Genomic DNA, 68,272 nt, shown 5'->3' with positions numbered 1-68,272 from the left:
ACTTTTAATTAAGTGCTTTAGCCTGATTACAATGAAAATTAAAAAAAATCTTGTTCCTGACCTGTGTAGTACGTTAGCACTATTGGAAGTAAAAATAACTTGAACTCCAATTTTGAAAACACAACTTTATTTATTTATTTATTTTTTATAAAGCTCTGACTTGTATTATGAGTATGAGTCTGTGGTCTGGGAGAGAGTCCTGCAATTGCGCAAGCGTGCAGGACCTGGGGGAACTGTGAGACTTTCTCTGCCAGATTCAGATAATTTTCTGTAATGAGCCTTTAAACTCAAGCAGCTGTAGTTTTCTGTTTTGGCTCACAGACAGCAGCTGTTTAACAACTCTTTTCCCAATTTCCCAATCTGTAATGTGACATGACCTCGCCTGACATGTTGACATGAAGAGAGCAAAAAGTTTGACTTGGTAAGATAAAAAACAAACCACTCATGCTTCACTTACATCAAACAACAGTCTTGCGTTCATCCTTTAGATCGACACAGCTGCTAAATGTTCAGATCTAAAACTGTCGATGATTCCTTCTTCAGCCAGCCGTCCATACGGCGCCTCATCAGCACAAACTGTTCAGGGTGCAGCTTTGTGAAAGATGTAATAGTTATAAACCTGAGAGATGGAAAAACCTGATCAACTAGTTATGTGTTTACACATGTCCCTTGTATTCACAGGTAGTCATCAGAGCTGTTTCAGGCAAAGGCCAAACAGTTGCTATCATGGTGATATCAGGGTATTCCTGTTGTGATTTCCTTTGAACCTGTAGTGAATTTAGTGCTTTGTTATGTTCTTCAGTCTTTGGTTTCTGTATTCTACTGAATAGTTTGAGTAGAATACGGTTTATTATTTTAGCCTTCCTCACATTCCTTCTTTAGCATCCTCTAGTGCTGTTTGAAGTGGTTTCTGTTTGGAGTCTTTAACGATGGGCTTCGTTTTGTTGTTGTTCATTCCCTGAGGGATTTTTTCTGACTTGCTTGTCTCCAGTGTTTTGCTTTGAGTTTCACTTGCTCCCCTGTCTCATTCACTGTGCCTGTCTTTTACCTAGCTGTTCCCACTTTCTTGATTACCCTATATTACTGTGTAAAAGTCTCAAGCCACTTTTAATTTCTTTTTAGCATGTGCAAAAATGCACAGAAATGCAGTATTTAAGGCAAAAGCAGTTTATATAATTTTAAAAAGCTAATATTTGATATGGCCGCCTTTATTCTTCAACAATAGATATATCAGCTGAAGGTCCAGATACATCGCTCGGGTCCTGTGTTACGACCCGGCACAAAAGTCACAACATAACTAAGGAGACTAACACAAACAAGGCCACCCTGAGGGGAATCAGTTAAAAAAAAGGTTTATTACCAACTTTGAACAGAAAACCGACAGGGCTGTGTTCAACACACCACTGGGCAACCAATTAACACATAAGGCAAACACAGGTGAGAATAACAAATGACAACTCTAAACAGGTTAAGCTCAACCATACACCGGGATTAACCCGCAAAGGCAGGAAGGGCAAGATACACACTCTCCAAAGCAGTCGCCCTGAGTGAAGGATCTCCAGTCTTGTAGCGGCAGGTGAGCACGATCAGCCACTGATTGCTTCACGGAGTGCCACAGGATCCCCAGGCAGCCAATCGTCTATGTGGGTTGACACAGTGCAATCTGCATGCACAGGGGCTGGCACGAGTCTCCAGCTAGCCAATCGTCCGAGAGTCCTGGCGCTCTTGGATTTGCTTGAAGGGAAAAGGCGGTCTCACTCCCTCCGAGGCCCAGGGCCGTAACATCCTGTCTCTGGTGTTTCCTTGTGTTCGTCAGCTGTAGATAGTTTTTAGGCCTCCCACAGTTGGAAGCACTTGGTATTAGAAACTAATATATCTAAACAAAAAGCTGGCCCAACCTTCTTACATACAGGAAGGGCAAAAATAAGCTAAATTAATAACACTCAGTGGATAGTTCTCTGATGCAGATCCAGCAGAACAAGTTCCCACAAAGCGTACACCTAACTTGGGAGCAAGAGAGACTGATAGTCCCAATGCTTTCATAAACAATGCATGTAAAGTGAATGTGGAAACATTCATCGTATATGCAGTGAAATGAGACCCGAGCAAGGCACCTGGACCTTCAGCTGATACGTTTATTAGTGAAGAATAAAGGTGGGCATTTTTAAATACTGACTTCCAGAAACCTCCCGTAGCTATTTCCCACATAGTGCTTTCATTGAACAACTACAGAGCCCTTTATAAGCCTTAATGAGTGTTTGGCCTGTTTGTGGTTGGATTTTACTGACAGTACAGCACACCGCTCAAATTCCAGGTGCTCAAAACTTTGTGATCTAGAGGCAGATCAGAATTTGATCTCAGACTAAGTTATTCTGCAGGTTGGGGAAAAAACCCCCCAAAAAACCTCCAAACTCTCAGCTGAAGGTGCATTTGCTTGTTTTCTACAAAGCAATGCCACAATGCTACATCCTGTTGAGCAGGCAGCTGCATGTGTTGTTAAAGTGATAAGAGGTGATGATTACCAGCTAACGTGGCCGTGTTTCCTGAAGAGACAAGAGACAAGTCAATCACCTCACAGTGTGAACAGGATGTGTGCAGAAGTGCATCTATTTGGTCGATCAGTGGTTTCAAAAAGGAAAATGTTGGTTTGTGGTACGAGTGTACTCAGAGGGATAATTATATTTATAGCATTAACACAAATATAGATTTGCATGAACTGGACATAGCAACCTTTGTTTACTCACTGACACATTAGCAAGCAGTGGTAACAAGTCTGCAACATTTGGAGCGTAGAGCACGGACAATATAGACAAACATAACCAGTTATCACGAAAACCAGTTCAACTAGAACACATTTTTTTAATATACAAAAAAAAACATTTTACTAATTTATTTACAATAAAAAATATATTATTCCACAGTATTTTGTGGAAAATATTGATACAATATTATTTTAGTATTTTATTTAAAATCTTTTTAAACATTGAAGTTTAAAAATGTTAATATTCTTTGTATCATAGACAAAATGAAAATATTTGTTAAACTTCACTTCTGCAATGCAAACAAAACCAGAAATTTGTAAAGCCATAAAGGGAGTTACTTTGTTCATATTCCCTCAGCTGTGTGTGCAGAAATATGTAAGATGTTGAACATCAAACAGGGAAAAACGTTACTTCATTTATTCTCTGACTCACTGCCTTTCCCTAAACCAATTACGTGCCTTTCCTCATGAGTCATGCATCAGCCCGACGCCCTAACTATATGCCAACACGGAATTCCCACACTCTTTTCAAAATAAAAGCCACACTTTGGGCATCCTAGAATAGTTTAAAAGTGTACTTCCTAAGCACTTCTGTTTGACCGCAATAGAAATGGGATCAAGAAAAGATCTGAAGGAGAAACGCATTCACACTAGACTGTTATATATGACCTGCGTTTAACATCATTAAAAGCGGTCATATAAACAAGAACATCGTCTGGAAAAACGTCACAAAAGCTGTAGATTTTGGGTTAAACAAATACACAGGCTCAGTTCTCGATCTCCAGAGCCAAGAGCCACAAAAACGTGCTGCTCTGCAATGCTGGCATACATGTGAACTAAAGTGAGCTCGCTTTTCTCAGCGCTCAGAAAAACACACACACAAAAAAAATAAAATAAAATAAGTGTTGCAATGATTGAGCTGTTTAAGATCTGAGAGCAAAACACAGCCACAGAAACTAAAGATAACATGACAAACTTTAATTCCCCATATTATACAGCCTAAAAGTACACCAGCCTCAAACGGATGCAAACAGAACCCTCAGCGCTGGACAGTGACGCCACCGTCAGAAAGGTCCCACATAGTTCCTCATTTAAGCAGCTGCTAACCAGCTTCTGCTTCTCCAAAGAAAAACACAATACAATATAAATAAAAATCATTAAAAGTCCCCCGGGTTACCATCTATCCCCACTGAGATACTGCTGTGGTAGACGAAGCTGCACACGAGCACGGGTGAAAATTATATGTGTAGTCTCACAAAAAGCGATTTGATCTCTATGACCACATCAAATATCTTAACAAGGTTTCGTAGCAATTTCTCATCCTCTTGGCGAGTATTAAAAAAATACATTTTTGAATCTGTTAGACTTTTTTAACCTTGATAAACAAGTTTAAATTCAGGAACTCACTGTCCTCGCACATGACAAATACCCACCGCTTGCTTTTAAATCAGGTGCCACAGTCTCATCAGCTGTGCAGACAGCTTCGGCTGGTATGAGTCACACTGCATTATATGTTGATAGGTTATGTCTATGTAACGCAGACACTAAAGCTGATGCGCCAGAACGTCACACTGAAGAGAATGATTCTTTTAAATACAAGGGGGAGCAAGCCAGTCAGATACCAAGAGCACAAATATGAAGCAGGTCTGATCGGAAACAGTTTATTCCCAGGCCAGGGAGCACAAATAACCCCCCCCCCAAAAAAAACAAACAATCTGAGGCCTCTCTCCTCCCACTGCAAAGCTAGCCTGCTTTTATAAGGTCTTTGCACAGCTGATAGGCCACCTCTGGCCACACCCATACCCAGTGGCGGTCCTAGCCTGTTTGGTGCCCTGGGCGAACACTCCCTCTGCCCCCCCCCCCCCCCCGAGAGAGAGAGAGAGTGTATGCATAGTATGCAAACGGCTAACGAACAGCCATTATAATTCGTCATACAATGAGAACAGGACAAATCAACAATATAATAATATAATATTGTGCTGAACACAGTCCAAAAGATTCAGTAAGCTACATCAGTGTCTACTGTTTACTATCATAGCCAAGTGACACTTCACTATCCCTACTAATTGATGTTATCTCGTTGTATCTCTGTTGTGGTCAGTGCTATCCTCTATGCTGTTGCATGCTGGGGCAGCAGGTTGAGGGTCACAGATGCCAACAGACTAAATTAACTGATCCACAAGGCCAGTAATGTTGTGGGGATGGAGCTGGACTCTGTTAGGGTGGTGTCTGAGAGGCAGATGTTTTCCAAGATAAAGATACTGTTAGATAATACCTCCCACCCACTCTATGACATGAGATGCTGGCTAGTCACAGGAGCACGTTCAGTGAGTGACTGAGTTGACCAAAAAGCACCACTGACCGACAGAAGTAATCATTCCTGCCTGTGGCCATTTCCCTGTACAACTCCTCCATCTAAAACACTGTAAACACTGCAATAGCTACACCCTTTTTTACACACGCTCTTTTCTACTCTGTAATATTCTTGTCAATCTTCTTGATATTTATTTATAATCACCTCTGTTAATCCTTGATATTTAGAACTGAGTGATCTGTATATATTAGTGCTATTTCTTAAATGTGTAAAATCTGTAACATAATGTTACATAATGTTTGGAGTTTAGTCTGTTACTGTTACTATTTTTACCATTTTTTTTTTTACCATTTCTTCTTGGAGCAACTGTAACCCACATAATTTCCTTAGGGATTAATAAAGTATTCTGATTATGATTGTTTCAGGATACATGACCTGCCATTATCCAATCACACATCTGCTTTCCTGTGGCTACGTCCACACGTACACGGGTATTTTTGAAAACGGAGATTTTCCGTTTTCGTTTTTAAAAATAATCCCGTCCACACGTAAACGCAGAAATGAAGGAAAACGCTGCTAGGAACATGCCAAAGCAACAGGTGGCGATATATTCCTAACCGTGTAGAAATGTTGGCCAATCAGAAGTCTAGGAGCCTCGGTGGGAAATAGTAAACAAAGATGGGGCATAGAAGCAGAACCGAGTCGTATGTGTGGAGGGACAGTAACTGTGTGTGTATATGTAAGCATTTAAACACCGCAGAGAGTACAATTAACGGTAACAGTATTGTAGAAATTAATTTCACCGAAACAATAACGTGGCGCACAGTGTGACGTCAAAAAAGGCGCACACCTATGACGCTGCGTTTTCTCCGTTTTCCTCGTCCACACGTAAATGCAAAAACGGAGTTTTCGAAAATATCCACCCTGGCAGGCGTTTTTAGAAATCTCCGTTTTCAGTGACCGAAAACGCCGTTTACGTGTGGACGAAAGGTGCAAACGCATAGAAAAATCTGCGTTTTCAAAAATACCCGGGTACGTGTGGACGTAGCCTGTATCTTTTGGTCGTTTCTCCTCTTCTTTTCTCTTTTTTCTAAACTGAGCACCTGATGGCTTTGAACTTTTCTTGTCCATCTTCCATTGGTTTTAATTTTGCACTCCAGTATGAACACCCATCCCCCAACTCGAGGATCACCACAACATAACCTAATAGACCTACACCTTAGTTCACAGATTCACTTTGTCTAGGGTTTATTTCTGGGATTTCACACAACCCACGATTCAGATCATGAATACATAATGGTTTTGGATTTACAACATTATGAATGAAATGTGCTCTATTTGGAAGCAGCAGGGCTCTCCTCCCCTTTCGACGGGTTATGTGTGAGACTTTAAATCATCAAATTATAAATTTTAAATTGTTATTGATCCCTTTACCCCTAGTCCTAAAGTGTATATTTATTTTCTTACTATATTGTTTGTTTACTTGCACTGCAGTAACTGCAGCCTCGTCGTCTCGTCTCTCTATATACTGGACTGTAGCGGAGATGACAATAAAGTTTACTTTGACTTCAGCAGCGAGCAGGCGCACCGAGGGCTCTCGCGCTCACTTTTCGCGTATAGAATTTCGAAAAAACATCGGTGCAAATTATAAGTCTGTATCATAATGTCCGGTGTTTTCGTGTTTGTTGTTTTGTTTTTATTTTGTTTTATTTTGCGAGTTGGTTATTAGATGCTGCTCCAGCCAGCCAGAGAATCCCCCGCCGCCCCGCCCTCTCCTCCCTGTGCCGCAAGCAGCAGGCGCACCTCGCAAACGAGGGCGCCCTTACTCCCAGCAAATGGGCGATAGAAAACCGATCGGTGCCTACGACATTCCCAAAATGCGCTGGCATCATGTCGGGGCAGCATGAGTACGAGCAATTTTTTTCTTTTTCTTTTTTTGCCGATGCCCGTGATGCCGCCCCCCACCACGATGCCGCCCCGGGCAACTACCGGTGTCGCCCGTATCAAAAACCGCTACTGCCCATACCTCAGCAGGTGATCCTATCAACTACTTTATCCCATGCCCAGCCAGTCCACAGTGGATTAAAACCATGTCAGATAAAACACTAAAAAAACAAAAACATGCAATAGAAACAGAATAGAACCATGCAAATAAAAATCAGAATAAAACCAATATACAAGATAAATACAAATTTCTACGGTGTGACATCTACATTATCTCTAAGATGGTAAACGAATATAGAACTTTTTGGAACATATCTGCAGTAAATAAATATTTCGACACAAAAAATAAAATACAATTATTCTTGTATTACAATAGTGTTTTTGTTTTTGTTTTTACTGCTACTTTTTCTTTTTGTTTTCTTTTTTTACTGTTAAAAACTTTTTTTTTTAAGTATGTCGTGTGGGCGGCTGGAAACTACCTGCAGGGTTAAACGGGAGGTGTTCCAGTAAATTCTGTCTCCAGGACATTCCGTGACTTTTCAAACAAACTTTATTTAAACGGTTTGAGTGTTTCGGTGTAATTACTGAAGTTTTTTCTATTTTTTCACCTTTCACGCAGGCCCAGTGAGGACCATCCACTCGTGGACACGGCTGCAAAAGTCTCCGCAACACCAGTGCTGGAGGAGGCGCAGTAGGAGAAGGAGAAAAACAGTATGAGGTGGTCCGACCTGAGCACAAGGTGTCTTCAGTGACGTGTGGCGGTTGCAGGACATGTGACAGGTGTGTTACAGCTGGAAAATCTGCTTTTTACTGGAGTTTCGGAGCAAAAATCGCAACATTTCAGCAGAAGTTCAGCGTGAAAGGCTTCAAAAGGTAGATTTTTTTTAAAAAAAAATGGGTGAAATAATTGTATAAACACACACAAACACAGCTGAGATACATTTTAAAAATATTTAATACTAGTATGTGCATTATTGAGACTGAGCTTAATTTTAAAAATCCTTAAGCGGAAATGACGGCCTAACGACTTCCGTAACAGACACGTAAACCGAAAACGTACAGCTAGCTGGAAAACTAGCAGTAATAAGTAAATCTAAAGTTTATTTGGCATCTGGAAGGTATAAAGAAACGACATGAACAGTTTAATCAGGTCAGTGATGAAACGGGCAACGACTGGGCCACAAAATGAGTGTGATGGGTCACTGAGGCTAGCTACGTAGTTCAATGTTAGCTTGGTTTTATTGTAGCTTCAGTTCCTGGAACTGGCCAGCTTTAAAGAAGAAACAAGACAAAGTCTGAATATCTCTGAATTAACTGCAGATAAACAAGCTTCTGCTCACATAACCAGCCCACGTGGACCCGCTTTAACTCCTCCTGCTTCTCCGCCAACTCACTTCACTCCATCGTTTTTAAGTTTAGCTAAAAATACGTTTAGATAACATTCATAGATAAATAACACGACATGTTGAAACCCCGGATCACAGATAATATGATTTTAAAAACCTGCGAGAACATCCAGACAAACCTCCAGTTTTCTCTCATTCACACTTAAAACTCCCTTTCTTCATTTTAAAAACAACTTTACACCACGAAAACACATTTACGAAGGTTTAACGTTCACGTTTTTGGCAGTTTTTCCTTGAAAATGAGAAGATTAGAGTCCACTCTTTTCCTGATGTCAGATTTTGCATCATTAAAATTTATTGTATTTTTTTGCCTTTAATGATTAATTAACAGCTGAATTTTCGTTTAAATACTGCTGTTTCTGCTCGAGCTTTGCTGAACTCACTTGTTGAGATTCCTTGATTGCAGACTTGTTGGACTTCAGTTCAGTAACATCAGCTGTGCCACAGTGACTCCTTCATTCTGATAGAGAATCAGAAGTTACACTAAAGTCTGCGTGTCTTTCTTTGTCTCCACAGCCTGAGGGTGTTCCTGTTGTCGAGTCTGAGCTTGGGTGAGTCAAGCATAAAAAAATCTACATTTTTTACGGTCCAAAGTTTGGATATATGTATGTAGCGAGTGTTGTGAAATTTGAGCTTCATACATCAGATATTTCTTTAGGTATTTTATTCTTTTAAAAGGCTGATCCACTCACTTTCAGCCCCCCCTCACAAGCACACCTGACAGTCTGGTTGCATGTTTAACATAAATGTCTCAAACAGTATTAAAAATAAAAGCCTGAAGTTGTCACTGGCCTTTCTGAACATAAAAGAATCAATTAAAATAATTAAAAATGTTAAATAAATGAAATGAAACTCAATTTCATATAAAGCAATCTGAAACCTCGTGTAATCCCCACACAGCTCAGTTTTTACCTCTATAAACTGTGTGTACTTTTTAAAGCGTTTCTTTTCCAAATTAATGTATTAAGTATGTAGTTAAATAGTTCACAAGAACTATAATAGTATATTTTTTTAACATGGTGTTTTTAGAAAATGCAAATTGAAATAATGCTATTTTAATTCAGTTTTCATGCTGGATTGAACAAATATGATAAATGATACCACAAAAGCAAAACGATCAGTAGACTGTCTAATCCGAATAGAAAGAAAAATCTGGGGTTTCCCGATAGATTAAAACGTGCATATTTTCACAAGTTTAAAATACACAAAGAGGCATTAAAAACTCCTTAAGTACTGCTCGAAAAAATTCGCACATAAAAGTTAACGCAGCAAAACAATTTAGAATACTTGACAGTGGATTAGTTGCTCATTTCATGTGAGAAGTCTTCCAAGGTCTTTATATGATTTTTCATATTTTAACTAGCCAGTAGTCAAGACATGTTCTAATGTACCTGTCCCAAATTGCAGAATCTTTCCTAAAGTCACATGTTGTGTAGCTTATCATCATTATTATTATTATTATTGTCTTGTTTTATTGTGTTTCCATATTTCTTCTCACTTCGACTCTCAGGGCGTGTTCGCTCACCTCAGTGTAGTTTTTCTTTGGTTCAGTGTTAGTTTAAGGCTTTCCAGTAGTTGTAATGTTCTTCTTGTGTGTCAGGGTAACTTAAGATATTTAAACACAGTCTGATTCAATCTTTCCACCAAATAAAAGACCCAAAGAAGAAGAACTCTTTAGTTGGTTAAGTGGTGCAGTTTCAGTTCCTAGTGAAGTGTGACTCTTCTTCCTCCTTGTGGTTTCCTGCTGTTCATGTTCTTGTTGTGTTGCATCCGATGAGCTGAACAAACTTGAGAAACATGCCAAGGAAAGTCTGTGTGGGCCTCCTTTAAAATAGACCTTCAGCTGATACATTTATTATTGAAGAATAAAGGTGGCCCGAGAGTCACTGACAACAGGGTTTTTTAGGGCTTTCCATTAAGTAGTAGTACCAGGTACTTTTTTAGAGTTCCAAGTGATCTGAGGCCGTCCAACAGACTGCGTGCCATCGATTAGCTAATCAGTGTCGTCACTTGATAAGTCATGAGAGCGTTTCCTTCACTAAAATCAGGTATACCATCGCCCCGACGTCCATCTTTGCTGTGGCGTTCAGGTCGCATACAAATGATGTTACGAGACATTTGCCCACGTTGCTATAACAACCCAATGTGCATTAGGTTGTACTCGATTGTAATGGAAAAAAGAGTCGTGCCACGTTGGGCCTGTCCCAGTAGGTACTATGGGAAAAAAAACCCTAAAGACTGTGCAGAAAACCAGGATCCCGTTACCGTCTTATGACTGGATTCATTATAAATGAATTAACCCTTATAATGTAAGTAGGTTGCTTGGAATTATTTTGTTGTTTCAGCTGTGAAAGTGTCATAAAATAAGCTGTGTGTGCTTTTACTATAAACAAACAAAAAAAAGGGCAAAAATCCATAAAACCACAGTAAACAAAAGTAAAATCATCAGAAATAAAAGAGGACAAAAATCAGTACAAACACGTTAAAAAAGTGAAAAGTCACGGCAAAAAACAGTAAAATTTATTACTTTCCTGGGGATGCTATCGCTTTATTCCTGGGATTACGTTAATGACCCTTACAGTTAGGGCTGTGCGATATGACCAAAATCTCATATCCCGATATTAAGACATCTATCGTCGATATAACGATATAAATTACAAAAATGTAACATTTTCTGTAAATTCTGTGAATGTCGGGCAGCTCGACTTGCGTGAAGTGTTTCCAGCTGGGCGTCGCGTACCTGGAGTCGAGTGTTTTAACTGATGCATGAAACGATACATTTTTAGACATAAGTTGTAACGGCCGCCGTTTTCTTTGTGAGTATTTATTACACGGCGTGCTGCGGAGAAAAGCCTGTTCTAACGTTTGAGTCTACGGTTTATTTTTTAGCACCTGACGGCTCTTTTTTGCTTCTCATCCGTTAATACTCTGCATCTTTCACGTGACTCAGTTTATTTTGAAAAGTCTCAACAGGATCTTGAGCTTTATTGTGAAAGGTTTATGTGGAAAATAAACAAGCGGACACGCCGTGGTTTTACCGTCGTTGTTGCTAACGAAAACGCATAAAAAACAAGCGCTTGTCCGTCCGTAGTGTGATTATATTAAATATAAGAGAAAGAGAGAACTTTAAGAAATTAATATAGCCACTACAGTGACCATCAAAATAATGAAAAAATATTGCCGTAAACAGTTTATTTTGCGACACCACGAAACAAACGATAGCGTAAAATGAAACGATAGACGTTTTCATATCGTCATCCGATATATATCGTTATATCGAACAGCCCTACTTACAGTAGTTTATTTTTTTTTAAACTGTCCCCGGCGACTGGTTAAAAGAAACATATGAGAGACACTTAGCATTTTTTATAAAATATAATAAATAAATAAATAAATAAGGGTGGAGGGGCCTGTGGTCATTTAGGGTGGAGATGGTAATTCCACTGAGACCAAATTATTGCACATGAGCCAAAAAAATATTGCACAGAACAGGGAAAGACTGAGACACTAGGACACTAGGTCAGTCTGCAGCCTGTTCCATCTCTGAACCCTCAAGAAATGGAGGCGCTGCTGGGCTTTCTTCACTAGGGTTGATGTGTTTGTGGACCAAGATAGGTTCTCAGATATGTGAGTGTCGAGGAACTTAAAGGAACACACCCTCTCCACATAGTCACCTTTTATGGATAGGGGAGGGGGATCGGTTCTTGTTTTGCGGAAGTCCATGACCACTTCCTTTGTTTTCGTGGTGTTTAGGGTGAGGTTATTGTAGTTACACCATTCTGCCAGTCGCTGGACCTCATCTCTGTAGGTGGTGTCATCATCGTTGGTGATGAGCCCCATCAGAGTGGTGTCGTCTGCAAATTTGATGATGATGTTGCAGGGGGTGCGTAGGGGTGCAGTCACTGGTGTAAATGGTGTATGATCTCTGGTTGCCAACCTTGACTGATTGGTAATCAGTCAAGGTTGGTAGTCTCTGGTATTTGCAGAGATTTAAAGATGAACTATTTCTAAGACCTGACTCACCTTTCTGCAGAGCTCTGTAATCATGTAGGTCGGTGTCATTTAGTGAATTATTTAAGGAGCAGCTGGTGAAGGACTTGGATTACAGATTGGAAAAGAGGAAAGCTGCTCTTGGCTTCAGTTTACGGCTCCTCAGAGTCTCAGGACAGACATTTACAGCTGAATCAGATTAATTCATGCTAAAATGCTGCTCCTGTTCTTCCTCTGCTGTGAGGAGATTTTCCCTGTGCTCAAAGTCACATGATGTTTGCAGGTCACTCACTCACAGCACTGAGCATGACTTACACAGTGCAGCAGCAATGGAAAACATTGTATAAATCCAGGCCTTGGAGCTCGAGTCTTCCATCATCGTGTGGCAGATTTTATTGACAGTAAAAAGTGACAGGCCTCTGCACATTTTAAAGAGATTCATGAGGGTTTACTGAGCAGGAGAACATCCAGTGAGTGTTTTATGTATTTAAGGTTTTTCCAAACCACAGACTGATTCCATAAATTGCCTTCTGAGGATTTGGTTCAGAGGACGGAAGTTTATCCAGAGGAAAAACTGGAACATTAAGTTATTAGTCTGTTGCTCAAAAAGCGAACTAAACCAGAGAGCTGTGGTGAAGCTGTACACAGGTAACCTGTAACTCACCTGTCCTGTCGTCCTGCAGCCAGCAGCCAGTCTGTGATGACCGGCTTCATCGGTGATGAGGTCCTCCTGCCCTGCGTCTACTCTGAAAAGCTGTCCGAGCCGGTCAGCGCCTTCTGGAGGGACAAGGATGACAAAGTTGTGTTGGACATCATCAACAGCAGAGAGGATAAAATAGATGCGAAGTTTAAAGGTCGTGTGGTCAGCTTCCCAAACCAATACAAGACTGGAAACCTCTCCATCATCATAAAGGACCTGAGGGCGGACGACGCCGGCCCGTACGATTGCACCATCCCCAAAGTGGACTATCAGACCAGGATAACTCTGAAAGTCACAGGTCAGTTCAGCAGCATGAGCACTTTATTAGGAACACCTCAGTGTTTGTGCAGCAGCAGCTCAGGAGTCTTTGAAAAGTGCAGAAAATGATCACACTGCTGTGATTAGTGAATAGAAGTCAGGACAGGTTTCCTCTTTAGGTCTGATTCAGTGCAGAAACTGTTTACAGTAAGTGTTGATGAAGCCTCGAGCTCACAAAGAGCTGACTGCTGCACAAAAAGCCTCTTTATTAATCCACTCTCCCTCTGAAAAAAAATACATGTGCTGCAAATCTAGTGTGTGTCTCTTATTGTCGTGTTGGTGTGGTGCCTGGATCTTTCCACATTCTAAAACTATGACATCACCACAATGTGATTGGTCTCTTGCAGTGTTGTAGCTGGACACCATTAGTTTTATTGGTACAGAAACAACAACAACACGTCGATATCAAATCAAGTCAAAGTTGGAGTTGGTGTCCGCAGCAGGTTCTCGTTAAGCCTCGTTATGTGTCAGCTGCGTCCATGTGGCCCTACATGTGTCACAGATAAACAGCATGAACCCTGATGACGACTGAATGTGAGCTCAGGTATGGGGATAAAAACGTTTTCTAGTGCTTGGGGTTTGTGCAGCAGGTCAATATTAGGTGAAATTCTCACTTGTGCTCAAACAGCACCAGACTCCATTCAGATTTTCCCCAATTTAAGAGTCTTTTTAAAAAATCCTCAGTTTCCTGCAGGTGAACGTGAACCATGGTTATCAGACTATTAAGCAGCCCCATCAGTGGTTCTGTTTTGCAACACTGCCACCTGCTGGACTGCACCAAAGCCTGCGAACACATTTGAATCTTTAAAGAGTTCCAGTGTCACGTTTCCCTTTTAATTAATGTTCACTTTTTATATTGAAAAAAGTGAAAACAAGAACTTAAATCTGAATCGAAAATCAGAAGCAGCACTACAAGAGGAAGGAAAGTATTTTATTAGCTTTTTTTTTTTTCTTCTTGTTTGTTTGTTTCTGATCCGTCCACAATATTTCAGTATTCCACCGTCAGGGGTGTTTGTAGAAGCAGCATACATCACCTACAAAGCTGCGGTAGTGTTAAAACAGACTGGATAAAAGAGGAAACAGACCTTCGAGAGCTCAAACACTGACGAAAATGAACGTCTAATTTACTGAACCACTAAGATGTGCCTCGTGTGGATTTGACTTTTGACTGTTTTGACAGCATAAAGCAAAGATCGTGCTGCTTCCCAGCAAACTTACAAATCCTACACTTAAGAAGTTGTGTTTTAAAATAAAAAAAAAGTAACAGAACACATCTTTATTTTTAGACCAGCAGCAGCAACATTTCAGTTTTTTAGCCACGATCCAAACCTAGACTTCATGTTAACGTCCAGATGAGCTGCACTGGCTCAGGCTTCCCCCCTTAAAAAGAAAAAGGTGTTTTTTACACGTTCAGCTCTGATTAAACTGATGTTTGTCTTTTTTGTGTTGCAGAGAAACCCGCTGTGATAACTCCACGTCCTTTGCCTCCTGTGACTGCTTCGCCTCGTGCTGCAGCGGTAACCTCCTCCCTCCACCACCTGACTCTCCTCTGTCCTGCTCTGTTTTTGCAGTTCTTGTCTTGAAAGTAGGCACTGGAGTTAAAGTCGGGTTTAGCTTTAATCAAAAACTACATTATACCTTAAAAATAACATTTCACACTGTCGGATAAGGTAAAAGTCTTTCTTTTACCTTATTTGCTCTAAACATGGTAAACGTATGATGGAGCTGCTTTGAATTATTTATGCAAACATCTATCGTCTTATTAGTCTGTTCAGTGTGCTGATATAACTCATCTTCCAATCAGATGACAGAAAAATGTAAAAACTAACCCTCAGCTCGAAATCACCTGCGACTGTTACACTCCAACTCACCCGCTGCATCCACCTCCACCTGTTTTCAGCCCTCCAGAGCAAACATGAATGAACTTGCTGCACAAACGTTCATGACATCGACGTTAAATTGATCCATTTATAAACAATCTCCTAAAGACACGCTGTCATGTTATTCCATGTATGTTGATAATCATAAAGATAGTTGTTTAGCTTAGTGTTGCTAATCAAGTTGAAGCTGCCCTGCTGGACAAGCTGTGTCATGACACCAGAGATATCGGTGTTTTCATTGCTTTTCCGTGCTAACTTCATGCTGTGTTACTGGAAAACAAAGAAACAACCTCCAAAATCTGTAAGTATCCATACTGGCCAATATTGGTTAATACCTGAAAAACTGATGTACCAGTCTCCTGGCTGATATCCATCCGCTGACTCAGGTCAGCCTTCAAATTCAATGATTTCAAAACTGATGGTGGCCCTCAAAGGTCAAACGAACTGCAAGTAGAAAAATACTCCAAAAACGCACAAAGTACAATAAAAGAAAAAAAAATTGCAAAACCTCAGAAAAAAAGTTTTTTTTTTTTTCTGTTTCCGTTGTGTTTTCTTCAACTTCCTTTCTGTTTTGTGTACTTGTTCCATTTGTTAATGTTTTCTTAAGTTGCAGTGCATTTGACCTTTGAGCGCCACCATTTAAATAAATAAAAAAATAAGTTCTATGGAGAGCTGACGATGTTTTAAAACCGGTCATTATTTACCCCTAATGAAGCTCTTTTGATGCCTGAGACCAAAAAAAGGACATTACAGCAGCAGAAGAAGAAAAGTATCCAAACAACATCGATGCGACCCAGGTTACTGTCATAAACAGAAAAACAAAATTGTTCTACTTCCTGAGATTGCTGCGGGAGCTTTAAACGTCTAAAGTTTCAGTGTGTGTTTCGTTATAATTGTACTAAAATACATCTGTGACGGGCCAATATTAGTCATATTGATCAGATTGGAATTCTCCCACAGAAAACATCTTTATAAATCTGATTTACCTTGTTCACGTTCTTTGTCGATCACCAGGAGGAAAGTGCTGTCTGTCATCTATGAATAAAACAGGAAGTCACACTGTCAGGCTGATTTAACAGGCTTTAATCTACCTGGATGTTTCACAGTGACGCCATATAGACACTGATGTTTGCCACAGACCGGGATTATGAAGCGTTTTTTTTGTTTTTTTTTAGGTTGTGTTCATTTCAGTGATTCTCCTTGCATGTGTATCTTTGTATCACTGACGTAAATAAACATTAGTTCTTTAAGTTTAATCCAAAGACATTCAACATCAAATGAATCTTTAAAGTGTCAGATATGTGAAACAAGTGAGAACAATCGACCACCACATGGAGCTGTCACAGCTATGATTATTATTAGTAGTAGTAGTAGTATTAATAACTGTTGTTGTTGTTATTATTATTATTATTATTATTATTATTATTATCATTATTATTATCATTATCATTTATTAACAATAGAGGAGCTCCAGCAAATTGAAGACTTACTAAATCTGATGGCATGGATCTCTGCAGATGATTAGCAGCTTCTAAAGGAGGTCATTGTACATTATGCAATTTTTTTTTGCTCTGTTTTTATTTGAAGAAATTATTGTTGAAGGGAAAATAAGCACTTAAAACTAGGCTGTTATTTATTATTTATTTAAAAAACTAAAATGTAAAAGTGAAGTTTATTTATGTTTTTGACAACAAAACATTCCAAAGAAATGTTCCAGTTGACCCCACAACCCAAAAAAACCCCTCAAAAATAATCTGTTTACCAAAAACAGCAAAACATCCAACACAATCTAACAAAAGCATGACTTTATAACCATCAGTGCTGAGAATAGTCAGTAAAATATCAGATTTTGTTGTCTGCGTCTTCTATCATTTACTATATACTATATTACTGTTATTAAAGATCGGCTGTTTTTTATATTCACTACTGCTGCTATTGTTTCTGATGCAGATGGATCCCTTTAAGCTTCATCGTTTACCTGCATATTTTATGTTTATGAAGTGATCGTTAGAGGAGATCAAAAAAGCTGCAACGCAGATGTGTGTGAGTCTTCCCAGGTGGCACAAAGAGCTGATTAACCGATTAACTGATTAGTTGACTGAGCAACAGTTCAACTCTGCAAACGATACTACTGGCTTGATTTTCAGGGTTCAGTCTTCAAACCACAGTTTGTTTTCTTGCACAAGCCAACGCATCAAAGTTTTTTGCTTCCATAGTCAAAGATTTACTCCCAACTTTCATACCTCAGATTTTATTAGTCAACATTTCAGTTTTATTTATTATCTGGTTTAATTATTACAGTGTCATAATTTAGATCTTAACAAAATGTTAGGGTCAGGGAACGACCCGGGATCCTCTTTTGTTTGTATCAGTTTTTTGTTTCATTTTTTTCTCTTTTCAGTGATAACAGATAATAACCGATCAGTGGTTTAGAGTCTTCTTCATCAGTTATCATAACATGTGGAGTTAACTGTCTCTGTTTAATTACACAAAGACTCTAGGCACTACAGAGTTCAGCCTTTTATTGTGAAGAGTCATGACTTTGGGATCTAATAAAGTTGTTGACTTTAAGTCATTTTCAGATTAGTTTCAGTGTTAAGTTTTAATATGAATAATTCTGCCTGTCAGTCATCTGATGAAGACCAATCAGTCGTGTTCAGTGTTTTGTTTTCATAATTTGTTTTGTTCCTTGGCTTAGTTGTTGTGTCACGGAGGTATTTGTCAGGGTTTCACAGCATTGGAAACATCCAGTGTTTTTAGTTTCTTTACTTCAGCTCAAGTTTAAGCCTGTTGATCATTAGAGTTTAACGGGAGTCAGGACAGACTGAACCAAAGTCCAGGATCATTTCCACTTAAATGATCCTGGTCACATGACCACGATGTTTTGGTTGATTAAGTTGGTTTAAGTGTAACTACTGCTTGTTCTAGTGTGACCACAGGTGGCACTACAGTGTTTCTCTTGTAAAAACCATTAAAGAAGCTGCTACAACTGCACAAACTGTCTGTCAGTCAACCAGTCAGTTAATCGATCAGCTCTGAGGTGCCGTGTGTTTGTGTATCGTTGCGCTGTTACAGTCTGAATGGTGAGGGTCTCTGCATGGGTTAACTGTGATGTCTGAAGGTAATCACAGCAGTCATGTGACCCTGGTCTTTTTCACTGTAGCAGACCATGGTCTGAAGTGTGGAAAGCAACCCAGAGGCGTTGTGGGAAATTTAGGAAAAACTGGCCTATGTAGGGATTTTTTTTCTTCTTCTTTTCTTCCCTGTTTCTGGTTGTTTTTAATGCAGTTTATTTAATTGCTTGTTTTTTGTTCTGAAAACTGGATTCAAACCTTTGTTTTGACTCTGAGTGTGATGTTAAGGAAGGTGTTGATGACTTCAGACTTCAGCAGCAGCTCTGGTGTGTTTGTTACATCTGACGTTTGCAGGTTAATTGCTTAAGCTCAATAAAAACCCGACAATAGAACGAAACGTTTCTGTGTTTTTTGTTCTGCAGTAACAGTTTCCTGCCACAAGGAGGAGCCACTGAATCCACTATGACGATGGAGATGTTTAATTATCAATGAGAAATGTTTATGCAGTAATTTATATTTTACACTTACCATGTTATTTTTTTTTGTTTGTGTGTTTTATCAGATAAAGAGTTAATAATCACATGTCAGTCCCACTGAAGCTAAGTTCAGATAATTAAATTGAAAAAGATTAAAACATTTGTCTTTATGAGGTATTCCCTGTTAGTGATTATGATTGGTTTGTGAAACAGCCGATTCATTAACTGATTCATTCAGGTAATAGAATCATTGAATAATAAAGTCCTGTTTAAACACAAATTGATCTACAATAATTAAAAACAAACGTTTTTTTACTGTTTTGTTTCTTTTTGTTTCTCTGAAACTACCTGCATCATGTCGTGGTGTAACATGGTGATATAGATAAGTGGCAGAGGAAAAGTGTGGACAACAAAAGGCTTTAAATAAACTTAATCAGCGCCTGCAGTGATGAAGCTGCTGTAGCGCTCCATTTCTGATGAAGGTGAGCACAGTGTGTCAGAACGAGCTTCATCTGAAAGGTGCTGACCTCCGTCTTAGAGACGGGATGAGGAGAGTAGAGCCAAAACTCCATGAATCTGTGACCTCTCTGTTAGAGAAGATCCTTGAGCGTCCTTCTGGATCGATGGATGGACTCCTGGAGTCAGGAAAGGTTGTGTTTCTGATCGACTCATCAACAACATCTTGGTATAAAAATAAATGAAATGAAGCAAAACATTCTTCTTCTTTTTTTTTTTCTTTTTTTTTAAGATACCTTCAGGTTGTGATTTTGGCCTTGGTTTATTAAATAATACACCTCAGTGATGAACCTGCGGTGAGACCCTAGATGTAGGTGGTGGTTCTGTTTTTTGCAGGTCGACAACTGTGTTTGATTCTTGGTGTTTGGAGGAGTAGCTCTAATGATGGACCTTGAATGTTCCAGCCCTGATAAGTGCAACAAAGGCAGATTTTGTTTTTGTTCCTTCTGCACCTTCTACTCATGGTGTCTAAAGAGTAGAGCCTGGGCAAGTCCCAGCACATGCTGGAGAGATTATGTCGCTCAGCTGGCCTGGGAACGTCTTTGTGTACAAAGAATAGCTGAGGCAGGTGGCTGGAAGAGGGAAGTCTGAGCATTTCTCTTGGATTATGAGGCAGAAAACGGATGGTTGGAGAGTATCATTCAATAATGAATATATGATGTTCATGTACCTTTGGTTATTTCCTATTTCTGCAGATTTTTAAAATAAAAGCCTACTAATACATGATGATTCAGGACAAATATTGCATTTTATTCCTTCCTTTTTGGTAACTTCAGCAAAGAGTCTAAATATTCCTTTCAGCATATTGTAACACACTCATTCAACACAAACCATGCAGGGTTTTTGGTTTTTCAAACCCAGCACTCACTTCTACACTGCTCCACCCTCCTGTGGCACTCAGCTAAAAATAAAAAAAGGACCTGGACACCCACATTCACAATCTTACAAAGTTACATTATTTTCAGTAAATTTGGACAACCTCTTTTGGTCACAGGACCCCTGAGCATCTGTAATCTGTACTTATAATACTACTAATTATACTATATAATTATATAATAATCATAATCTGTACTGAATCCAGCAGCTGTATTCAGTACAGATGTCAGTTGTACACTGGTGTACTTCCCTTTAGGTGAGAGGGAATGCAAATAGGAAGCATCACTTTTTAAAGGATTTCACGTCCTCATCATGTGAACCTTTCATCTCGGTTTTTACTGTGAATGCCACTTTTGTTTTTCACAGTGACACAGAGTCGTTTCTCCAAGTAAAGGTAAAACATTTGGAACTTTTCAGTATTTCAGACTTTAGGATTTAGCTTTCTTACTGTTTAGCTTTAATTTTAGTCATGTTGTAAACTATTGTTCACTCTATTAGTTTAGTTTCATTGCTGTGTCCTTGAACTCTGAGAAATCATCTTTGCGTTTACTGCAGTTTTCTGCTGTGTCAGTGTTTGTGCCTCACTGCTCATCTGAGAGCTCACATTCACACCTTCAGTAGAACTTCATAATGATGTCATATAATAATAGTAATAATGTAAATACAGATATATTATTCTGAATATGGTTATGATTATTACTAGCATTGATAGCTGTAAATGGTGTATTTATAAATGACATATCGAGGTGTAATATGTATAAATGATGAATTAAGCGCTTGCTAATATCTTACTAATGCTTTATAGTGTGACATTATAATAAATTGCTTCCATGTTTCTAACTAAATATTTATTCAGAGTGTCATAAAACTGAAAAAAAATTAGAACCAGCTCAGGTTTAGTACAGATCCTGATGTGCTCAGGAGGAAGTGGGTCAATGGTTCGAGCACCGCTTACTGTGTTTCCTCTGCAGGTGAAGGTAGAAAGTGTGTGTGAGCTGATGTGGATGTGAATTCAGCAGCATGGATCAGTGTGAGGACAGAGAGGAGGGAGTCCCTCCCTCTAAAACCACTCTGTGTGGGAAACATGAGACCCAGACCAAATGACCCATGCAACTCCATAGCTGAGGCAGCTGTACAGATCTGTGGCTTTGCAATTATCTTTTGTTTGTGGGATGTGATGGGTCAAATGCAGCTTACAAATGACTAAAGTAAAAGAATTTAAGTGTGGGAGGAGTTTGCTGAAGTCACGTAGCCTCCAGTTCCCCTTGAAAAGATTCCATCAAACTCAGAAGCTGGAACTACGTTTCTAGCCTCAAAAGGGGGGATAATGTAAAAGAACAATACAGTTTTGTTGTGCAAAGAATATTTTAAGGATGTTCTAAATCCCACTCCCACTTCCCACAGAAGAAGAGTCTGGAGTTGAGGGGTTAACTTTCCCAACAGTTACATTTTTTTCAATGGTAGGAGTCCAATAGTGTTTGTAGGTGAAGGCTGCTGGAGGTGAAAGTTTTCCATTACTTTTTTAATTTGTTTATTTTGTTGTCATGGTTTTGGGAAACACGACTACCTCCTTTACCATCTGAAGGACACTTGGTCAACATATGAATTACTGTTTTCAAGTCTGGGGTTGATTAGCTGCTTTGGTTTGGGATTAATTGCTGGATCAGTGGAGTCACTAATACTAGATGGTCTTGTTCATGGAGAACTATGGAGCTTGAGATTAATGAGCAAATCAATCCAGCTTCTGCATTTGGTGTTGACATAATACTAGTTTGTTGTAGTAAAGAGAAAACTGATTCTTAGGGTGAAACTGTTGATAGTCTTACCATCAGCAGTTAGCTTTGGGTAGTGGCCAAAGGAATAAGGCCATGTATACAAGTGGTGAAAACATGCTTCCTTTATTGGCAGTCTATGCTTAGCCTTAGAGACGGGGTAAGCAACTCTCACATTAACAGAGGTGGGATGGTATCTGCCCTTATGTATTTATTTTTTAGATAACTTTTTGGTTTTATTTCCTATTTGTTTATTTAACGTGGGCCGTAGATGTCCAGGAGTTGTGGTTGTGATACTTCAGCATTTAGGTAGTGATACAGAAGAGAAGCGCACATAAAGGGGGTAATGCTTTTTTTAAGTGGTGGGTAAACTGCAATGTTTATAACAACTCAAACACAAATACTTAAACTGCTTGTTACACGGTGTCTCTACTAGCTAAGAGCACAGCTGCTGTATTTATAACTTCACTCAGAGATGGAGAACAATGTAAGACAGACAGGATAGGAGAGAAAGAAGAGAGGTTATATTTAAAGTTAATGACTGCTCAGTGGCATTTGGTAAACTGGAAATTTAAAGCTTACATATATTATCCTCATTTTTAAATCAGACATTGGATCTGAGTTATGTTTTTCTTTTCATATTGTGAAACATTTTGGAAAAGAAACTGAGGTATAGTAACTTTGTGTTTTTCAAATACTCAGAAGTTTTTTGCAGTATGAACAGGGTAACTTCCTGTACTGTGGTGAATTCACAGCAAAGCAGTGTTAGACTGGTGCACAACAGCTGTGGTGCTCATGGTCAGAGTTAGGTTACATCAAGTTTAGCACAGATGAATTTGTATTTAGGCTGATGAATCTTAGATTAATTCACTGAATTCAACCTTCATCTCAACTTAATACAGTCTAGTGTAAAGAAAGTATAAAGAGTTAACTGTCACGATAGTTTGTGAAGTATTAGCTTGTTTCTCTCAGTTGTGTAAATCCACAAAGAGCAATAAACCTAAGAGCAGCACCAGCAGCTCAGCTGATCAAAACCCTCAGACAAACAAAATCTACTTGAGGTTTCAATAGAAAACCCCTAACCCTAACAATAAGATTAGAAGATATCTTCAAAGGCTCCACTGGAAGAGATGAACCAATCAGAACAGTGCTGACAAAGGGAGTGGCTGGCATTGGGAAAACAGTCTTAACACAGAAATTAACTCTGGACTGGGCTGAAGACAAAACCAACCAGAACATTGAATTCACATTTCCATTCACTTAAAAAGAGCTCAATGTGTTGAAGGAGAAAGGTTCAGCTTGGTAGAACTTGTGCATCGTTTCTTTACTGAAACCAAAAAAGCAGGAATCTGCAGCTTTGAAGACTTCCAGGTTGTGTTCATCTTTGACGGTATTGATAAGTGTCAACTTCCTTTGGACTTACACAACACTGAGATCTTTACTGATGTTACCGAGTCGACCTCAGTGGATGTGCTGCTGACAAACCTCATCAGGGGACATCTGTTTCCCTCTGCTCGCCTCTGGATAACCACAAGACCTGCAGCAGCCAATCAAATCCCTCCTGAATGTGTTAGTATGATGACAGAGGTCAGAGGATTTACTGACCCACAGAAAGAGGAGTACTTTAAGAAGAGATTCAGAGATGAGGAACAGGCCAGTAGGATCATCTCCCACATCAAGACATCACGAAGCCTCCACATCGGCTGTGTCCCAATTCAGGGTCTGCACGCTTGAAGTACGCATTTTAAGTGCGATTACGTCACCGCCACGCGACAACGGCTGTCCCAATTTGAAGTGTACTTCAAATGCATACTCCAAATGCGCCGTCGATTTCCCCAAATATCAAGCGTGGTCCGGTGCACGCTTCGTGGTCCCATATATCCCACAATCCATAGCGCGGCGGTGGGTGTGGATAATTTTGCCGCAAAATACGGCAGAAGGGAGCGGCTGAAGAGTGAACTGTCAAAAGTAAGTACTGAATATGATGTCACTTATTTATGTGCGAATGTTTAATAACGAAGAACATTAAAACATTACTGTTGGCCACATGTCGGCAAAGTTGTGTGACATTAGTGATGTTTGTACTTTCAGCGTTAACTTGGTTTTAAAGTAGAAGTAGATCTACTTCTAAATATATATATATATATATATATATATATATAGTCGACCTTATCTTACATTTTATGCGTAATTAAAGTCAGTCATATATCCACAAACACAACAAGCTGAAAGTCAGTGATGCTGCTCGGTTTGCAGTCCTGAATATGACGGCACAAGCAGGATTCACTGCACTGTTAATGTTAGCTATGTTATATTGCTGCCTCTGTTCGGTGGTGTCGAGCCAAACCGACTTTAACGTGTGTTTGAACGAGCTGACGGTTCACTCGTTAAGCTGAAAGAAAGATGCTTTAATCACAGGAGTCACACATGTGTCCACTGGACCATCTGGGAACTCTTCTTGTTTAGCACTCGTAATAACACAAACACTAAATCCTCCTTCTCTTGTGCTGTTTTGTAGCAGTGTGTACACCTGAGACTGTCACCTGTCTGTCTGTCCTGCACTCTCTCTCTTTTTCTTTCTCTCTGATTGTGTAATAAAAGTATGAACATGTATTTATAAGTTACACTTGTGTTTGAATCCTGCAGCTTATCACACATTTGATTTCCATGTGTGACAACTGCAAGTGTCCAGAGTGAGGACAGACTGAGGGACCCACTGCTGCACATCATCTGTGAGGCTTTGCACCCCTGATGATCCACCAGGACAAACTCAGCAGTGTGTGAGGAAGAGGAGGAGGAAGAGCCAGCAGCAGCTGACAGATGGAGAGAATAGACAGACTGTTCCCTGTTTGTGAAGGACTGCTAGAAAAGTTTGAAATAACTAATTGTCTGTCCTGAATCAGTCTTATTAGGTAATGTTCAAATCATTTTATCATTCCAGTGTTTTCAGTGTGGGAGAAAGTACTCAGGGCCTTCAAGTTACACACTATGAAAGGCAGAAACCAGTTTAATATTCAGAAACCTAAAGTATGTATCAGCAGCAGAATGGAGCTAAAAATAAATGTTTGTTTCAGTTCTATGAAGCTTTGAGTATTTTGGATTAGTAGCACTGCTGTGTTTGTTGCATCATATTGCTGTAATTGTTTATATGCTTTATATATTCTGAGGTAATTTGATCTATAGTGTTACATCATATTCTATAAGGATGTTATGTGTTTGTATAGTTTCTGCCCAGTTTGACCCATTTAGCAGAAGTCAGCCTGTTTAAGGCTCTGATATCTATTCTGTATGACTTAAAGCAGTTATGACATGCTCTGATTTTCTCACCCAATAAAGGAATATTTAATATATCAGTCTGCTCTTCATTTTATCAGAAACAGTTTTCACAGCTCGTACATTTTCCTTTTTACACATATATATATAAGCATTGAGCCAAATTTAGTAATGCCAACATATTAAACGAACAATATTTGTCTCTTATGCATAATACATCTATATATACACTGTCAGAGATACTTGTCTTTGAGTGAAGATTTAAGGTGATAGGAAATATAAATAACTGCAACTTGAATCTTTGACCCAGAGTTCAAGCTCACTGCTGTAATATATATATATATATATATATATATATATATATACATATATATATATATATATATATATATATATACATATATGTGTGTGTGTGTGTGTATATATATGTATATATATATATATATGTATATATATACATAATAATCTGACAATACTATAATATTGGCCATATTATATTTACATTACCACAGTGAGATGATTTTAGTCTCATGAACAACATTAGCTAATTGTTATTTACTAACTAATTTTAAAATGACTGTTCAGTACAGAAATGAAGCCCAACTATCATGTTTTACAGTCCTGTGGTCTCAACTAATCAAAGTGATGTCATGACAAAAATGAATGACCAACAAAACATTTTTTCTCCTTCATTTCTGTCAAACAAAGCTGTATGTAACGTTTCTCGCGGTTAGTATCATGGTTGCTAGGCAACCTGAGCAGCACGACGAAGGCTAGACCGTCCCATTTCACAAGCATCTCACTTCCGCACTTCTCATACTTATAGTACGCACCGTATGTAGTACGCGTAGTGCGCGTACTTCAAGCGTGCAGACCCTGAATTGGGACACAGCCATCATGTGTCACATCCCAGTCTTCTGCTGGATCACTGCTACAGTTCTGGAGGATGTGCTGAAAACCAGAGACGGAGAAGAGCTGCCCAAGACCCTGACTGAGATGTACATCCACTTCCTGGTGGTTCAGGCCAAAGTGAAGAAGGTCAAGTATGATGGAGGAGCTGAGACAGATCCACACTGGAGTCCAGAGAGCAGGAAGATGATTGTGTCTCTGGGAAAACTGCCTTTTGATCAGCTGCAGAAAGGAAACCTGATCTTCTATGAATCAGACCTGACAGAGTGTGGCATCGATATCAGAGCAGCCTCAGTCTACTCAGGAGTGTTCACACAGATCTTTAAAGAGGAGAGAGGACTGTACCAGGACAAGGTGTTCTGCTTCATCCATCTGAGTGTTCAGGAGTTTCTGGCTGCTCTTCATGTCCATCTGACATTTATCAACTTTGAAGCAAATCTGCTGGAAAAAAGAACAAACCTCATCCACAATCTTCTACCAATGTGCTGTGGACGAGGCCTTACAGAGTCCAAACGGGCACCTGGACTTATTTCTCCGCTTTCTGCTGGGTCTTTCACTGGTGACCAATCAGATTCTACTCAGAGGCCTTGTGACTGATTCAGAAAGTATCTCAAAAGCCAGTAAACAAACAGTTCGGTACATTGAGAACAAGCTTTGTGAGAATCTGCCTACAGAGAAAACTATCAATCTCTTTCACTGAATGAACTGAATGATTGTTCTCTAGTAGAGACAATCCAGTTTATCCTGAGTTTAGGGCGTCTCTACGCAGACAAACTGTCTCCTGACGAGTGGTCAGCCGTGGTCTTCATCTTACTGTCATCAGAAAAGGATCTGGATGTGTTTGAGCTGAAGAAATATGATGTTTCAGAAAGGGCTCTTCTGAGGCTGCTACCAGTCGTCAAAGCCTCCAAGAAAGCTGTCTAAGTACACAGATATTTATTGAGATATTCAGCTTACTAAAAGAGCTAATCATTGCTCTGTTATTTTCCTTTTAGACTAAGTGGCTGTAACCTTTCACTGAGAAGCTTTGAAGCTCTGTCCTCAGTTTTAAACTGTGACTCATCTCATCTGAGGAAGCTGGATCTGAGTAACAACAATGTGCAAGATTCTGGTGTGAAGATACTGTCTGCTGGATTGAAGAGTTCATACTGCAGACTGGATTCACTCAGGTCAGAACAGAGTTAAAAGGCCTGAGAACTCTAAATACTTGATAAACTAAATAATAATAATAATAATAAAGGTTGCAAGCACAGATGATAGGACCCTTGTGTATATCAAGGCAAGCTATGCTTATGCCATACTGCAGCTGAGCAGTATGGGCAGTATGGTGTTTGTCACTCTTTTGTACATCATGCATGGAACCATTGATGTAAATTTGATCTGAGACAACACTATAAGTGTGGCCTAATATTGGGACATAGATATCTCCAGACTTGGATTCCCATGAAGCATGTGATGTTTGGGGCAGATTGAACTATACTTAACACAACTTTAAATCACCAGATCAGAGATCATGTTGATCCAATGAACTCTCCATGAGGAGAGGCCTGAAAATGGCAAAAATGCTGCCAGAGTTGCACCTTAAAATCAAAATAGCTGATTTCTTATTTGTAACACCTGCTTAGTATAGTAAGGTTAGTCTTATAGACTAGAGTCGAGAGGAGTAAAATAAATTTGAGAGAATTGAGTGTTGAACAGCCGGCAGATTTATTACAATGTTACAATGGTGCAATAACCCAATGTAAACAACATAGAAAATTAACAGAAGATCAACAGAGAAGAGCGCTCTTTTGAAAATAACAACAAAATATAATAAAATAAAATAAGTAGTCTCTTTAGACCTGACTCCTGATGAGCAGGATATTGTGAGTTCAATAGTTTTTCAGAGAAACGATCCGTATGGAGTAAGTAGTTGTTGCTCTTGCTTATCTGAAATCCTGCGATTTGAAGTAATTCACATCTGTAGATCTACTCCTGCATCCAGAACAGCTGGCCACACTGCTTTTGGATTCGCCAAGAGTTTTCACAGGGTCTGGCTCGCCATCTCGCCATCCATATCCAGAACCACTTCAGGATCAGATCCAGGATCACAAAAATAAAACAGTCTGCACATACAGTACAGAGCAACAAACAAAATAGTTCTTAACAGTTTTTCTAAATAAAATGAGATCTCATAAAGTTTTCAAAATCAAGTACACTGTTGTTTTAACATTGTTCTGTTTCTATGAATTCAATTTGTATTGCTTTACAGCATTACAATCAAATGTTTTTATATACCCCTTTTTAAGGCATATGTAATCACATCATGAAATGTTTGTGATGTAACTAGTTTTAAATAACCTATTTACATGAATTAACCCATAACGAAAATGACAAAGTGCAGAAAAAGCACTGAATAACATTTATAGCTAAAAGAAAAATGCATCTTGCATTAGTTTTGTGCATTTGTGAAAGTGCTTAATCAAATAGACAATAAAATAAAGTACAACACTCCATTTCACACACAGTTCAAGTACTCCGACTGGTTTTAGCTTTCTTAGGCAATACAGAATTCACACTGTTGCAGTATTTACCACATGTAAAGTTAGCATAGGTTTTCCTGCTAACGTATCATCTTTAGTAACTCACCGGAGTTCCCAAGAAACAAACACACGCTCCACCTGGTTTGGTCGAGAGCAAAACACATAAACGGCTCTGAAAAGTACATAACTTTAAGTTAGATACTGTTAAAGGTACTTTTTAACACTTATTTTATATCAAAAGACTCACTGTGTAGCTTGTTGATTGCTCTCGGTGTCTTGCTCCGTTTTGTCTAGCTTAATGCAGCAGCGTGCGTATGTTGCATTCACTGAACTACGGAAAATCAAAGTGTGTTCAAGGGGTGTCGGAAATAATAATACAAGACAAAAAATAATAGTAACCATGTCTATAGGGGTTACATATTGTATTTGGGTATGACTTTTTTTGCACATATCAGCACATTACATTACAAACAGAAAGTCCATGAAAATGAAATGCCCTCACTGTGGTCTTAGTCTTCTTAAAAAAAACTTCAAGGCTCACATGATGAAGAGTCATTCAAACAGATCAATAGCTGTTTGCCTGGCCTGTCATCTGCAGTGTGTTTGTGTACAGGGACTTCCTCCTCTTTGTTTTTCAGTTTGCAGAGGACATGGAGCTCTTTTTAAAAGCTTGTGCTGACGAGCAGGGACTATGGGTCATTGTGATGTTTGACATTTAATGGACAGATGAAGGCACTGTCTGTTTGTTTTTTGTTTTTTTTCAGTGTACAGAATTCCAATTAAACTTATTTCAAAATGTTGCTCACTTGTTTCCATGTCCATACTTATAGTAAAAAATTGCAGTGTAAATGTAACAGCATTGTTTATACTTATAAATTCAAAATAAAAAGCTTACCGTTGATATTAACAGTAATGTATTACCTTGTAATCAATAACATTTTTATACATTTTACACATTAACCCTCTGGGCTCTGTGCTGGCCATATGTGGCCAGTTCACTTCTTTTTTTTCAACCATTTCTGCTGTGTTAATGCAAATGGAATGAAACTTACCAAGGGTCTAGATTTTTTTTTTTCAGCTTTTATAATTTTCAACTTCAGCTTCTTAAATTCATCAAAAATATATACACTAAACATCCTATTGTTCCTCTTGGCTCTATCGTGGCCATTTTTGGCCAATTGAAACCCATTATAACAACCTTTTTTAATTCCTTATTATTTACAGTACTAAATCAACACATGTAAATTGTAGTTTTTAATGTTTTTTAAAAAATTACATCATTTACCCATTTTTGGCCAAAGAAGCAATTTAATGTAATATTCTGATTTTCAAATAAGGGTGTTTGATGGCTTACCCCACTGCAATGGACCAAAAGAATGACATAGGTTTGATCTTAAGGATCCAATAGTTTGTGCATGACATTGCAGCACAAATATGTGTTTGCAAGATAGACTGGAATAAATTATGACGCATTAAATATTGCACAGGCTGCAGTGAATTTCTGTTGATGCACTATTGAGCTTTGCGTTTCCCAGTCAAACTTAGCTTTGAAGCACATGCTAAAAACACTTTTACTCTTGTACATTTAATAACAAGATACCATAGCCAAAACATTAACTCTCAAAAAAAAATTCAAAGCTGCAGCTGCAGCACATACAGCAACAAAAGCTGTTAGTATATTTGCCCTGGAGTTTATGCAGGTGCAGAAAGTGCTGCTGCTGTAAGTAAGCCTAACAGCTTCCAGATCACTTATTTTTCTGGAAAGATGACAAGAAGGGCATTAGGGGAGACCGGGGATAGTTGTAACATTTTTGACATTTCTGTCTGTAAATTGGAGCTCTTTTAAGGTAGTGGATTGAAAATTTAATGCAAAGTATTTACATGTCTCGGCTATTAAATAGTGCAGCTATTTTCTCTGCAGCACAATTACCCATTGCATGGTATGGTCTCAACACAAAGAGTGAAATGTTACAATTAACCCCATAGTCTGGGTTAGTTGTAACATATCCTGGGGTGAAATGTAACACAATCAAATAAGGGTACTGACAAAATATTAACATGTAATCATTGGTTATTCAACACATGAATGCACTTAGAGCCATTTATGTAGCTATGTGTGTGACAGAATGCAGAAATCTAGCTTTTGAATATATTCCAACCCCCCAAAAAAGACAGATGATGGAATTTTCTGCAACTGAATATTTCATTCATTTTGATTGGTCTTCCTTGAGTTTGGCCTCATTGGCTCAGTGGGCATTATAACCTACAACTCTTGCATCAATTTTGAACATAACAATGAAGCTGAAAAAATGTAGTTGTGCACCAGCATCACAATTCCATTACTTCTTATCATGGCTTACCTTGGTGTGGTTTGCAATGTGCTTCAGGAAGATGAGGAAATCTGTTTCTTGCACCCATCCTGATTTATTTCCACTACCAATACTTCCTACTGGTCCATCTCTGACACAGTGGTCTGCATAATGTATGTGTGGGAACACAAACAGTGGAGGAATTGTGTTGCCAATGGCATTAACCGCATATACAAAGGCGACCAGTGAACCTCTCTGCTGATGTCGTTGCCCCAACTTGTTTAATATAAGTTAAAGTAATAGTGTGGTAAGTTGTAACATCTGCATTATTGTTACAACTAACCCAGACTGTTGCTGTTACAACTGACCCAGACTCCTATAGCCATGAACTAGCTAACATTACAGCCAACGGCTAAAACATTAGCACTAAAGACCTACACAGAATATATCCCCATAGACATCCAAATAACATAATTTAAGTTTGATGAGTTTAACTGCAACGCAGATAATGCTATTAGAAATTGAAATAAAGTAGAAAAACTTACTTTTGGCATACAAATTACTTTTTTTCGTGTTAAATTGTCTGTGTTTGACAAAATGTGCTGATTTTTCACATTTGATAGCCGAACTGAATTGGGCATGCACAGGATGAATCACATCATTTGAAACTTAGCCCTGATTGGAGAAATTGGAAGTGTTACAACTGACCCACGTTACAACTATCCCCGGTCTCCCCTACTGCTCTTTTCTACAATCTCCCGGATGTCGTGGAATACAATGCCTCCGTCCAATGAAAACCACTTCACAGTCCACTAAAACCTACAAATGAAGAGTGATCCTGGAAGAAATAGGGCGCACACTAGTGACCTCAGCAATTGCAAGACAGCCTTGTCCCCGATGCACAGATGAAAAAAAATAAATAGGAAGTTTCATGAAAACATTAGGACTTTATCACCTTTTTTTCTGAAAAGTTACTGGTAATATATGACCTAACCAGCATTTAAAGAGTAAAAAAAAAAAGAATTTAGATAAAAATTTTGGTTTTGATTTAAAAGGACTGGTGCTAATTTAAAGAGTCAATTCGGTAAAAGTAGAAACATGTTTTAATAAATATAAAATTTATAGCATTTTGTGAACACACACAAAAGGTGGCCATTTTTGGCAATGAACAAGCTGAGAGAGAGTTTTATATTTTTTGCCCTCCTTGAACAAAAAAAGCAGTGCATAATAATCAATGTTGATGTTAATCAATTAGATGTCCCAGACTCTACTATTAATAGTACAGTGGTCCCTCGTTTATCGCTGGTGTTACGTTCTAAAAATACCCCGCGGTAGGTGAAATCCGCAAAGTAGCCAACTTTATTTTTTACAGTTATTATAGATGTTTTAAGGCTGTAAAACCCCTCACTACATGCTTTATACACTTTTCTCAGGCAGGCATGAAAATTTTCAAACTTTTCTCTTTTGTTTAAACAGTTCAAACCTTCATAGAAACATCCAGTATTATAAAATGGTGCAAAACGTTTTTGTTGGGGAGAAAACTTACAAACATACAGTACAGCACTTCAGAGTCACACTGCTAGCGATCGAAGATATATGTAAATTCGAAAAGCTAAACGCATTCTGGACTGTACAGCAGCGGTCCCCAACCTTTTCTGTGCCACGGACCAGTTTAATGTCAGACAATATTTTCACGGACCGGCCTTTAAGGTGTCGCGGTCAATACAACAAAATAAAATGATATTACCAAGACAAAAACTGTGGTATTTTGTAAATATAATAATAACCGAGAATTCACTGTGTAATTGTGTAACTTCCTCCTGAAATGCGCCAACAACATTGAAAGTAACATCCTCCTCTCTGCCCCTTAACGCTCTCTGGTCGCTATGGTAATGCGTAAATAGTTCTTTCAAAATAAGACACACAACTACAACACAGGAAAAGACCCAGGGAAACCGAGTTAACGATAAAAACCCTGAAAACCATACACTTCACATTTTCACTGAGCCTCAACTCTCGCGGCCCGGTACCAAACGACTCACGGACCGTGGCCCGGGTGTTGGGGACCGCAGCGCTGCTGTACAGGAGACACGGCACGAGATTGATTGACAATGGTCTACAGCAATCAGAACGCAGAACACAATATGCTGTAAAAAAAAAAAAAATAATAAAATCCGCGAAACGGCTGGTATCAGTCACACTGCATTATATGTTGATAGGTTATGTCTACATTATCTCTAAGATGATAAATGAATATAGAGCTTTTTGGAACATATATGCAGTAAATTAATATTTTGAGACAAAAAAATAAAATAGTTATTTTTGCATTACAATAGTGGTTTTGTTTTTACTGCTTGTAGTGTGTAGCATAACTTAAGCAGCAAGGAAGGTGATAAGTAAATAGCATTAGCAGACGATTGAAGTTCTTTTAAGCCTACTTTATTGCTGGTATCTCCATTTTACCATAAAACAATCAATCAGGCATGCAAAAATCCCACTTGCTTTATACAGGACTTTGCCCACACCTGACCTCGTTAGTCTCTACCATTGAAACAAATAGGTCAGACCAAACAATACAATTCTAAACAAAGAACAGGAATAAGATTATGCATGAAATTGACAAACTCATTTACTCAGCTAAATGGTTTGTAAAGTAAAACACTGCATACAATATAATCATAATCAATATAATCAAAAGGCTACTTTAAAGAAAATAAACAATACTATACAAAATGAAAAACCCTCCATTTGGTTACACCCAATGATGCAATCATTGACCTCATGACCCTATATAAACAGGAAGTACGGGGCGGCCCTTCCGATATACCTGTCTTAAATATAGGACCTGAATAAACAACATGGACACCATGGTAAGTATAACCAAAACAACATAAAGAAACATAATTTACCAGACATTTGCCTGTGAACAGAAGAAAATTCAGATGACCTGATGGTTAGTAGTGTTTGCTTTAAAAAACATGCATGGATGTAACTACTGCTACCACAAACAAAACCCAGGATAGTGTGTGTTACGAGAAGTTACACCAGCAATGTCTAAATTAAAGCATTATGGCTGACTGTAAAATAACAAAGAAATAAATTATCAATATGGTTAAGGGACAAGTGGTAAATGAGTTCATGCCTAACCACTTTGTCACACTGCTACTTCTTCTTTTTTTTCTTTTTTTTTACTGTTAAAAAACTTCTCTTTTTTTTTTTAAGTATTTCGTGTGGGCGGCTGGAAACTACCTACAGGGTTAAACGGGAGGTGTTCCAGTAAATTCTGTCTCCAGGACATTCTGTGACTTTTCAAACAAACTTTATTTAAACGGTTTGAGTGTTTCAGTGTAATTACTGAAGTTTTTTTCTATTTTTTCACCCTTCACGCAGGCCCAGTGAGGATCATCCACTCGTGGACACGGCTGCAAAAGTCTCTGCAACACCAGTGCTGGAGGAGGCGCAGTAGGAGAAGGAGAAAACAGTATGAGGTGGTCCGACCTGAGCACAAGGTGTTTTCAGTGACGTGTGGCGGTTGCAGGACATGTGACAGGTGTGTTACAGCTGGAAAATCTGCTTTTTACTGGAGTTTCGGAGCAAAAATCGCAACATTTCAGCAGAAGTTCAGCGTGAAAGGCTTCAAAATGTAGATTTAAAAAAAAAAAGGTGAAATAATTGTATAAACACACACAAACACAGCTGAGATACATTTTAAAAATATTTAATACTAGTATTTGCATTATTATGAGACCGAGCTTAATTTTAAAAATCCTTAAGCGGAAGTGACGGCCTAACGGCTTCCGTAACTGAGATACGTAAACCGAAAACGTACAGCCAGCTGGAAAACTAGCAGTAATAAGTAAATCTAAAGTTTATTTTTGGCATCTGGAAGGTATAAAGAAACGACATGAACAGTTTAATCAGGTCAGTGATGAAACGGGCAACGACTGGGCCACAAAATGAGTGTGATGGGTCACTGAGGCTAGCTACGTAGTTCAATGTTAGCTTGGTTTTATTGTAGCTTCAGTTCCTGGAACTGGCCAGCTTTAAAGAAGAAACAAGACAAAGTCTGAATATCTCTGAATTAACTGCAGATAAACAAGCTTCTGCTCACATAACCAGCCCACGTGGACCCGCTTTAACTCCTCCTGCTTCTCCGCCAACTCACTTCACTCCATCGTTTTTAAGTTTAGCTAAAAATACGTTTAGATAACATTCATAGATAAATAACACGACATGTTGAAACCCCGGATCACAGATAATATGATTTTAAAAACCTGCGAGAACATCCAGACAAACCTCCAGTTTTCTCTCATTCACACTTAAAACTCCCTTTCTTCATTTTAAAAACAACTTTACACCACGAAAACACATTTACGAAGGTTTAACGTTCACGTTTTTGGCAGTTTTTCCTTGAAAATGAGAAGATTAGAGTCCACTCTTTTCCTGATGTCAGATTTTGCATCATTAAAATTTATTGTATTTTTTTGCCTTTAATGATTAATTAACAGCTGAATTTTCGTTTAAATACTGCTGTTTCTGCTCTTGAGCTTTGCTGAACTCACTTGTTGAGATTCCTTGATTGCAGACTTGTTGGACTTCAGTTCAGTAACATCAGCTGTGCCACAGTGACTCCTTCATCCTGATAGAGAATCAGAAGTTACACTAAAGTCTGCGTGTCTTTCTTTGTCTCCACAGCCTGATGGTGTTCCTGTTGTCGAGTCTGAGCTTGGGTGAGTCAAGCATAAAAAAAATCTACATTTTTTACGGTCCAAAGTTTGGATATATGTATGTAGCGAGTGTTGTGAAATTTGAGCTTCATACATCAGATATTTCTTTAGGTATTTTATTCTTTTAAAAGGCTGATCCACTCACTTTCAGCCCCCCCTCACAAGCACACCTGACAGTCTGATTGCATGTTTAACATAAATGTCTCAAACAGTATTAAAAATAAAAGCCTGAAGTTGTCACTGGCCTTTCTGAACATAAAAGAATCAATTAAAATAATTAAAAATGTTAAATAAATGAAATGAAACTCAATTTCATATAAAGCAATCTGAAACCTCGTGTAATCCCCACGCAGCTCAGTTTTTACCTCTATAAACTGCGTGTACTTTTTAAAGTGTTTCTTTTCCAAATTAATGTATTAAGTATGTAGTTAAATAGTTCACAAGAACTATAATAGTATATTTTTTTAACATGGTGTTTTTAGAAAATGCAAATTGAATTAATGCTATTTTAATTCAGTTTTCATGCTGGATTGAACAAATATGATAAATGATACCACAAAAGCAAAACGATCAGTAGACTGTCTAATCCGAATAGAAAGAAAAATCTGGGGTTTCCCGATGGATTAAAACGTGCATATTTTCACAAGTTTAAAATACACAAAGAGGCATTAAAAACTCCTTAAGAACTGCTCGAAGCAATTTGCACATAAAAGTTAACACAGTAAAACAATTTAGAATACTTGACAGTGGATTAGTTGCTCATTTCATGTGAGAAGTCTTCCGAGGTCTTTATATGATTTTTCATATTTTAACTAGCCAGTAGTCAAGACATGTTCTAATGTACCTGTCCCAAATTGCAGAATCTTTCCTAAAGTCACATTTTGTGTAGCTTATCATTATTACTAGTATTATTATTATTATTATTAATGTCTTGTTTTATTGGGTTTCCATATTTCTTCTCACTTTGACTCTCAGGGCGTGTTCGCTCACCTCAGTGTAGTTTTTCTTTGGTTCAGTGTTAGTTTAAGGCTTTCCAGTAGTTGTAATGTTCTTCTTGTGTGTCAGGGTAACTTAAGATATTTAAACACAGTCTGATTCAATCTTTCCACCAAATAAAAGACCCAAAGAAGAAGAACTCTTTAGTTGGTTAAGTGGTGCAGTTTCAGTTCCTAGTGAAGTGTGACTCTTCTTCCTCCTTGTGGTTTCCTGCTGTTCATGTTCTTGTTGTGTTGCATCCGATGAGCTGAACAAACTTGAGAAACATGCCAAGGAAAGTCTGTGTGGCCCTCCTTTAAAATAAACCAAAATTAAAACTGTGCAGTCATTAGAGATCAGTTTGGAAAATTTCTTAGCTTCGCAATTGTTGTTCCCTTTGTGGGCAGCAGAGGATTTAGATCCAGTGTTGTGAGTGTATATTTGCATGTAAACAAAGAGCAGAGATGAGCAGAACCTTTGTTGATACTGTGGATACAATTTCACTTTTTCATACAGTGATGCATACAATAAAGAGGCTGCAAGGTGGCCCGGGAGTCACTGACAACAGGGTTTTTTAGGGTTTTCCATTAAGTAGTAGTACCAGGTACTTTTTTAGAGTTCCAAGTGATCTGAGGCCGTCCAACAGACTGCGTGCCATCGATTAGCTAATCAGTGTCGTCACTTGATAAGTCATGAGAGCGTTTCCTTCACTAAAATCAGGTATACCATCGCCCCGACGTCCATCTTTGCTGTGGCGTTCAGGTCGCATACAAATGATGTTACGAGACATTTGCCCACGTTGCTATAACAACCCAATGTGCATTAGGTTGTACTCGATTGTAATGGAAAAAAAGAGTCGTGCCACGTTGGGCCTGTCCCAGTAGGTACTATGGAAAAAAAAACCCTAAAGACTGTGCAGAAAACCAGGATCCCGTTACCGTCTTATGACTGGATTCATTATAAATGAATTAACCCTTATAATGTAAGTAGGTTGCTTGGAATTATTTTGTTGTTTCAGCTGTGAAAGTGTCATAAAATAAGCTGTGAGTGTGTGCTTTTACTACAAACAAACAAAAAAAGGGGCAAAAATCCATAAAACCACAGTAAACAAAAGTAAAATCATCAGAAATAAAAGAGGACAAAAATCAGTACAAACACGTTAAAGTGAAAAGTCACGGCAAAAAACAGTAAAATTTATTACTTTCCTGGGGATGCTATCGCTTTATTCCTGGGATTATGTTAATGACCCTTACAGTAGTTTATTTTCTTTTAAACTGTCCCCGGCGACTGGTTAAAAGAAACATATGAGAGACACTTAGCATTTTTTATAAAATATAATAAATAAATAAGGGTGGAGGGGCCTGTGGTCATTTAGGGTGGAGATGGTAATTCCACTGAGACCAAATTATTGCACAAGACCAAAAAATATTGCATATACCAAAGATATTGCACATGAGCCAAAAAAATATTGCACAGAACAGGGAAAGACTGAGACACTAGGACACTAGGTCAGTCTGCAGCCTGTTCCATCTCTGAACCCTCAAGAAATGGAGGCGCTCCTGGGCTTTCTTCACTAGGGCTGATGTGTTTGTGGACCAAGATAGGTTCTCAGATATGTGGGTGCCGAGGAACTTAAAGGAGGACACCCTCTCCACATAGTCACCTTTTATGGATAGGGGAGGGGGATCGGTTCTTGTTTTGCGTAAGTCCATGACCACTTCCTTTGTTTTCGTGGTGTTTAGGGTAAGGTTATTGTAGTTACACCATTCTGCCAGTCGCTGGACCTCATCTCTGTAGGCGGTGTCATCATCGTTGGTGATGAGCCCCATCAGAGTGGTGTCGTCTGCAAATTTGATGATGATGTTGCAGGGGGTGCGTAGGGGTGCAGTCACTGGTGTAAATGGTGTATGATCTCTGGTTGCCAACCTTGACTGATTGGTAATCAGTCAAGGCTGGTAGTCTCTGGTATTTGCAGAGATTTAAAGATGAACTATTTCTAAGACCTGACTCACCTTTCTGCAGAGCTCTGTAATCATGTAGGTCGGTGTCATTTAGTGAATTATTTAAGGAGCAGCTGGTGAAGGACTTGGATTACAGATTGGAAAAGAGGAAAGCTGCTCTTGGCTTCAGTTTACGGCTCCTCAGAGTCTCAGGACAGACATTTACAGCTGAATCAGATTAATTCATGCTAAAATACTGCTCCTGTTCTTCCTCTGCTGTGAGGAGATTTTCCCTGTGCTCAAAGTCACATGATGTTTGCAGGTCACTCACTCACAGCACTGAGCATGACTTACACAGTGCAGCAGCAATGGAAAACATTGTATAAATCCAGGCCTTGGAGCTCGAGTCTTCCATCATCGTGTGGCAGATTTTATTGACAGTAAAAAGTGACAGGCCTCTGCACATTTTAAAGAGATTCATGAGGGTTTACTGAGCAGGAGAACATCCAGTGAGTGTTTTATGTATTTAAGGTTTTTCCAAACCACAGACTGATTCCATAAATTGCCTTCTGAGGATTTGGTTCAGAGGACGGAAGTTTATCCAGAGGAAAAACTGGAACATTAAGTTTTTAGTCTGTTGCTCAAAAAGTGAACTAAACCAGAGAGCTGTGGTGAAGCTGTACACAGGTAACCTGTAACTCACCTGTCCTGTCGTCCTGCAGCCAGCAGCCAGTCTGTGATGACCGGCTTCATCGGTGATGAGGTCCTCCTGCCCTGCGTCTACTCTGAAAAGCTGTCCGAGCCGGTCAAGGCCTTCTGGAGGGACAAGGATGACCAAGTTGTGTTGGACATCATCAACAGCAGAGAGGATAAAATAGATGCGAAGTTTAAAGGTCGTGTGGTCAGCTTCCCAAACCAATACAAGACTGGAAACCTCTCCATCATCATAAAGGACCTGAGGGCGGACGACGCTGGCCCGTACGATTGCACCATCCCCAAAGTGGACTATCAGACCAGGATAACTCTGAAAGTCACAGGTCAGTTCAGCAGCATGAGCACTTTATTAGGAACACCTCAGTGTTTGTGCAGCAGCAGCTCAGGAGTCTTTGAAAAGTGCAGAAAATGATCACACTGCTGTGATTAGTGAATAGAAGTCAGGACAGGTTTCCTCTTTAGGTCTGATTCAGTGCAGAAACTGTTTACAGTAAGTGTCGATGAAGCCTCGAGCTCACAAAGAGCTGACTGCTGCACAAAAAGCCTCTTTATTAATCCACTCTCCCTCTGAAAAAAATACATGTGCTGCAAATCTAGTGTGTGTCTCTTATTGTCGTGTTGGTGTGGTGCCTGGATCTTTCCACATTCTAAAACTATGACATCACCACAATGTGATTGGTCTCTTGCAGTGTTGAAGCTGGACACCATTAGTTTTATTGATACAGAAACAACAACAACACGTCGATATCAAATCAAGTCAAAGTTGGAGTTGGTGTCTGCAGCAGGTTCTCGTTAAGCCTCGTTATGTGTCAGCTGCGTCCATGTGGCCCTACATGTGTCACAGATAAACAGCATGAACCCTGATCACGACTGAATGTGAGCGCAGGTATGGGGATAAAAACGTTTTCTAGTGCTTGGGGTTTGTGCAGCAGGTCAATATCAGGTGAAATTCTCACTTGTGCTCAAACAGCACCAGACTCCATTCAGATTTTCCCCAATTTAAGAGTCTTTTTAAAAAATCCTCAGTTTCCTGCAGGTGAACGTGAACCATGGTTATCAGACTATTAAGCAGCCCCATCAGTGGTTCTGTTTTGCAACACTGCCACCTGCTGGACTGCACCAAAGCCTGCGAACACATTTGAATCTTTAAAGAGTTCCAGTGTCACGTTTCCCTTTTAAATATTGTTCACTTTTCATATTGAAAAAAGTGAAAACAAGAACTTAAATCTGAATCGAAAATCAGAAGCAGCACTACAAGAGGAAGGAAAGTATTTTATTAGCTTTTTTTTTTTTCTTCTTGTTTGTTTGTTTCTGATCCGCCTACAATATTTCAATATTCCACTGTCAGGGGTGTTTGTAGAAGCAGCATACATCACCTACAAAGCTGCGGTAGTGTTAAAACAGACTGGATAAAAGAGGAAACAGACCTTCGAGAGCTCAAACACTGACGAAAATGAAGGTCTAATTTACTGAACCACTAAGATGTGCCTCGTGTAGATTTGACTTTTGACTGTTTTGACAGCATAAAGCAAAGATCGTGCTGTTTCCCAGCAAACTTACAAATCCTACACTTAAGAAGTTGCGTTTTAAAATAAAAAAAAGTAACAGAATACATCTTTATTTTTAGACCAGCAGCAGCAACATTTCAGTTTTTTAGCCACGATCCAAACCTAGACTTCATGTTAACGTCCAGATGAGCTGCACTGGCTCAGGCTTCCTCCCTTAAAAAGAAAAAGGTGTTTTTTACACGTTCAGCTCTGATTAAACTGATGTTTGTCTTTTTTGTGTTGCAGAGAAACCCGCTGTGATAACTCCACGTCCTTTGCCTCCTGTGACTGCTTCGCCTCGTGCTGCAGCGGTAACCTCCTCCCTCCACCACCTGACTCTCCTCTGTCCTGCTCTGTTTTTGCAGTTCTTGCCTTGAAAGTAGGCACAGGAGTTAAAGTCGGGTTTAGCTTTAATCAAAAACTAGATTATACCTTAAAAATAACATTTCACACTGTCGGATAAGGTAAAAGTCTTTCTTTTACCTTATTTGCTCTAAACATGGTAAACGTATGATGGAGCTGCTTTGAATTATTTATGCAAACATCTATCGTCTTATTAGTCTGTTCAGTGTGCTGATATAACTCATCTTCCAATCAGATGACAGAAAAATGTAAAAACTAACCCTCAGCTCGAAATCACCTGCGACTGTTACACTCCAACTCACCCGCTGCATCCACCTCCACCTGTTTTCAGCCCTCCAGAGCAAACATGAATGAACTTGCTGCACAAACGTTCATGACATCGACGTTAAATTGATCCATTTATAAACAATCTCCTAAAGACACGCTGTCATGTTATTCCATGTATGTTGATAATCATAAAGATAGTTGTTTAGCTTAGTGTTGCTAATCAAGTCGAAGCTGGCCTGCTGGACAAGCTGTGTCATGACACCAGAGATATCGGTGTAGTCCTATTTAGATCTGATTAGAGTCGGACGGTGTTTTCATTGCTTTTCCGTGCTAACTTCATGCTGTGTTACTGGAAAACAAAGAAACAACCTCCAAAATCTGTAAGTATCCATACTGGCCAATATTGGTTAATACCTGAAAAACTGATGTACCAGTCTCCTGGCTGATATCCATCCGCTGACTCAGGTCAGCCTTCAAATTCAATGATTTCAAAACTGATGGTGGCCCTCAAAGGTCAAACGAACTGCAAGTAGAAAAATACTCCAAAAACGCACAAAGTACAATAAAAGAAAAAAAAATTGCAAAACCTCAGAAAAAAAGTTTTTTTTTTTTCTGTTTCCGTTGTGTTTTCTTCAACTTCCTTTCTGTTTGTGTACTTGTTCCATTTGTTAATGTTTTCTTAAGTTGCAGTGCATTTGACCTTTGAGCGCCACCATTTAAATAAATAAAAAAATAAGTTCTATGGAGAGCTGACGAGGTTTTAAAACCGGTCATTATTTACCCCTAATGAAGCTCTTTTGATGCCTGAGACCAAAAAAAGGACATTACAGCAGCAGAAGAAGAAAAGTATCCAAACAACATCGATGCGACCCAGATTACTGTCATAAACAGAAAAACAAAATTGTTCTACTTCCTGAGATTGCTGCGGGAGCTTTAAACGTCTAAAGTTTCAGTGTGTGTTTCGTTATAATTGTACTAAAATATATCTGTGACGGGCCAATATTAGTCATATTGATCAGATTGGAATTCTCCCACAGAAAACATCTTTATAAATCTGATTTACCTTGTTCACGTTCTTTGTCGATCACCAGGAGGAAAGTGCTGTCTGTCATCTATGAATAAAACAGGAAGTCACACTGTCAGGCTGATTTAACAGGCTTTAATCTACCTGGATGTTTCACAGTGACGCCATATAGACACTGATGTTTGCCACAGACCGGGATTATGAAGCGTTTTTTTTGTTTTTTTTTAGGTTGTGTTCATTTCAGTGATTCTCCTTGCATGTGTATCTTTGTATCACTGACGTAAATAAACATTAGTTCTTTAAGTTTAATCCAAAGACATTCAACATCAAATGAATCTTTAAAGTGTCAGATATGTGAAACGAGTGAGAACAATCGGCCACCACATGGAGCTGTCACAGCTATGATTATTATTATTAGTAGTAGTAGTATTAATAACTGTTGTTGTTGTTATTATTATTATTATTATTATTATTATTATTATCATTATTATTATTGTTATTATTATCATTATCATTTATTAACAATAGAGGAGCTCCAGCAAATTGAAGACTTACTAAATCTGATGGCATGGATCTCTGCAGATGATTAGCAGCTTCTAAAGGAGGTCATTGTACATTATGCAATTTTTTTTTGCTCTGTTTTTATTTGAAGAAATTATTGTTGAAGGGAAAATAAGCACTTAAAACTAGGCTGTTATTTATTATTTATTTAAAAAACTAAAATGTAAAAGTGAAGTTTATTTATGTTTTTGACAACAAAACATTCCAAAGAAATGTTCCAGTTGACCCCACAACCCAAAAAAACCCCTCAAAAATAATCTGTTTACCAAAAACAGCAAAACATCCAACACAATCTAACAAAAGCATGACTTTATAACCATCAGTGCTGAGAATAGTCAGTAAAATATCAGATTTTGTTGTCTGCGTCTTCTATCATTTACTATATACTATATTACTGTTATTAAAGATCGGCTGTTTTTTATATTCACTACTGCTGCTATTGTTTCTGATGCAGATGGATCCCTTTAAGCTTCATCGTTTACCTGCATATTTATGTTTATGAAGTGATCGTTAGAGGAGATCAAAAAAGCTGCAACGCAGATGTGTGTGAGTCTTCCCAGGTGGCACAAAGAGCTGATTAACCGATTAACTGATTAGTTGACTGAGCAACAGTTCAACTCTGCAAACGATACTACTGGCTTGATTTTCAGGGTTCAGTCTTCAAACCACAGTTTGTTTTCTTGCACAAGCCAACGCATCAAAGTTTTTTGCTTCCATAGTCAAAGATTTACTCCCAACTTTCATACCTCAGATTTTATTAGTCAACATTTCAGTTTTATTTATTATCTGGTTTAATTATTACAGTGTCATAATTTAGATCTTAACAAAATGTTAGGGTCAGGGAACGACCCGGGATCCTCTTTTGTTTGTATCAGTTTTTTGTTTCATTTTTTTCTCTTTTCAGTGATAACAGATAATAACCGATCAGTGGTTTAGAGTCTTCTTCATCAGTTATCATAACATGTGGAGTTAACTGTCTCTGTTTAATTACACAAAGACTCTAGGCACTACAGAGTTCAGCCTTTTATTGTGAAGAGTCATGACTTTGGGATCTAATAAAGTTGTTGACTTTAAGTCATTTTCAGATTAGTTTCAGTGTTAAGTTTTAATATGAATAATTCTGCCTGTCAGTCATCTGATGAAGACCAATCAGTCGTGTTCAGTGTTTTGTTTTCATAATTTGTTTTGTTCCTTGGCTTAGTTGTTGTGTCACGGAGGTATTTGTCAGGGTTTCACAGCATTGGAAACATCCAGTGTTTTTAGTTTCTTTACTTCAGCTCAAGTTTAAGCCTGTTGATCATTAGAGTTTAACGGGAGTCAGGACAGACTGAACCAAAGTCCAGGATCATTTCCACTTAAATGATCCTGGTCACATGACCACGATGTTTTGGTTGATTAAGTTGGTTTAAGTGTAACTGCTGCTTGTTCTGGTGTGACCACAGGTGGCACTACAGTGTTTCTCTTGTAAAAACCATTAAAGAAGCTGCTACAACTGCACAAACTGTCTGTCAGTCAACCAGTCAGTTAATCGATCAGCTCTGAGGTGCCGTGTGTTTGTGTATCGTTGCGCTGTTACAGTCTGAATGGTGAGGGTCTCTGCTCGGGTTACCTGTGATGTCTGAAGGCAATCACAGCAGTCATGTGACCCTGGTCTTTTTCACTGTAGCAGACCATGGTCTGAAGTGTGGAAAGCAACCCAGAGGCGTTGTGGGAAATTTAGGAAAAACTGGCCTATGTAGGGATTTTTCTTTCTTCTTCTTTTCTTCCCTGTTTCTGGTTGTTTTTAATGCAGTTTATTTAATTGCTTGTTTTTCGTTCTGAAAACTGGATTCAAACCTTTGTTTTGACTCTGAGTGTGATGTTAAGGAAGGTGTTGATGACTTCAGCAGCAGCTCTGGTGTGTTTGTTACATCTGACGTTTGCAGGTTAATTGCTTAAGCTCAATAAAAACCCGACAATAGAACGAAACGTTTCTGTGTTTTTTGTTCTGCAGTAACAGTTTCCTGCCACAAGGAGGAGCCACTGAATCCACTATGACGATGGAGATGTTTAATTATCAATGAGAAATGTTTATGCAGTAATTTATATTTTACACTTACCATGTTATTTTTTTTTGTTTGTGTGTTTTATCAGATAAAGAGTTAATAATCACATGTCAGTCCCACTGAAGCTAAGTTCAGATAATTAAATTGAAAAAAAATAAAACATTTGTCTTTATGAGGTATTCCCTGTAAGTGATTATGATTGGTTTGTGAAACAGCCGATTCATTAACTGATTCATTCAGGTAATAGAATGATTGAATAATAAAGTCCTGTTTAAACACAAATTGATCTACAATAATTAAAAACAAACGTTTTTTACTGTTTTGTTTCTTTTTGTTTCTCTGAAACTATCTGCATCATGTTGTGGTGTAACATGGTGATATAGATAAGTGGCAGAGGAAAAGTGTGGACAACAAAAGGCTTTAAATAAACTTAATCAGCGCCTGCAGTGATGAAGCTGCTGTAGCGCTCTATTTCTGATGAAGGTGAGCACAGTGTGTCAGAACGAGCTTCATCTGAAAGGTGCTGACCTCCGTCTTAGAGACGGGATGAGGAGAGTAGAGCCAAAACTCCATGAATCTGTGACCTCTCTGTTAGAGAAGATCCTTGAGCGTCCTTCTGGATTGATGGATGGACTCCTGGTAAAGGTTGTGTTTCTGATCGACTCATCAACATCTTGGTATAAAAATAAATGAAATGAACCAAAACATTCTTTTTTTTTCTTTTTTTTTTTTTAAGATACCTTCAGGTTGTGATTTTGGCCTTGGTTTATTAAATAATACACCTCAGTGATGAACCTGCGGTGAGACCCTAGATGTAGGTGGTGGTTCTGTTTTTTGCAGGTCGACAACTGTGTTTGATTCTTGGTGTTTGGAGGAGTAGCTCTAATGATGGACCTTGAATGTTCCAGCCCTGATAAGTGCAACAAAGGCAGATTTTGTTTTTGTTCCTTCTGCACCTTCTACTCATGGTGTCTAAAGAGTAGAGCCTGGGCAAGTCCCAGCACATGCTGGAGAGATTATGCTGCTCAGCTGGCCTGGGAACGTCTTTGTGTACAAAGAATAGCTGAGGCAGGTGGCTGGAAGAGGGAAGTCTGAGCATTTCTCTTGGATTATGAGGCAGAAAACGGATGGTTGGAGAGTATCATTCAATAATGAATATATAATGTTGATGTACCTTTGGTTATTTCCTATTTCTGCAGATTTTTAAAATAAAAGCCTACTAATACATGATGATTCAGGACAAGTATTGCATTTTATTCCTTCCTTTTTGGTAACTTCAGCAAAGAGTCTAAATATTCCTTTCAGCATATTGTAACACACTCATTCAACACAAACCATGCAGGGTTTTTGGTTTTTCAAACCCAGCACTCACTTCTACACTGCTCCACCCTCCTGTGGCACTCAGCTAAAAATAAAAAAAGGACCTGGACACCCACATTCACAATCTTACAAAGCTACATTATTTTCAGTAAATTTGGACAACCTCTTTTGGTCACAGGACACCTGAGGATCTGTAATCTGTACTTATAATACTACTAATTATACTATATAATTATATAATAATCATAATCTGTACTGAATCCAGCAGCTGTATTCAGTCCAGATGTCAGTTGTACACTGGTGTACTTCCCTTTAGGTGAGAGGGAATGCAAATAGGGAGCATCACTTTTTAAAGGATTTCACGTCCTCATCATGTGAACCTTTCATCTCGGTTTTTACTGTGAATGCCACTTTTGTTTTTCACAGTAACACAGAGTCGTTTCTCCAAGTAAAGGTAAAACATCTGGAACTTTTCAGTATTTCAGACTTTAGGATTTAGCTTTCTTACTGTTTAGCTTTAATTTTAGTCATGTTGTAAACTATTGTTCACTCTATTAGTTTAGTTTCATTGCTGTGTTCTTGAAGTAACGCTGAGAAATCATCTTTGTGTTTACTGCAGTTTTCTGCTGTGTCAGTGTTTGTGCCTCACTGCTCATCTGAGAGCTCACATTCACACCTTCAGTAGAACTTCATAATGATGTCATATAATAATAGTAATAATGTAAATACAGATATATTATTCTGAATATGGTTATGATTATTACTAGCATTGATAGCTGTAAATGGTGTATTTATAAATGACATATCGAGGTGTAATATGTATAAATGATGAATTAAGCGCTTGCTAATATCTTACTAATGCTTTATAGTGTGACATTATAATAAATTGCTTCCATGTTTCTAACTAAATATTTATTCAGAGTGTCATAAAACTGAAAAAAAATTAGAACCAGCTCAGATTTAGTACAGATCCTGATGTGCTCAGGAGGAAGTGGGTCAATGGTTCGAGCACCGCTTACTGTGTTTCCTCTGCAGGTGAAGGTAGAAAGTGAGTGTGAGCTGATGTGGATGTGAATTCAGCAGCATGGGTCAGTGTGAGGACAGAGAGGAGGGAGTCCCTCCCTCTAAAACCACTCTGTGTGGGAAACATGAGACCCAGACCAAATGACCCATGCAACTCCATAGCTGAGGCAGCTGTACAGATCTGTGGCTTTGCAATTATCTTTTGTTTGTGGGATGTGGTGGGTCAAATGTAGTGCAGCTTACAAATGACTAAAGTAAAAAAATTTAAGTGTGGGAGGAGTTTGCTGAAGTCACGTAGCATCCAGTTCCCCTTGAAAAGATTCCATCAAACTCAGAAGCTGGAACTACGTTTCTAGCCTCAAAAGGGGGGATAATGTAAAAGAACAATACAGTTTTGTTGTGCAAAGAATATTTTAAGGATGTTCTGAATCCCACTGTGGGATGTGGTGGGCCTTTAGTAATGTTTATGTGCCAGAGGAAGAGTCTGGAGTTGAGGGGTTAACTTTCCCAACAGTTACATTATTTTCAATGGTAGGAGTCCAATAGTGTTTGTAGGTGAAGGCTGCTGGAGGTGAAAGTTTTCCATTACTTTTTTAATTTGTTTATTTTGTTGTCATGGTTTTGGGAAACACGACTACCTCCTTTACCATCTGAAGGACACTTGGTCAACATATGAATTATTGTTTCCAAGTCTGGGGTTGATTAGCTGCTTTGGTTTGGGATTAATTGCTGGATCAGTGGAGTCACTAATACTAGATGGTCTTGTTCATGGAGAACTATGGAGCTTGAGATAATAAGCAAATCAGTCCAGCTTTATGGAGGACCACAAGAGCCACGCGCATCGAAATAAAGAATTCTGTGTTTAAATAATGAATTGTAGAATAAATTCTCCATTTGTAAATTCATTTTTGAATTCCAATTTAATGAAGTGATTTTTAAAATGCTTACTTTAATAAACTGCATTTCAAAATCCATTTCCCTTTCCTGTTCGCTCGGGGATTAACTTTCGGATTAGCTGCTGGATTAGCTGTTGGATTAACAACTTCATTTTAAAAATCCTGCGGCTATTCAAATTAGCCACACCGTGGGATATAAGAAGCTCTCTGATTGGTTGGACAGACACAGGTTGTCTGCCTGGATTTTTATAGCTCATAGCTTCGTGAGCTAGATACTTCGAGTTACTTAGTAACTCTAAGTATCATAAAGTAATGTGGTAACATCTGGATTGACGAGTTTACTGTCAGCATTTTAATCGCTAGTTTAAAGGCTGTAGGTTGCAGCCATTGCTCTAACACTGTATAAATGTAACAGGCCTCAGTGCTGGTTCTAATAGTCTGAGCTGCTTCCAGCTTTGATGACCTTAAAATAACGGGGCTACGTGCGGTGATGCTAGCATTAGCACGTTACCTTCAACAGGTGGTCAGACTGAGTAAACAGGCACTCAGTCAGAGGTTGGCTCTCCGTTTCGCTGCAGGGTCCCTTCATTCTTCACATATCCGTGTCGAGCGGAGTGTAAATCCTGAGGCTGAACGGCCTTTGTACAAGCACACACGCTTCTTAGCAGGGCGAAGCTATGAGCTAGAAAAATCCAGGCAGACAGCCTGTGTCTGTCCAACCAATCAGAGAGCTCCTTACATCCCACGGTGTGGCTAATTTGAATAGCCGCAGGATTTTTAAAATGAAGTTGTTAATCCAACAGCTAATCCAGCAGCTAATCCAAAAGCAAACAGGAAAGGGAAATGGATTTTGAAATACAGTTTATTAAAGTGCAATTCGAAAAAGGTTTTTGAAATGAAGATTTAAAAAGCATTTTAAAAATCACTTTATTAAATTGGAATTCAAAAATGAATTTACAAATGGAGAATTTATTCTACAATTCATTATTTAAGCACAGAATTCTTCATTTCGATGCGCGTCACTCTTGTGGTCCTCCATACAGCTTCTGCATTTGGTGCTGACACAATACTAGTTTGTTGTAGTAAAGAGAAAACTGATTCTTAAGGTGAAACTGTTGATAGTCTTACCATCAGTCTTACCATCTCAACTTAATACAGTCTAGTGTAAAGAAAGTATAAAGAGTAAACTGCCAAGATAGTTTGTGAAGTATTGGCTTGTTTCTCTCAGTTGTGTAAATCCACAAAGAGCAGTAAACCTCAGAGCAGCACCAGCAGCTCAGCTAATCAAAACCTGCAGACAAAGAAAGTCTACTTGAGCTTTCAATAGAAATGATAATACTATCAATCACAGGGTCACCCTCACCTGCCAAATCTCACTATCCTCTGACTGTACTCATTTTTTTGGTTTAACTTTGGAAACAAGGTTTTTAAAAAGTCTGTATTCACATTTACTAATATTATTTTGTTATTGTATTAATACAGCACAAGGATTTCACTTTGACCTAAGTGAAGAAGTTGACACAGTCCTCCAACTTTTGCCAGAGTATTTTTTAAACTAGTATCTCTACTTTTCCTTAAGTAAAGATTTTCTGTACTTTTGCCACCTCTAGCCATTAAGAATTGGCTATGAACAGAGCAGCAGTCCTGTGTATTAATAATGACTAGGAGATGTGTCTCAGATATCTGCCTAAAATGTCTCCTGGACATCTTCTAACTGAGGGGTATTGAGAAAGTTCAACTTAGAAGAGAGCCCAGATGGGTAGATTTTGTAATATTGTGATGATACCCTACACTGTAAATGTAGAACTGATCACACACATCCATGATAATCTTTTCATTGCTCACTAACTGTTACATCTTTCCATTTTTTTTTCTTTCTGTATTTAAGATGCTTTTGTTCACTGTCAATGCAAAATAAAGTCCAAACTAAAGAAGAAGAAGGAGTTCCAGTGTGTGTTTGAGGGGATTGCTAAAGCAGGAAACCCAACATTTCTTAATCAGATCTACACAGAGCTCCACATCACAGAACAAAAGACTATTGAGGTTAATGATGAACATGAAGTCAGAAAGATTGAAACAGCATCCCAGAAAATACACAGATCAGAAGCAACAATAAGATTAGACGATATCTTCAAAGGCTCCACTGGAAGAGATGAACCAATCAGAACAGTTCTGACCAAAGGAATGGCTGGCATTGTTCAGCTTGGTAGAACTTGTGCATCGTTTCTTTACTGAAACCAAAAAAGTAGGAATCTGCAGCTTTGAAGACTTCCAGGTTGTGTTCATCTTAGACGGTCTTGACGAGTGTCGACTTCCTTTGGACTTCCACAACACTGAGATCTTTACTGATGTTACAGAGTCGACCTCAGTGGATGTGCTGCTGACAAACCTCATCAGGGGACATCTGTTTCCCTCTGCTCGCCTCTGGATAACCACAAGACCTGCAGCAGCCAATCAAATCCCTCCTGAATGTGTTAGTATGTTGACAGAGGTCAGAGGGTTCACTGACCAACAGAAAGAGGAGTACTTTAAGAAGAGATTCAGAGATAAGGAGCAGGCCAGCAGGATCATCTCCAACATCAAGGCATCACGAAGCCTCCACATCATGTGCCACATCCCAGTCTTCTGCTGGATCACTGCTACAGTTCTGGAGGATGTGCTGAAAACCAGAGAGAGAGAAGAGTTGCCCAAGACCCTGACTGAGATGTACATCCACTTCCTGGTGGTTCAGGCCAAAGTGAAGAAGGTCAAGTACGATGGAGGAGCTGAGACAGATCCACACTGGAGTCCAGAGAGCAGGAAGATGATTGAGTCTCTGGGAAAACTGGCTTTTGATCAGCTGCAGAAAGGAAACCTGATCTTCTATGAATCAGACCTGACAGAGTGTGGCATCGATATCAGAGCAGCCTCAGTGTACTCAGGAGTGTTCACACAGATCTTTAAAGAGGAGAGAGGACTGTACCAGGACAAGGTGTTCTGCTTCATCCATCTGAGTGTTCAGGAGTTTCTGGCTGCTCTTCATGTTCACCTGAGATTTATCAACTTTGAAGTGAATCTGCTGGAAAAAGAACAAACCTCATCCACAATCTTCTACCAATGTGCTGTGGACGAGGCCTTACAGAGTCCAAATGGGCATCTGGACTTATTTCTCCGCTTTCTGCTGGGTCTTTCACTGGTAACCAATCAGATTCTACTTAGAGGCCTTGTGACTGATTCAGAAAGTATCTCAAAAGCCAGTAAACAAACAGTCTGCTACATTGAGAACAAGCTCTGTGAGAATCTGCCTACAGAGAAAACTATCAATCTCTTTCACTGAATGATTGTTCTCTAGTAGAGACAATCCAGTTTATCCTGAGTTTAGGGCGTCTCTACGCAAACGAACTGTCTCCTGACGAGTTGTTAGCCGTGGTCTTTATTTAACTGTCATCAGAAAAGGATCTGGATGTTTTTGAGCTGAAGAAATATGATGTTTCAGGAAGGGCTCTTCTGAGGCTGCTACCAGTTGTCAAAGCCTCCAAGAAAGCTGTGTAAGTACACAGATATTTATTGAGATATTCAGCTTACTAAAAGAGCTAATCATTGCTCTGTTATTTTCCTTTTAGACTAAGTGGCTGTAACCTTTCACTGAGAAGCTGTGAAGCTCTGTCCTCAGTTTTAAACTGTGACTCATCTCATCTGAGGAAGCTGGATCTGAGTAACAACAATGTGCAAGATTCTGGTGTGAAGATACTGTCTGCTGGATTGAAGAGTTCATACTGCAGACTGGATTCACTCAGGCCAGAACAGAGTTAAAAGGCCTCAGAACTCTAAATACTTGATAAACTAAATAACAACAACAATAACAACAACAATAACAATAATAATAACAATAATAATAACAATAATAATAACAATAATAATAATGATAATAAAGGTTTCAAGCACAGATGATAGGTCCCTTGTGTATATCAAGGTAAGCTATGCTTATGCCATACTGCAGCTGAGCAGTATGGGAAGTATGGTGTTTGTCACTCTTTTGTACATCATGCATGGAACCACTGATGTAAATTCGATCTGAGACAACACTATAAGTGTGACATAGATATCTCCAGACTTGGATTCTCATGAAGCATGTGATGTTTGGGGCAGATTGAACTATACTTAAGTTTTACTTGGTTGTGTCCTATAACAATTGATTGAACTTTAGCATGCTGCCCCAAAAATGCTGTTTCACAAAAACACAACTTTACATCACCAGATCAGAGATCATATTGATCCAATGAACTCTCCATGAGGAGAGGCCTGAAAATTGCAAAAATGCTGCCAGAGTTGCACCTTAAAATCAAAATGGCTAACATCTTGTTGTATTTGGGTATGACTTTTTTTGCACATATCAGCACATTACATAAGGGTGCTACATTTAAGATACATAGATTAAATGTAGCACCAGGTTCCTAAGCTTTAACCCGACAGAGGTGTCATTAATAATGTTATATCCTCAATTTGTAGGACTCTGGTGCTTGAAAGAAACCAGAAAGGTCTTCATTTAGCCTGGAAAAAGAGCTTGCTGCTCTCTATATATGTTTTTAGAAAACTCCTCTGTAAAACTAGGACATCTTTGTCTTCATTGATTGGAGAAATTAAGAACAACGCTAGGTTTCAGAACAAACCAAGGAGCTATATACAGGCTTACAGAGAGTCAGAGCATCAATTAGCCAAACATTCCTTTAAACGTCCTTTAAAATTCTTCATAAATAAAATTCTACAACAGTAGTTGTAAAACAGCTAACTGATCTTCTGCAGATGAATGGCTTATTTGAAGAATTTCAGTGAGCATTTCAAATTTAGAACAGTACAGAAACAGCTTTAGTGAAGGTTACAAATGATCCTCTCATGGTACCTGACAGTAGACTCATCTCTGTACCTGTCATACTAGACCTCAGGGTAGTGTTCAGTACCACAGACTTCCGTATTTTATTACAGAGATTAGAGCAAGCCATAGGTTTTAAAGGTACTGTGCTGCATTGGTTTAAATTATATCTATCTATCCATCCATCCATTTGCTTCCGCTTATCCTTTTCAGGGTCGCGGGGGGCGCTGGAGCCTATCCCAGCTGTCATAGGGCGAGAGGCAGGGTACACCCTGGACAGGTCGCCAGTCTAACACACAAAGACAGACAACCATTCGCGCTCACATTCTCACCCATGGGCAATTTAGATTAATCAATTAACCTATCCCCACTAACTGCATGTCTTTGGACAGTGGGAGGAAGCCAGAGTACCCCGAGTGAACCCACACAAACACGGGGAGAACATGCAAACTCCACACAGAAAGATCCCGGCCTGATGGTTGAACTCAGGACCTTCTTGCTGTGCGGCAACAGTGCTAACCACCGTGCCACCGTGCTGCCCTTGATCATGAAAATGGGGATTCTTTTTCACACACGGACATTAATTATGGAGCCTCACAGGGTTCTGTGCGAGGACCATTTCTGTTTAGATTAGAAATACACATATTAAACGAAAATTTAGGACTGCTTTCTTACATTTGCACAATATAATAAATTAGAAACATCCTGGCTCAGATGCTGACGCTGAAAAAGTAGTTCATACATTTAATACTTCTGGGGTGGACTCTTGTCATTAATTGCTATCAGGTTGTTATAAAAGCTCAGTGAAATGCCTTCAATTGATCCAGAATGCTGGAGAATATATACGTAGAATGGGAAGCACAGTTTTTAGCTTTCAGGCCCGTCTTTTGTGGAACCAGTTCCCAGTTTGGATTTGTGAGAGGACTCTCTCTGCTTTCACAACTGGGCTTAAAACGTTCCTTGTTCATAAAGTTAGGGTTGGATAAGGTCACCCTGAATGCTCCCTTAGTTACACTGCAATATGTCTGTGATTCTGGGGGCCTTCTGTGAAACACTGAGAATTTCCTCTTAACTCACCTCTTTTCACTCTCTATGTTTTTAAATACCACTTTGCATATAGTCATTAGTTATTATTAATGCTGGCTCTCTTCCACAGTTTGTGTTTTCACCTGTTCCCTTTTTCTCATTCTCAATTGGTCACAGCAGATGGCTGCCCCTCCCTGATGGAGGTTTCTTCCTGTTAAAAGTGAGGTTTTCCTTTTCAGTGTCACCAAGTCCTTGCTCATTTTGGATTTTCAGATTTTTGGGGTTATCTCTGTATTATTGTATAGGCAATAACCACCAATAACAGCAGTGAAATTGAAACAAAAGCCATGAATCTAGCTTAATAAGTTTTCCCATGAATTTTTCCCCATCACTTATCGAAGTTGCAGGTCCCAATTTCTAAATCTTAAAAGTAAAAAGTTACTCTCTAACAATGTTCAGCTAAAGCTTTGAGCATCTCCCTCTGTTCTTCTCCTTTACCTCTAACTAATATTTTCCCACTCTCTTCTTATGCTGATGGTTTGTTTTTGAGTTGATTTGCTATTTCAGTGATAACACCGTAATCAAACATTCTTACCCCAGTTATAGCGGTATCCTCTGTTATTCTTCCTTTTACTATACAATAAGCTTCTGTTTTCTGCTGTGTTTTGTGTCTGCAGGCTGTCAGGGTGTATGATTACAAGTGAAGGCTGTGTGTCGCTGGCCTCAGCTCTGAGCTCCAACCCCTCTTATCTGAAAGAGCTGGATCTGAGCTACAGTCATCCAGGAGACTCAGGAGTGAAGCTGCTGTCAGCTAGACTGAATGATCCACACTGGAGAATGGACACGCTCAGGTATGGAGAGCCCTACTGCAAGCTTGAGACCAAGTACAAGAACTAATCGTTTGTTATATATATCATATATATATCAGAGCACTAGGTACAGTGACTCCCAAACTAGGAGAGTGGCTCCAGCAGATCCCAGGAACAACATCGGAGATCTCTGTCCACGAGAGCGCAGTCCTAGGAACAGCTAAAATACTGCGCAGGACCCGCAAGCTCCCTGGCCTCTGGTGGAGGGGAATTTTATTTTTTTGGTTATAACCACTTAATCTAACCCCCCTTCTTCTTTTAGGTTGGAGCCTGCTGGAGTTCAGTGGTTGAGACCAGGTCTGAGGAAGTGTAAGCCTGTTCCCAATGTGATTCATAAAAGCAAAGAAGCACACATTCAATAAACACCAAACAGATGAATAACCTCTGCTGTGTTTTTGATATCTCCATTAGATGCATGTGAACTCACGCTGGACTCAAACACAGCAAACAGAAAACTCAAGCTCACTGACAACAGCAGGAAGGTGGTATATGAGGGCTGTCAGTCATATCCTGACCATCCAGATAGGTTTGACAGGTGTCCTCAAATGCTGTGTGGAAATAGCCTGACAGGTCGCTGTTACTGGGAGTTTGAATGGAAAGGAGATGTTCAGTTAGCTGTTAGTTACAGAGGAATCAGAAGAAGAGGAGACGGGCTTGATTGCAGGTTTGAGGAGAATGATCAGTCCTGGAGTCTCTTCTGCTTTGATAATCGTTTCTCTGTCTGGCACAACAACAGACATGCTCTCCTCCCATCTTTGTCTCCCACTGTGTCCTCCTCTGTCTCTAACAGAGTAGGAGTGTATGTGGACTGTCCTGCTGGCACTCTGTCCTTCTACAGAGTCTCCTCTGACACTCTGATCCACCTCCACACCTTCAACACCACATTCACTGAACCTCTTTATCCTGGAATAGGGTGTTTTATTCATTCCTCTGTGACTCTGTGCGATCTTTAGAAGAATCTTATCTGGTAACAAAATATACAAGTTGAAAGTGTGTTGTTGACTTAGATGATCTTGTATAACTCTTAAAGTTGAGTAAAATCCAGTCAAGTAATCTGCAGGTCAATGATTTAATTAACTCAATAACCATAATATTAATAACCTTTCATGGGTTAAGGCAGAGGTTCCCAAAGTGTGGGGCCCGCCCCCTAGGGGGGGCGCAGAGCCATTGCAGGGGGGGCGCGGTATGAAAAGAAAAAAAAAAAAAAGAGCGCTTGGACACTGTGGACAGGTTTTTGACGGGGTATGGGCTCAAAATGTGGTCATAAATATTTTGTACTTGTAAATCAGTTTTGTACTTGTAAATCAGGATTTGTATGTGTAAAAAGAATTTGTGCGTGTGTAAAAAAGATTTGTATGTGTAAAAAGAATTTGTGCGTGCGTAAAAAAGATTTGTATGTGTAAAAAAGATTTGTGTGTGGACTTAGCCAAAACCCCCCCTGCAAGTTACAAGTACGAATTTTGACCCTATTTTTCTTCCTGTCATCTGATTGGTCAATGTCATGTCAATCACAAATGTAACAATCCAATCAGAGAACAGATGGGTTTGGCTGTCGGAGGGGCACTTTTTTGAACTGCAGGTCCTTGAAGGGAATAAATGCCCTTTTACATGCCAACCCAGCGTTTTCCTTCATCACCACGAAGGAAAACAGTCTGTGGTCGTCCGAGGCTATGTCCACACGTACCCGGGTATTTTTGAAAACGGAGATTTTCCGTTTTCGTTTTAAAAAATAATCCCGTCCACACGTAAAGGCAGAAATGAAGGAAAACGCTGCTAGGAACATGCCAAAGCAGCAGGTGGCGCTATATTCCTAACCGTGTAGAAATGTTGGCCAATCAGAAGTCTAGAAGCCTCGGTGGGAAAAAGTAAACAAAGATGGGGCATAGAAGCAGAACCGAGTCGTATATATGAAGGGACAGTAACTGTGTGTGTATATGTAAGCATTTAAACACTGCAGAGAGTACAATTAACAGTAACAGTATTGTAGAAATTCATTTCACCGAAACAACAACGTGGCGCACACTGTGACGTCAAAAAAGGCGCACACCTTTGACACTGCGTTTTCTCCGTTTTTCTCGTCCACACGTAAATGCAAAAACGGAGTTTTAGAAAATATCCACCCTGGCCGGAGTTTTTAGAAATCTCCGTTTTCAGTGACCGAAAACGCCGTTTACGTGTGGACGAAAGGTGCAAACGCATAGAAAAATCTGCGTTTTCAAAAATACCCGGGTACGTGTGGACATAGCCCGAGTTTGGTGATTTTTGTGTCACAGGTCTACGTGCTTTATACAGGGACTTCCACAGCCTTTTCAACAGCGCTGCGGACCGCGGGGGGGCAGTGTTTTGGAAATGAGTCTTCATTACAAAGCTTTCTTCGTTATGAATTAGCATACATGTTTTTATTGAACATTTGAAGAACTAGCAAAAAACCCAGAAACTGTTGTAGAGGACATAAAGTCAGAGATAGAAACGACAAGGAGCAGGTGCATCTAGTACAGGTAGAGCTGCTGCAAAAACCCACAGAGCTCAGCAGCCAGCGCAACAAATTCTGGATCCTTTGCTTTTAGTTAGCAGTTAGCATTAGCAGCACATCCTGCGTCCGATGTGAAAGGACCTTTATGCTGCACACTGTGACTCACAGCAATGGTCCCGGGTCAGCCCTGATTTTGTGTTAAACTAATCCTAAAGTAATAATGGTATTTCTAACCACTGACATACCACAACTTTATCCTTTCAACAGCTGCTGAAAGTAAGGGAACTAGCTGCTATCGGATATTTATATAGAGATCCTCCAGCTTCAAACCCTTCAAGGACCTGCAGTTCAAAAAAGTGCCCCTCCGACAGCCAAACCCATCTGTTCTCTGATTGGATTGTTACATTTGTGATTGACATGACATTGACCAATCAGATGACAGGAAGAAAAATAGGGTCAAAATTCGTACTTGTAACTTGCAGGGTTTTTTTTGGCTAAGTCCACACACAAATCTTTTTACACATACAAATCTTTTTTACGCACGCACAAATTCTTTTTACACATACAAATCTTTTTTACACACACACAAATCTTTTTTACACATACAAATCTTTTTTACGCACGCACAAATTCTTTTTACACATACAAATCCTGATTTACAAGTACAAAACTGATTTACAAGTACAAAATATTTATGACCACATTTTGAGCCCATAACGGGGCTCCCACACAAACGCAAAGCAGGAGATGAAGCATCGCCAAATATGTTTCCAAACCAACTTCCTTCCAAGCCAAAGACTAGAAAATATGGTGAAGCATATCTTCCCTTTGGCTTCACCTGCACAAGTGCCAAGGTAGGTCTCCCCTGCAAAATTAGTTTCCCTGCGTCGGGAGCACACGCTGTGCTCTTCAAATCACGGACAAACAGTATCCCACATTCTTGATTTTTAGTTCACAAACACTTCTTGTAATGACTAACTACTCCTGACATTTGTTAGTTATTACAAGAAGTGTTTGTGAACTAAAAATCAAGAGCTAACATGATGCTAGCTCTTTATGCAGTAAAGTTACAGTGGGATACAAATAATATCAGGCTGATCCTGCCGTAATTTGTTCCCCCTGTTCAAATCACGGACAAACAGTATCCCACAGCTGTTTATGTGTTTAAACCCATTTTGCACAGAGAGCCATTTTTTGAAAAATGTATTGATAGCAATGTTGAATATTATTACACAGGAAAAAAAAAAACAACTACACGTAAAATAATTACACCGTGATGCCTCTGCCTTTCTAAATGGAGGGACAGTAACTGCGTGTGTATATGTAAGCGTGTAAAACCTGAAGATAGTCAGATTAACAGTAACAATATTTTGTCTCTATCTGCCATTCATCTCATGTAAACAATAACGTGGCGCACAGCGTGACGTGAAAAGAGGCACATGCCTTTGACGTTGCGTGATGAACTCTGTAATCCTCGTCCACACGTAAACGCAAAAAAGGAGTTTTAAATAATCTCCGTTTTCGGTGAATCGCAACGCCGTTTACGTGTTGACGAAAAGCCCAAACGCATAGTTTGGGCCCAAAGCCCAAACGCTGAGTTTTCCAAAATACCCGTGTAGGTGTGGACGTAGCGTAAAAGAGTTAGTAGTATATTTTATTACCACCTGTAATTTATTGCCGTTTGTATTTGCTTGTATTTGCTTAATTGTTTACTAAATGTGTGAGGTGTGAAATAAACCGCAATGGAGTTTGTAAACAAAATATGGGTGTGTGTGTTTGGAGGATGTGTTTGTGCGGGGGGGGGGGTTAGGTGGTGGGGGGGCGCGAACATTTTTCTTGTAAAAAAGGGGGCCTGGCAAAAAAAGTTTGGGAACCACTGGGTTAAGGACTGCCTGACACAGTATGTGAGACCTGGCAGTACTGTGTCTAACTTGGTGATGCACAGTACAGGAGCTCCACAGGGGTCTGTAATACTGCTGTTCACCTTGTGCACCACAGACTTTCCAAACAACACCAGGTCACCAACAGAAATCCTCTGATGATACACCCTGGATGCCTCGGCAGTCTGTTGCAGGGCCAACACAGAGAGACTGACAATCATTCCCACTCACAATCACACCTAAAAGCAGTTTAGAATCACCAATTAACCTAACCCCACTAACTGCATGTCTTTGGATTGTGGAAGAAGGCTGCAGTACTCAGAGAGAAACCACACAGATACACACCGCTGTGCTGCCCATGATGTATAAGGTGTAGGAAAATTTAATATGATAATGCAGGGTCTTAGGCTTGTAAAGTAAATAATCAAAAATAAACTTTGAAATCAGTTTTCACAGGAGGAGCTGTGCTGGCATTGCTTCTAAATCAATAAATAAACAATTAATCATCTGTAGTATTTGTAACTTAAAGTCTTAGAGGTGTCATGGTCCCCGTGTCTGCCTACATGTGTTTTTGCTTTCTCTTTCTCTCGCCTCTCCGCCTGGGCGGAGCTCACTGCGGGTTCTCGCCCTTGGCCCACACACCTGTTCTCCATCAGGCTGCCATTATGTGTTTGCCATTTAAGGCCGGGACGCAGACAGTCTCATCGCTGGATGATTGTGCGAGACACGTTAGTGAGCCTGTAGTATCAGTGAAATTTTCATGTGAAACTCTGTGATTCTGCGTAACCGATCTCTCTTGTGAATAATTTTCCCGGACCGTAACCTACCCGCTGCGTGGACGTGTGTGAAGAAGAGAGCGTGTGTGAGAGTGCTTCCCCTTCCCGGATTTCCCCCCTGGACCCTACAAACCCCAAATTTCCCCCACTGTATATATTCTGCACCTGGTGATTGTGTAAATAAAACTCTGTTTTTGGAACTGAACTCTGCTTTGCGCTTGAGTCCCGCCATTGCTTGTGACAAGAGGCTTAGTCACACCATGCAGCGCTACTCAATCAGCTGGCAGAGCCGATGTCCACAAGATGCAATTAGCACTAGTTTATGCAATAAAATAGTCTAGTTTAGTCACACTAATAAATTTGGGTCATTCCATCTCAGATCAGCCAATTTTTAGAAAAACTTCTGCTCAGCCAGCTCTAATTAGCATAAATATATTATGGTACAAAGTTTCAACACATATAATAAGTGCTGTAAAATTTTAGCTTCATATAACAAATACTTTTAAAAAATGGTCCATCAACTCACTTTCAAACCATTTTTTCACATGAATATCTAAAATAATCAATCTAAATGACAAGCCTGAAATTTTCACTAGTCATTTTTACCATCAACCATCAGGATCTGTAATTGGGTATTTCAGACAAATGCATCACATGTCTTTCTATTAGCGTATCAAATAGTCCTTTAAAATCCCATATTTGTGCATACTTAATGTTTTCAAGACCTACTCCTATCATTTTGAGCCCTTTTGTCCTAGAAGAGTCTGAGAATGTGTTTTAAAATATACTAAGAGGCAAACAAAACATGTATATTTTTATAATTTATTTTCTCAGTTATAATGTTTTCAGTTTCAGTTTTCAGATGTTTTCTGTCCTTGAACCATAATTATAATTAGTGTTTTTTTCTAAAAACTCCAGTGTTTTGTTCTATTTGGACAGGATGTATTGATATTTTTGTTTTTGTGGTACAACTTGGCATGTTTGTGAAAGTAGCATTTTCCTGATTTTGTGACTAAGGATTTCATACTTAAAACTTTCTACATACTTTCTTTTACAATATTTTGAAAATTAACTATATACCATTCAGAAACTGTCACTGAGACTTTCCAGGAGTGCCAAACTTTAAAAAAAAATATATTTTAACAAGCTAATACTCAGGCATGTTTTGATGTATCTGTTCAAAATTAGAGTTTTGACATTAGCTTATAGATAGACTGAAAGTATAGAACTTTTATCTTAAACAGTCTTTGAGATATCAATGTTTAAACATTGCCTCAGATTTCAGTGTGCAACAAAAAAAGGCCTGAAAGGGACCTTTCTTTAAAATATATATATATCCTGAAACCAATTGGATTTATGAATCTAAAATTTGACAGCAACCATTATACACGTCAAACTTTATATCACAACATTTTGATGTAAATTCGAGATGGTCGAGTAGAAGACCTGTGTTGATTGAGGTGAATGACCCGTTTAATAATCAATAATCTTGTGAGACACATAAGCGTTGTTGTGACTCAGTGTGACCACTGGAGGGAAATAAAGACTCTTTTGCAACATACAATCACGCTGCAGACTGCAGACAGTGCACAGGACAGTGGGAAAGGTTTAGTCATGCTTATAAGTCATCCAGAAATAAATTTAAACTTGGCCCAGAAGCAGCACCTGCTGTCTGGACTACAAGATCTTTTGTTTCCATGTTCATTAAACATATAGATTACAAAGATATAGAGTTAGAAGTTTTAAAGCCCAGTTATTTGGATACATAATGTCTCATGTGTATAATTCAGGTTTTTTTATATTACATATTTTAGGTTCACCACCATGCACAAACACACACAGACACACACTCAAAAAATACTAAGTGTAACTGAATTAATATTTTGTGCTCTGTAATTTCATCCAGAAAACGTAACTGTAATGATCAGTGTTGCTCCTTAATCTGAAGCTGCTAACACGTTGCTCTGATGGTTGGATTAAAAGTCATTAAAGCTTTAAAGGTTTTTAAATCAAGCTTGAAATCGTCCAAAACAGCTGATTCAATACAAGCTTTGTGCCCTCGATTTATTTAATGTAGCAAAACCTTGTCAGTCATTAACACAGAGCAAATGAATAATAAAAAGTAAATGATGTAGCAGGTGGGTCAGATGGGGTCAGTTCAGCTCTGAGTGGGCGGAGCGCTCAGTGGAAAAGAATGAGATAGAGGGGTGCAGCAGCAGATATGGATCTGTTCTCAGTGGTTATTAGGACAGAAAAAAACAGTTGACAGCCAATCAGAGCTTCCCTTTGTGCAGCAGCTGGGCTGTGTGGGTTTCTGTGCGAGTTGGGGGTTCTCACTTTAATGTCACAGTGACAGTTACAGCAACAGCCACAGTTGCACAATAATTCCAGGAAGTATTCAGATCCCTTCACTGCAGTGACTCTGTGTGCCATAATGATGAAATCGAATAAAGTTGTTTTTTTTGTTTGTGTGTGTGTGTGTGTGTGTGTGTGTGTGTGTGTTCGGGGGCCGGGGGGCAACAAACTACACACAAACTGGTCTTTAATAATGTTGGTCCTACAACATCTAAGCTGGTGTTTATTAAAATCAGTCATTAGGATGAATTTTAGGTTTGGCTGCACAAACCAACATTAAGATTAATCTGAGCTACACTAGTGTTACATTCAAGACGAGGTCATGTGTTTATTCACATGAATGCAGGTTTGACTTTAGTGCTCAGTAATGATGAACACAACTTAAAAGTATATGTCAGAGATTTTTGGTGCAAATAGCACCATTCATGCAAAGAATATGGAAGAATTCAAAGTTAAACAGTATTATAGGAATTTAAAGTTTATGAAGTGATCGCATGAGAACAGTTCAGCGCTGAGTCTCGGACATCCTGCTCGTACGAGAAGACAAACCACACAGAGACAGACTCAGAAACCGCTGAAACAAACAACTTATTGTTCTTCTCGAAACAAACATGAGCGGTTCACCTCACATGTTCTTATTTCACTTCCATTTGATCATGTTTTTAGTTTTTAAATAAAAATAAACACATGAAGTGAATCAATGATAAGTTTGGAATCAGGGCTTTCAGTATTTAGCTCATGTATGCTGGTGGAAAATTAGATGTCAGCGTCAGGAAATATTTCATCAACATTTGTTGTTTTCTGCCGCTTGTTTGAAGCATATTTATTTTTGTTGTGCAGCTTTAACAAAGTCAGGTGTTTGAGTTTATTGCAGTGTAATCTTCACTGTTAATCAGGACCATCTGTCCCCTTAACTACCAGAATACTTCAGTTTTAGTCATTTTCAAAAGTTAGCAAAAAATAGAAGTACGATCGATGAAATTAATACAGAATGTTTAGTAGAAAAAGTAAATACAGCATTCAGGGCAATTCAAATAAAAGGAAAATTTTAAAAACTAAAATGACTTGACAGACTTCAATCTGCTTGAAAGAGATTCAGTTCAAAAGTTAAAAGTTCAAAAGCGATCCATGTTTGTTTGAAAAGTTAAGGGATGCTGCTGTGGGGCAGCAGCGCTAACAGCAAATCAAAAAAAGCTGTCTAATATGATTAGTTAGATGAATCTGTGTAGCAAAAGTGGCTATTTACTGGATGTCTGATCACAACCATCTCACAATAGAAAAAAAATATCAATCAAATTGCACTGGCAAAATTTTGCTTTTTTTAGAACAACCCGAATTCAACTTTTTTTTCTGTGAACCATTTGGACGTCTCAAAAATATATCAATGGGTAAAAAGGTATTCAAGTCTCTGTAAAGATGAATTCTGTTACATCTTCAGCCTAAGTTGATGTAAAGATATAAAGAGATCTTTTTTTAAGACTGAGTCCAGAAACATTTGATTTGCGACGTCTGAAAGAGGACAGAGCTTACAACTGGAGTTTGCTTTCATAGTTATATCTGCTTCGAATCATGGAGAACATGTTAAATAATATTTTAGGTCATAGAGCTAATTGTTGTTGAATGACATAAACACGTTGGTGAGATCCACAAATGTGTCTGCTAAATATGTCCTTTACAAAATGTCTGTGAAGGTTCTCAGTCATCCAGGTCATCGTAGTCAAAGGAGTTTGCAAAGAAAAGCGTCTGGACTTCTTTGAGTTGCTTGAAGACGTTTCACCTCTCATCCGAGAAGCTTCTTCAGTTCTAAGGTCAAATGGCCGAGAGTCCCAGATTTAAACCCAGTGGGAGTATCCCCCCAAGTATGCCCACTCACATCCTGGGCCATCTGACCTCAGGAAATCACATGATAGGGTGGGGCCAGGTTTCACAATGAGCTCACCCGAAACCCTGGCTGATTAGGTCCCACACCCGCTTTCACACCTTGGCGCATGTGATTAGAGGATCACCAGGGGGTCCTTTGTCCCTCCTTGGGGGGATACTCCCACTGGGTTTAAATCTGGGACTCTCGGCCATTTGACCTTAGAACTGAAGAAGCTTCTCGGATGAGAGGTGAAACGTCTTCAAGCAACTTAAAGAAGTCCAGACGCTTTTCTTTGCAAACTCCTTTGACTCCTTTACAAAATGAAAACCAATCAAGATGAACTCTAATTCTAATTTATTTTAACATTTAAAATTTCATATTCAAATAAATATTGGGTCATTGTGTTTAACATTTTTATTGCACCAGGAAGGAATTTGTGATTTTGTGTGTGAACATTATGATTTTGAATATTTACTTCCACACTATGATATCACATAGTGTCATGACTATGCAATCCCAATGATAGTGAACTAAAAATAAGGCTCAGACACACCTGCATGTTCTTTATCTAACAGATTTATGGTTTCATGTTGTCATCTTTCTTTAAAATCCTGTTTGTATCTCATTAAACATTTGTTCTTCTTTTACCACTAGTCGTTGCCTATCAGCATGTATTGGGAGTGCTGCTGTTTCTCGCAGTTTTCTACAAAATTAAACTCAAACAAGCAATATTTTTTTGTTTGCTTTATTTGGAATATTGCAGAGAAATACTTTGAAGAGCAGGCAACACTTTGTTTTAATTAAACAAATGCTATAAATGATGACTCATCTACTAGGGAGCTAATAATTCAGCCTTTTCTGTTTCAGCTCTTTTTTAATATTGAAATAAAAAAGAAAGTAAAAAAACAGCCAAAATGCTGCACTGTTACAGATTTTTCTAAATCCTGAGTGATAAACGATATAAAAAGCGATAAGCCAAGAAGAAGGAAACAGTCAGTCAGCTGCGTGTTTGCAGCTGCGTCTGACGAGCCTGAGCAGAGAGACTCCACAGCAGTACACCAGACTCTTCGTGATCAGCACCGTGTACACCAGGCAGAGCAGTTTTACTTGTTTTTGAGACACAGGATGTTCTGATGATGGACGTTCTGTTAAAGTTTGATTGGTGGAAAGTGTATCTGGTGGAAGTTCTTTTGGTGGACTTTGAGAAACTCCTGAAACAGAAAAGTCACATTTGAGTAGCTGCGTAGCCAATTTCATGCTGAAAAGGCAACAAACTTTCATTACCTTCCTCTATTTGGTCCTCCACCGTCCCCCCCTCGTGTGTGACAGAACAGTTATATGTATGTGAGTTCTCGTCTCGCTGATGGATCAACAAGATGCTGGCAGTGTAATCGGACTCTATGACGTCCAGCTGTTCTGTGCCACCAGGGGTCAATGCCAGCGGAGATCCGTCCTGCTTCTGGCTTTTCCAGGTGATCTGGACCACAGGAGGAATCATTTGTGAGGCCACACACAGCAGGGATCTCTTCTCCTCCAGATGATCACTGGATGCTGCTTGGTACACTGTCACCGAGGGCTTCAGTACCGGCTTCTCTGAAGTTTGACAGCAGACACAGAATTTCACTCAGTGTGACCTGACAGGCTTCATTATCACCAAACTACCCATCAGTACCTATCGGCCGAGTAATGGCTCATTTTAAACACTTAATAATATTCAGATGATTTATTGTTATAATATACAATATAATAGCATATATTAAAGGCAGAATTATATTTATCAAAGTTAAACTGATTTCATTAACACACAATATTTAATACAATTAACTCCTTTGTCCTTTACGTCTCTTTTATCACAATTTTAAATTATAACAATACAATGTAACACATCTATAGATGTAAAAATAAATCACATCCTTCACATATTATTGCTACAGTATTGATAATAAAAGCACGTGTACTTCATACATTATGGTTTCTGTTTATATTTGAAGCATATAGTTTGTAATTATTCTAAAACTGTTGCAAATAAGATTTCATATATACGATGTGAATATTTGTATATCGGTTTTTATAATATGTCAGAATTTAATTGTATCTTTGTTTTCATTATGATTTTATATTTGGGATCTCTTAATCTCTTAAAATATATAATTAAGGTTAGTATGTAAGTATTACAGTAATTTCATCTGAAAACATTTATGAGAAATATTCGTACATGGGATTTTTTAAATCTATATTGCGATTGATATAAATAAATATTTTTATGACATTTTAATGACATTAAAATGACATTTAAGAAATTTCCAGTATGCACAGAGAGAGAGAGACCAACACATCATTAGATCAGTAACTTCAGAACTTTTTTCATTGTGTTCACATTTGTTCACATGAGACGTTATTTTTTCATGTAGTTAAACAATAGCAATTATTTGAATATGTGGAACATAGCTTAAGGCCCTCAAAGGATACACAATCAATTCTATATAATGCACTACATTTAATTAAATACCGAATTACATAGCTTATTATATAATTTCAAAACTTTTCTTATTTTAAGTATGATGTCAAGTCCTAAATTTCCAAATTACATCTACTATAATATTTGAGATTATATTAAGCCAGTAGTCATTAAACTTTCCTTAAATGTGTCTTAAGGTTCAAATATGAATAACATTTTATTTACAAATTTATGATTTACTGTAAATATGTCCACAATGTTTAATTTGAATGATTTTGTTTTACAAATCCCAGTGAATCTGTTATCTTTTTGAGCTTACAAACAAATATAAAAATAAATAAATAAAAAGGGAGTAAAATTTGTTAGATAAGGATTAGTTGTAACCCTGCTCACATCAGACTTTTAGGACTTTTCACGCTGAAAAAAAAAGAAAACAATGAATACCTCACATATTCAGTGAGATTCACATTTTTTTCGACCTTAATAAAAACACATTTAAAGTTGGACTTAACAGAAACTGGCTTTGAACAAATTGTCATTTTGAACGCTGTAAGGAAAATGAATTCATTTGTTCTTACCTGTTACGTACAGTTTAACTCCAGAGCCAAAGATCCTGTCCCCTCACACAGTGACACAGACCAGTACAAAAACCTGTCTGATGTTGAATGTGACAGCTGAGGTAAAGCAGTGTCATACACCGATCAGACGTAACATTATGACTCTGCCTGATTTTGTGTTGGTCCCTCTTTTGCTGCCAAAGCAGTCCTGAGGCATGGATTCCACTCGACCCCTGAAGATGTGCTGTGATATCTGGCACTGAGATGTTAGCAACAGATCCTTGAAGTCCTGTAAGTTGTAAGGAAGGACCTCCATGGATCACACGTGTTTGTCCTGTAGATCCCACAGATGCTGAGTTACTGGTCACTGTTTCTTCCTTGGACCACTTTTGATACGTACTGACCACCCGCAACAACACCCCACAATCGGGCTTTTGCGTTTTTGCACCGAGTCATCTAGCCATCATTATTTTGTCAAACTCACTCAAATCCTTACACTCGCCCATTTTTTCTGCTTCTAACACATCAACTTTGAGGAGAAAATGTTTACTTGCTCCTTAATATATCCTACCCACTAACAGGTGCTGTGATGAAGAGATAATCTTGTCACCTGTTGTGGTCATATTGTTATTTCTGTTTAGTGTATTTCAGCTCCGTGATTTGGTTTAGTCGAGATGAATTAATGTTGTAAAAACTGCATGAAGCTGAATATTCTGCATAACTTCT

At 38.9% G+C, this 68,272-nt stretch overlaps 4 protein-coding genes and 1 long non-coding RNA gene across 6 annotated transcripts in view; 3 read left to right on the top strand and 2 right to left on the bottom strand.

The window, feature by feature from the left end:
- The first annotated feature begins 7,647 nt into the window (after nucleotides 1–7,647).
- On the top strand, nucleotides 7,648–18,779 carry LOC106096913 (uncharacterized). Its single transcript, XM_019357346.2, has 4 exons — nucleotides 7,648–7,799; nucleotides 8,942–8,976; nucleotides 13,099–13,413; nucleotides 14,886–18,779. Exons 3-4 carry the CDS (start codon nucleotides 13,116–13,118, stop codon nucleotides 15,014–15,016), a joined length of 429 nt encoding a protein of 142 aa, XP_019212891.1. The 5' UTR covers nucleotides 7,648–7,799; nucleotides 8,942–8,976; nucleotides 13,099–13,115; the 3' UTR covers nucleotides 15,017–18,779.
- A 9,113-nt stretch (nucleotides 18,780–27,892) lies between these two features.
- Nucleotides 27,893–29,105, bottom strand: LOC106096914 (uncharacterized). Its single transcript, XR_001223248.3, has 3 exons — nucleotides 28,979–29,105; nucleotides 28,838–28,903; nucleotides 27,893–28,314 (listed from the first exon to the last, which is right to left on the bottom strand). It is a non-coding gene; the product is annotated as an uncharacterized LOC106096914 (long non-coding RNA).
- Nucleotides 29,106–34,811: 5,706 nt separating this feature from the next.
- On the top strand, nucleotides 34,812–44,786 carry LOC109194350 (uncharacterized). Its single transcript, XM_019357342.2, has 4 exons — nucleotides 34,812–34,961; nucleotides 35,736–35,770; nucleotides 39,405–39,719; nucleotides 41,190–44,786. The coding sequence occupies exons 1-4, from the start codon at nucleotides 34,945–34,947 to the stop codon at nucleotides 41,318–41,320; spliced, it is 498 nt and encodes a 165-aa protein (XP_019212887.1). The 5' UTR covers nucleotides 34,812–34,944; the 3' UTR covers nucleotides 41,321–44,786.
- A 7,025-nt stretch (nucleotides 44,787–51,811) lies between these two features.
- LOC109194399 (neoverrucotoxin subunit beta-like) lies at nucleotides 51,812–56,288 on the top strand. Of its 2 annotated transcripts, XM_025903456.1 has the most exons (6): nucleotides 51,812–51,969; nucleotides 52,045–52,218; nucleotides 54,498–54,537; nucleotides 54,995–55,168; nucleotides 55,449–55,495; nucleotides 55,598–56,288. In XM_025903456.1, exons 4-6 carry the CDS (start codon nucleotides 55,008–55,010, stop codon nucleotides 56,137–56,139), a joined length of 750 nt encoding a protein of 249 aa, XP_025759241.1. In that variant the 5' UTR covers nucleotides 51,812–51,969; nucleotides 52,045–52,218; nucleotides 54,498–54,537; nucleotides 54,995–55,007; the 3' UTR covers nucleotides 56,140–56,288. The 2 variants fall into 2 exon arrangements, with proteins under 2 accessions (XP_025759241.1, XP_019212880.1); XM_019357335.2 differs by lacking the exon at nucleotides 51,812–51,969 and having other exon boundaries at nucleotides 51,997–52,218.
- An 8,972-nt stretch (nucleotides 56,289–65,260) lies between these two features.
- Nucleotides 65,261–68,272, bottom strand: part of LOC109197023 (immunoglobulin lambda-1 light chain) — a 4,584-nt gene continuing 1,572 nt past the window's right edge. Inside the window, exons 2-4 of the mRNA XM_025903273.1 lie at nucleotides 67,568–67,609; nucleotides 65,816–66,124; nucleotides 65,261–65,742 (exon numbers count right to left, since the gene is read on the bottom strand). Of these exons, the coding sequence (XP_025759058.1) occupies nucleotides 65,525–65,742; nucleotides 65,816–66,124; nucleotides 67,568–67,609 (569 nt within the window). The 3' untranslated portion in view covers nucleotides 65,261–65,524. The remainder of the gene's footprint in view (nucleotides 65,743–65,815; nucleotides 66,125–67,567; nucleotides 67,610–68,272) is intronic.

Source organism: Oreochromis niloticus, linkage group LG23 (assembly GCF_001858045.2).
Source record: "Oreochromis niloticus isolate F11D_XX linkage group LG23, O_niloticus_UMD_NMBU, whole genome shotgun sequence".
Classification (NCBI taxonomy): domain Eukaryota; kingdom Metazoa; phylum Chordata; class Actinopteri; order Cichliformes; family Cichlidae; genus Oreochromis; species Oreochromis niloticus.
This window is presented reverse-complemented; position numbering and strand designations above follow the sequence as displayed.

What these genes read in the sequence shown, in the direction of transcription:
- LOC106096913 (XM_019357346.2), top strand. Translation starts at nt 13,116, where the DNA reads ATGACCGGCTTCATCGGTGATGAGGTCCTCCTGCCCTGCGTCTACTCT. An exon ending in GATAACTCTGAAAGTCACAG is followed by an intron (nt 13,414 to 14,885) that starts GTCAGTTCAGCA and finishes TTTGTGTTGCAG; the next exon opens with AGAAACCCGCTGTGATAACT.
- LOC109194350 (XM_019357342.2), top strand. An exon ending in GTTGTCGAGTCTGAGCTTGG is followed by an intron (nt 35,771 to 39,404) that starts GTGAGTCAAGCA and finishes GTCGTCCTGCAG; the next exon opens with CCAGCAGCCAGTCTGTGATG. An exon ending in GATAACTCTGAAAGTCACAG is followed by an intron (nt 39,720 to 41,189) that starts GTCAGTTCAGCA and finishes TTTGTGTTGCAG; the next exon opens with AGAAACCCGCTGTGATAACT.
- LOC109194399 (XM_025903456.1), top strand. Translation starts at nt 55,008, where the DNA reads ATGATTACAAGTGAAGGCTGTGTGTCGCTGGCCTCAGCTCTGAGCTCC. An exon ending in TGGAGAATGGACACGCTCAG is followed by an intron (nt 55,169 to 55,448) that starts GTATGGAGAGCC and finishes TTCTTCTTTTAG; the next exon opens with GTTGGAGCCTGCTGGAGTTC. An exon ending in GAGACCAGGTCTGAGGAAGT is followed by an intron (nt 55,496 to 55,597) that starts GTAAGCCTGTTC and finishes TATCTCCATTAG; the next exon opens with ATGCATGTGAACTCACGCTG.